The following is a 55620-nucleotide window of genomic DNA, read 5'->3' on the forward strand; positions in this document are numbered from 1 at the left end:
AAGGGGAAGAGAAGCAGAAGAGCCAGTCAGCCAAAGTGAAAAGCAGGGGCCGGAGGAAACGGCTGTCGCCAGGCATCTAAAGCCACTCAGCCTCAAGTGCACACACGTGAGCAGGGTGAGTTTATAATGCTGTAACCAGCGGGGGCCTCTGTAGGTTTGGAGGACGTGTGGTGGGGCAGCAAATGATGGGCCTGCTGGTCAGGGATGTTCCACCGTCAGTACTTATATTTCTACCTCCTAGAGGATTTTTAAGCCTATTTCGCATAATCCCTTTGATCACTTTAAGAGCTAACATACCGTACTAATACGTAATAAAGTAGCAGAGGGGAAATGACTTTCTAAAGAGTTTAGTTATTGTAGTGAGTCATTCACCAGGGAATCTGTGTCTCAGATTTTTCTCTCAAGTGATCAACGGGAACTTGGACACATCACGGGATGTCTCTTGGGCTCCGTTTCATTTTTAAGTGGAAGGTGTTAGGTACAGAAACTCAAACTCTTTTCTGATTTTAGAGTTTTAGGACTCTATTTCAGTCTAGACAAGTGAAAAATATTTGGCTGCTATCAGGCAAAAATATACGTGATTCACCTTTTTAGGAGGACATGTTTGTCTTAAGGATTTTTCTTTTCTGAGAGGTAGAGTATCTGCTAGGATTGTAGGAAAAAAAAGTCCACAAATCCTGATATTCACTGATGTTAGAAACATTCCAGGAATACACAAGTGTGCTGAAAATTGCCACCTATAATGGGATTACAACCTTATTGTTGTATAGAAATTTAAAAGCATATAGAGACAACTGACATAATGGAAAAATACTGAGCTGTCAAAGTTTGTTTGGATCATTAAAAAAGCAGCAACAAACCCTACTCAAACCCTTTAAAGGCACCAGACTAATCCCTGAGAGAAAACAAACATCTATAAATCCTGGCCCTGACCCAATAATACAAAGTAAAGAGCAGGTAGGTGAGGAACAAAACAGATTGGAAGTATTTCCTTTGCTTCCAGAACCTCCCAGCTCCAGGGGAGTCTCCTGCTCACAGCTGTGGAATTTCTCTGCCTTCTCATACATCACCAAAAAAGCCCTGGTTTTCCCCAGTTCTGGAACTCTCCCTACACCTGCTGCCTCGTTCAGTAGGAAAGGTAATTTTTGTCTAAGATGCATCTGGACAAATCCCTTTTATCCCTCTTTCCCAGACCACAAGAAAGATCGTCACAGGAGAGCCAGGGAGTGTTTTCCTTGAAGATCGACAGCTATGCCCCAGACTCTGTATTGTCCCTTACCTTGGGAAAATTAATCATTTATATTTGGAAAGGAGGAGAGGAATAAAAAAGCAGGAGAGGAGGCAGCACAGGATGAATGCAAAGATTCCTTTATGATTCTCCAGTTCTCTTTGCCTTCAAATGACAAGTTTCAAGAGTCATTTACAACCTGAAGTGATGTGGCTTTCTTTTGACAGGGTAACTTAATCCACCAGGCACAAATTGTACGGTACACAGGGTTTATCAGTGCTCTGATACTCGCCTTGGCCTGGTGTCTCTCAGGGAACAGGACGGGTGGGCTCCCAGAGGTTGTGATGCTGTCCACACCCCACCCCGAGTCCCCGCCCCCGTGGTGGGGGAGCCCCCAGGCAGCTGGCTGAGCCGGCCAGAATCACACCTTTGGCATAAAAGGGGCACTGGGATTCAAAGCCAGCTGCTGTGATTCTCCCTCTGATCTCTTCAACCGCTCAAATAATCAGGCCACTTACTCAGTAGCCCAAAGGAGCTAGTTCTAAATAGTAAAGTTTTATTTTTGTTTTTAAATAACTCACCTTCACCACCAAGCCAATAAGACTCTTGCAGAAGGAAGTACCAGGGAAGTGGGGTTCCATAATCCTCTAAAAATAGACAGACAAATAAAGAGGAAAAGCCTAAATAGTCTCCCTCTCCCACCTTATCACAGTTCTATAAGTTCTAGAATTTATCTCTCTGAATCTCAAACTATAACTATAAATATTCACAGTTCATTAGCCATAACACAGCTACCCAAGAAGACTGCTCTTCCAAAATGTCTTCATACCAAAGGTTATGTTTTGGAGTGGAACCAGCAAAACTAAAACTGATGATGTTTTTGACATTTGTTTTTTAAAAAATCATCTCATTAAGTCATACCCTTTTTAAATAGTTACCAGATAATAATAATGATGAGATCACTAACATTTGTTGGATGCTCTCATTGTGCCAGGCATTTCTGTAAGAGCTTTCCATGTATTAAGTAATTTAACCCTCCAAAGAGTCCTATGAAATAGCTATTATTGTGGTACAGATAAGGAAACTGAGGCTCAAGGAGGCCGAATAATCTGCCTGAGGTCACAGCTAATAGAGATGCAAGGATGTGCATGTGAGTGAACTGCTTCTAACACCTCTGTTCTTCATCACCCACTCTTCTGGCTCCATCTGGATTTCAAGAACCAGACTCCACATTTCTAGTCTAGTTGTCCTAGCAAGTTTTGCTCCTTGCAAAATTTTGTGAGAACACTGTCTTTGTTTTTTTGAGAGTCATCACCCGTTTTGTGGACTGCAAGCTCCTCAAGGGCAAGCCTGGGACTGTCTTGTCCACACTCTAATTCCAAGAACCTGGTCTTGCTGAGCCCAACACAGAGTGCTGCTGTGCTTGTAGGACAATTTAAAGCTTTTGGTTAAAACAAATCTCTTGGATTATGCATACATTTCTATTTCAATACAGTTAATTTTTACCCACAATATCTTCTTCCAATGGCCCGGTGAGACAGAAGAAACTGAAGCTGAACAAGGTCAAATGTGTTGCTTACAGTCAAACAGCTAAGTTACAAACTCAAGCCTCCTGACCCTCAGTCTAGCATCCTTTCTCCTATCCCAGGGTTTTTGCCTCCATATTTTTATCAACAAAGGCTGCCCTGAGATGATTTGGGAGCATGAGTTTGTCCACTCCCCAGGGACCAGGACCAGCTTTTCTCTCCCCTGCCTGCCCCTGGCCACAGGATCAAGAGCCACAACTGCACAGTGCAAGATGGCCTTTGGGTGACCTGGAAATTTTGCAAATGGCAGTGGGACCTCTCTAGCTGCCAAGAAATGCTAATTTTAAGGAATATGAGATTTTCTACAAAACTGTGCAAACAGCCAGTTTTGATTTAGGAGATGATTTCCCATGCTTCTGAATAATTAGCTATTTATTCATTGTCCATCAAATGTCAGACACTATTCTGGGCACTGTGACTTTAATAGTGAATAAAATGACCAGGTGCTTGTTTTCATGGAGATCATATTCTCCTGAGGGTAGACATCCATAAACAGAGACAAGGACGTATCATGTCTGGTGGTGAGGAGTGTTTTTAAAAATAAAGTAGGGTAAGGGGGCAGGAGCACTGAAGGAGTGCTATTTATATAGGAATAGATATTTAGATAATTTTAGTCTGGAAAAATCCCTGTGGTAAGGTGGCATTTGAACAGACACCCAAATGAAGCAGGGAAGCAAGCCTGCAGGTGTAGGGCGGGGAGGGGGCAAAGGATGCTCTCCTGGCAGTAGAAAGAGCATGTGCAAAGGCCCTGAGGAGGAAACGCACTCAGTGTGTTGGAGAACAGTTGAGTAATACTCCAATGACTATATATGCAACACTTTGCTTATCCATTCATGTGCTGATGGATATTTGGGGTGCTTCTACCAATTGGCTATGGTGAATAAAGATGTTATGAACACTGGTGTACAAATATCTTTTTGGTTTATATCCAGAAGTGGAATTGCTGGCACTTGTGGTAGTTCTATGTTTACTTTTTGAGGAACTGTCAAACTTTTCCACAGTGGTTACATTTTACATTCCCACCAATAATGTATTAATGTTCCTATTTCTCTGCTTCCTTGCCAGCACACATTATTTTATTTTATTTTATATTTTTTAGTAATAGTCATTCTAAAGGGTGTAAGGTGGTATCTAATTGTGGTTTTGATTTGCACTTCCCTAATGGCTAACGATGTTGAACATATTTCCATGTATCAGTCGGCCATTTGTATATCTTCCTTGGAGAAAGGAATACTCAAGTCCTTTGCCCATTTTTTAATGGGGTGGTTAGCTTTGTTTTGTTTGAGTTGTAGCAGTTCTTTATGTATTCTGGATATTAAACCCTTATCAAATACATGGTTTTCAAGTATTTCCTCCTAATCTGTAGTTTGTCTTTTAACTTTCTTGATAATGTCCTTTGATGCACAAATGTTTTTAATTTTGATTATGTCCACTTTATCTTTTCTTTTGTTGCTTGTGCTTTTAGTGTAAAGTCTAGGAATCTGTAAGATATTTCCCTGTGTTTTCTCCTAAGAATTTTATTGTTTTAGCTCTTAGGTCTTTGATCTGTTTGGAATTTATTTTTGTATACGATATGATGTAGGGCTCTACTGTCATTCTTTTGCATGTGGATATACACTTTTCCAGCACCATTCGTTGAAGTGACTATTCTTTCCCCATTGAGTCAACTTGGTTCTCTTATCAGCAATCATTTGGCTATAGATGTACGGATTTATTCTGCACTCTCAATTCTATTTCATTAGTCTCTATGGCTGTCCTTGTGCCAGTTACACACTGTTTTTATCACTATAGATTTATACTAAGTTTTGAAATCCTTAGTGAGTTAGAGTGAGTCCTCCAACTTTGTTCTTCTTTTTCAAGATTTTTTTTTTTTGGCTATTTATGGTCCTTTGTCCTTCCCTATGAATTTGATGATTAGCTTTTCCATTTCTGCAAAGAAAGTTGTTATCTGCCAGTAGAAGCAGACCTTCCTTCCCTATGTTAGGAGGTTAACTCTGATTTTCTGGATAAACCTGTAATAGAATTCACTTGAGGTAGTTGCCTTGAAAGATGCTGTTAAGCCTCCCCAGGGCCCATTCCCACTCCCACCATCCATCTTTGCTTTCAGAGCTATAATTAGACTTAAGTTCCAGCAGGCTCCAAAAGGTGAAGTATATGACCCATAAGGTGGTATGCTACACTCCAAAAGAGGAGCATGATTTTTCCAATTTATACAAACATATGTGGGGAATATGTGTGGGAATAGATATTAAGGGAGTGGGATAATGGTGGAAGAAATATAAAGTTGGATCAGGCTAAATTTATTGGTATGAGTCAACTAAACTGAGATTTTGAATTCAAAGTTGTAGTCCAAGGGATTAGAAAGGGCTCCAACAGTATGTTTGGTGTGTTGGCTAAAACATGGACCACAAGGTGACCTCAAATAAATGAAGTTGAAATTCCAGAACTGCCTTGGTATAATGTAGATGAAGATTTCCAAAGGTTGAGGATGATTGAGATGTTATAGTAGATTTATCATGTAAGAGATGCACATTCATCCTGGCAGTGTCCAGAAGACACACAGCTTACTGATACTGTGAAAAATAAATTTATGAGTGGAGCCCAACATCCTGTAAGAACTCTGAGGTCTCTCTTCTCTATAGGTCAGCAATTACAGGGGGAACTTTTGCCACAGAATTGGGATTCTTAAATGCAATAGGGACAATTGTATTCTGGGGTAGCAGGGACCAAATGGCAGCACTTAATCATCAAAGATAAGTTGGGCATAGTTACTGTAATGGACAGCAGAGTCAAAGCAGTAATCAGAATGGTCTGACTCACAGAGACTTATGGTTTTAATCGCAGGGTACCCAGAAGCGAAATAGATGGGTAGTCTATGAAATCTTACTGAATCTGTATAAGCAGAAGAGTTATAGGTCAAATAAACAGAAGTCTAATTTGAATTACAAAAATAGAGAGTCATAGCCCCTCAATTCCCAGACTTGAGAGAATTTACAGGCACAGAATCCCTTGAATTAATGGGAGGCAATGTCCCCTTTAGGAAGAACCCTGCTACCTGCCAAACATTGATGTTGTTAATGTTTCTCCCAGTTTTACCAAAAGGGGTCTACAAACTTTTTACCAGTATGACTGCAGGATTACTGGATACTTGCTCTGAACTGATGACAAGTCCAGGAGATCCAAAACATTACTATGGTTCATCAGTCATAGTAGAGGCTTGTGGAGGTCAGGTGATCAATAGAATTTCATCCTAAGTCCATCTCACAGTGGGTCCTTTGGATCACTGAAACAATTCTATGATTATTCCCCCAGTAACAGAATACATAATTTGAATAGGCATACTCAGCAACTGGTAGAATCCCCACATGGGTTCTGTGACCTGTGGAATGAAGTCTATTACGGTAGGAAAGGTCAAGTGAAAGTTACCAGAAATACCTCTACTTAGGAAAATAGTAAATGAAAAGCAATGTTGCATTGCTGGAGCAGTTCAGGAATTAGTGTCATCATCAAGGACTTGAAGGATGCAGGGATGGTGATTCCCACCACATATCTATTCAACTCTCCTTGTTATTCTGTGCAGAAAACAGAGGATCTTGGAAGATGACAGTGAATTATAATAAACTTAACTAGGTAGTGACTCCAATTGCAGCTGCTGTTTCAGATGTCATATGCATTGCTTGAGTGTATCAACACATATCCTGGTACCTGGTATGTAGATATTGATCTGGCAAATGTCTTTTTATTGACACCTGTTAGTAAAGAAAATCAGAAGCAGTTTATTTCCAACAGTATACCATCACTGTCCTACCTCAGTGGGATATATCAACTCTCCGGCACTGTGTCATAATTTAGTCCACAGGGACCTTAATTACCCTCCCCATCCACACATCACATTCCATTGATGACATTAGGCTGATTGGATCTAGTGAGCAAGAAGTAGCAACTACTCTAGACTTATTGGTAAAACATTTGTGTGTCAGGGGCTGGAAAATAAAAATTCAGGGGCCTTCCACCTCAGAGCAATTTCTAGGTGATCAGTGGGGTGGGGCATGTTGAGATGGCCCTTTTAAGGTGAAGGATAAGCTGTTGCATCTGGTCCCTCCTGTAACCAAGAAAGGAGGGACAATGCCTCATCGGCCTCTTTGGATTTTGGAGGCAATATATTCCTCACTTGAGTTTGCTACTCTAGCCCATTTACTGAGTATCCTAAAAAGCGGCCAATTTTGAGTAGGGAACAGAAAAAAAGAAGGCTCTGCAAAAGGTTGAGATGGCCACACAAGATATTCTGCCACTTGGACCATATGATCCAGCAGGTCAAATGGTGCTTGAAATGTCAGTGGCAGATAGAGATGCTATTTGGCAGGCTCCTCTGGCTGAGTCACAGTGCAGACCCTTAGAATTTTGGAGCAAATCTCTGCCATCCTCTCTGGATAAGTACTCTCCTCATGAGAAACAGTTTTTAGCTTGTTTCTAGGTCTTAGTAGAGGCTGACTGATTAACCATGAGCCACCAAGTTGCCATGTAATCTGAGCTGTCTATCACAAACTGTGTTGTCTGAGCCTTCCTGCCATAAAGTTGGCATAGTAGCACTCCATCATCAAATGGAAATAGTGTATATAAGACTGGGCTCAAGCAGAACTTGAAGGCACAGATACAATTCATGAGGAAGTGGCCAAAATGCTCAAGGTTCGCTCTTCCCACATTACCCTCCCTCTCCTAGGCTACACCTGTGACTACTCATGGAGTTCCTTATTGATCTGGTGACTGAGGAAGAGAAAATTCAGGCCTGGTTTACAGATGTTTTTGCACATTATGCAGGCACCATGCAAATGTGGACAGCTGCAGCACTGTCCAGCATGTTTCTGGGACATCCATGAAGGAGAGTGTTGAAGAGAAATCCTCCCAGTGGACAGACCTTTGAGCAGTACACCTGGTTGTTCATTTTGCTTGGAAGGAGAAATGGCCAGAGATGCATTGTATACTGTTCATGGGCTGCTGTCAATGTATGGTCAGGGATTTAGCAGTCACATGATTGGAAACCTGGCATAAAGGAGGCCTGGGGCAGAGGTATGTGGATAGAACTTTCCGAATGGTAAAAAATGTGAATATATTTGTGTTCATTGTGAATGTTCACCAATGGTAGCCTCAACAGAGGAACATTTTAATAAGCAAGTGGAGAGGATGACCTGTTCTGTGGATGCCATTTACAGTTTTCCCCAGCCACTCTTGTCATTGCCCAATGGGTTCATGAACAAAGTGGCCATGGTGGCTGGGGTGGAGTTTCTGCACGGGCTCAGCAACATGGACTTCCACTCAATAAGACCAATCTGGCTATAGTCTCCTGCTGAGTACCCAATCTGCCAGCAGGAGAGACCAACACTGTGTTCACAATATGCCATCATTCCCTGGGGTGATCACCCAACTATCTGGTGTCAGGTTGATTCTATTGGACCACTTCCATCATGGAAGGGGCAGCATTTAGTTCTAACTGGAATAGACACTGTATTAATCAGGGTTCTCTAGGGAAACAGAACCAATAGGAGATATCTGTAAATATTATGAGATTTTAATAAAAATTGTTTCACATGACTGTGGGGATGCACAAGTCCAAATTCCATAGGGCAGGCTGTAAGCTGGGAACTCTGATGAAGATCTCTATGAATTCCTTAAGAGAAACTGTCTGGCTGAAGGAGAGATGGAAATTTTGTCTTCTGACTGCTGAAATCATCACTTCTTTTAAAGCCTTCAACTGATTGAACAAGATTTCTCTCATTGTTGAAGGCAATCCCCTCAGCTGATTAAATGTAATCAGTCATAGATGCAACCAACCTACTGATGATATAAGTCCACAAATATCCTTACAGTATCAATCAGGCCAGTGCTTGCTTGACCAAACAACTGGACACAACCTGACACATGAACTTAGCCATCACAGATACTTACTCTGGATATGAACTATCCTTCCCTGCACACAATACCTCTGTCAAAACTACTTTTTTGTGGACTGACAAAATGCCTTATTCAGTCATGGTATTTTCTACAACATTGTTTCTGGTCAAGGAACTCAGTTTGCAACAAATAAAGTGTGGTAATGGGTCCATAATCATGGAATTCATTTATTTTTTACCTTGTTTCTCATCACCCAGAATCAGCTGGATTGATAGTGTGGTTGGAATGGCCTTTTGAAGACTCAGTTTTGGTGCCAGCTAGTTGGCAATGCTTCACAGGTCTGGGGCAGTGTTTTCTAGGAAGCTGTTTATGCTCCAACTCAGTGTCCACTCTATGGCGCTGTTTCTCCCATAGCTAGGATTCATGGGTCCAGGAATCGAGGGGTGAAAATGAGAGTGACTTCACTTCCTATCACCCCAAGTGATACACTAGCAAGCAACGTTTTTGCTTCCTGTCCCCATGACTTAATGCTTTTATGGTCTAGAGGCCTTATTCTAAAGGGAGGAGTACTTTCACCAGGAGACACAGCAATGGTTCCATTGAACTGGAAATTAAAACTGCCACCTGGCCACTTTGGGCTCCTCAGGCTCTGAATCAATACACAAAGAAGGAAATTTCTGTACTTGCTAGGATGATTGATCCTGATTACATACCACTATGTATGCTATTACATAGTGAAGGTAAGGAAGAGCATCTGGAAAATGAGATATCCCTTACGGCATCTCTTAGTATTACTATGCCATGTGATTAAAGTCAATGGAAGCCCACAACAACTCAATTCAGGCCAGATTACTAATGGCCAAGACTTCTTGTGAATGAAGTTTTGGGTCAACACAACAGGCAAATAAGCATGACCAGTTGAAGTGCTTGTTGAGAGCAAAAGGAATGTGGAATGGTTAGCAGAAGAAGGTAGTTATAAATACTAGTTATGGCCATGTGACCCATTGCAGAAATGATGGCTATAATTGTTTTGGATATTTCTTCCTTATTTTGTTATAAATGTATTTGTGTGCATATATATGTATGTGTGTGTGTATATATATATAAATATATATATGCTTATATATTTGAGTTCTTCCCTATCACTGTATCTAATAACATAAATTGCATTAACTCTACATCATAGTGTTTAAGTTTTAGGATCTCCAGGAGAAGGAGCACATCACCAAGGGTTTGTGTTCTCTTCTAGGGGAAGGGTTAGTGCATTTTCAACTGTATGCAGGATAGTAGTATCATGTTAGGCAGAAGTATGACTTTGGTTTTGTCTTTATTTTAAGATTAAGGAGTTGTGTATGGGTTCCAAGTTGACAAAAGATGTATAGTTATGATTAGTTTTGTGTGTCAAGTTGGCTAGGTTATAGTGTCTAGTTGTTTGACCAAACACTGTCTTAGTTATTGCTGTGGAGGTGTTTTCATAGATGAAATTAATATCTACAAGGGGATTACCCTTGATAATGTGGGTGGCCTCATCCTTTTGCTCAAGCCTTAGTTGCAATTACTGAGGGCTCCAGAGATCAGAATTATTTTTGCCTGAAGGTTTCAACATTTACTCTCACCAGAATTTCCAGCCTGCTGGCTTCCCCTAGGAAATTTGGACTAAAGACTTAAACATCACCTATTGGAATTTCCAGGCTCTGTCCTGCCTTTAGAATATGAACTTGCCAGACCTCACAAATTCACACGCCAATCCCTTATAATAAATATGTTTTAATGTTTGTATACAAACACACACACACACAAACACGCACACATCCCTTTGATTTTGTTTCTCTGGAGAATCCTGACTATTACACATACACATCCATAGAATTGTAAGACCTGGCTCATCTGTGATAGCAGGAATCAGAGAAAAACATCTGAGTATATCTTGAGCATGTTAAATCAGGAAGGGAAGAATTATTATAATACTTTTCTATAATACGTGGTTTCATTTTGGGGCAAAGACCCCTGGAGCTTGTTCTAATATACTTCTTGGAAACTTTCTTTAGTGTGAATGCAGCAATGGCCTACAGTTAATGAGGGACAGATGCCAAAATGGCTTTAGTAACATGTTGAGTTAGGTATCGGAAGACTCATGAAAATGGGACTGCTTTAAGGAAGTTATTATGTGAAATAAAAAAACCTGACACTTGACCTACTTCAGGGGGGACCAGAGGTTAAATAATCCCTTCACTAAGGCAATAGAACTGGTGTGGAGGCACAGGCATCTTTGAAAAGCTCAGTGGTGCTGGTCATTCATAGACCAGGGTTGACAGGAGAATTTGCTTCCTGTCAATAACCTTGATAGGATTCCAAAATGGGGACCCTTAAAACAACAGGGACAAAGTGGAGTTTAGTACTGTAACATGCAATAAAGCTGGATTGGCAAACTAGGTGCCTAGATCTGCAGGAATGTGTGAATCTGGCTAATAAACCATGGCGTTCCTAAGGTCAAAATAGAAAAGTGATTGACTAAGAGTTTCTTGACTCATATAACCAGAAAAAATTGACAGCTGGCTAGTGGAAAGTTGATGTCATTTGCCATAAAGGAAAATATCAAACACTTGCTCAGTTTTAAGCCTTAAGCTGAGAATGACGACTTATTATTACATATGTTTCAAATTGGGGAATGTATTTTAAACACTAAGAGCTCTTTCCTAACAATATGAGTCTGAATCCCCACTAGGAGAACCATGTTTGAAATATACTTTGTTTCTACAGCTTTGTGTACATTTGTGCCTTGATTTTCTGTTTGTCTTGTGTGCTGTGGAAACATAAACACACTGGGAAACATGTCTCAACAATAAAGTTTGTGAAAGCCTTCCAAGATGGAGAGGAGGAAAGAAAGCAAAAGCTGAAAGGAGTGTACTTACTAAGGCTTGCCTATTGAGAATTGTGGGTTTTTCTAACCTCCCTTCACCTCTGCTCTATGAACACATTCTCATACTTGATTCAGCTGATACAGACAGGCCACTCCTAAGTCTTTAAAAATATCATGAGTTGCTTTTCCTTTCAATTTCAGTTTGACTGCACCATTTCACTTGTGGAAATGACTAACCTCAGTTTTTAAAAAATATTTTTATATTTTAGTGTCTATAAAAGAGGGACAGAAAGGAGGCAGGAGGAAAGTGATTAACATGTGAGTGAGAGAGCTTGTTCTTATACCTGTGGTGCTGTGGAACAGGTAAGGTCATTTTCTTTTACATGAAATGTGGTCTTGAACTTGAATAGGGAGAAATGGCAAGTTACGTGAAAGTCTGGTAGCAGGGGTGAGTCATTGCCTAAATTTAGTTCTCGGGAAGCTGAGCTTCTCCGTCTGGACCAGAGGCAACTGTGTGATTACATCCAGGCACACCATATTCCCCAACAGGTGCTGCTCCTTAAACTCCAACTCAGGGAAGCATTAATCAGAGTGGACGAGAGCTTGGCTGTCTCTGTCAGGCACTATAGCAAGCCCTGGGAATACAGGCAATTTTAAACTCTTGTAGGAGTTTACAGGAAATTATAATATGAAGAGTTTATTATTTATCTTTTAATTAGTCATAAATAATAAAGTTTCAGAGTAAGAGATCTGTAAATTTCTATGCCACCAATCTTTAAATTATAGATAATATAGTCAAAACTGTGTGCATGTCTGTGTGTGTGTCTGTCCGTTTCTCACGGGGATATCAGAGCCATTTACAGATCTTGTTAAATATGTAGATTCTTGGGTCTAGGGTCTGGGTTTTAATATTCCCGTCAAATACTCACATGTACATCAAAATTTGAAAACCATTCCTAAACAACAAGGAACACCTGTACTTTGTTAAGCTGAAGTTAGAAGTTCCATGGTTTATTCACAGCTAAAACACCATAGATCTGGTTTATAAAGTGTTTCCAATAACATTCATGCCCTCCTACAGCTTCCTTTAATCTTCATTTTAAAGAGGAGTTTATCCAATACCAGTAGTTACAAGGTAGCTGTCATGGGTACATGTTTTACCTCCATATTCTTTGCTTCCCACAGCCAGAAGAATCAGACAAGATGAGGTTGCTACAGGAGCAGTGGTTGAATGAATGCATTTTTTTCTGATTAAAAATTTATTAATGTATCTTGTTTCTTAATAATTTACAGTTTATAGATTGTGTTGAAATACATAACCCAATGTAACAATTTATTCATTGCAATTATTGTACATAAATCTCCATATAATTTAACTGAAAACCTATTTTGTGCTGCATACCATGCTAAGATACAAATTTATATTATCTCATTTAATTGTCAAAACACCCTCTAGGGTGACTCTATAATTTTACTCTTGAAGGGTAATTTTAATACCCTTATAATTACCCTATGAAACTTAGTTTAGCACAGTGAGGCTCCTTGTTTAAGGCTAGTCAAGCAGTAAATGATGGAACTGTTATTTTTTGAAGGTATTAGATACATCTTGAATACTCAACATGTAAATATAAAAGACAGTATTTGAGAAATATGAACATAATGTTACATTTTTATAGTCTTATTATGAAAAAATAGGTATCACTGAAAATCATTTTATTATAATGGCAATAAAAATTGTACCAGAGACCCATGGCATAACTTTTCCTTTAGTATTTAGTGTTTAAAATTAAACTGTTACTTTGAAAAAAATTACAATGAATATCCCATTTATTTTTCACCTATATATATGGCTTCTGGTGATGTTTTGCTGAATTTACTTTATCTCTCTGATTAAATGTATATGCCTCTCTCTATATATTCTTTTATTCTTTTTTCTTATTTTTATTCCTACTTCTATTCTTACTCTTACTCTCCTATTCCTATTCCTATTCCTACTCCTAGTCCTAGTCCTAGTCCTATTTTTATTCTCTTCCTCTTTGTTGAAGGAAAAAGAGATGAGCCCCACCACATGCAGGGCAGGGGAGCATGGCCAAGCCTGAAGTCCCAGGGTCCCTGCCCTCTCCATCATATGCAGGTGTTGGGGTCACCAGCATATACCCATGACTCACACGGGCACTGGGAGAAACAAAGTTTACCCACATAGAGAAGAGACAAAGCAGCTCAGCTACATTAGTGGGAGTCGGGCTCCCATGGTCAGTGGATCTCGCTCCATAGTCAACCCAAGGAGATGGTATGCGTGTACCCCTCTTGTGACACAAAACAAAGGACACTGCTCCCTTCCCACCGGGAACAGATGTAGCAGTAGGGGTGGTCTAGTTGCCATAAAATGAACATACTTAGCCAAGTAGTCTCCAGGGAGTGTTCGTACACTCGGCAAAAGGGGAAAGAATGTGCTGGCAGGACACTATCTGCTAGATGTGCTTTATGTCAAGATGCCCCAAAAGAGTCAGCCCACCTTCAGTTTCTGTCCTAGGTGCCAGGCTGGCACATCTGGATCTGAGCCCAGGGTTTATTTGTGGGTTCCAGGGAAAGGCAGCAGCCCACACCTACACTGCCCCTTACCACACTCATTCTCTTTCTTGTTCTCCTTCTTTATATCATTCTTGGGAGTAAGTTGCAGAGAACCTGACCCTTCTCAGCAAGTACTTGAGCCTGTGTCTCTGAAGATCCAGGATGCTCTTCTTTCCTCCCTTCTTGAAAAGAAGCTTGCATTCTTTAGATCTATCTCATCCCTACACAGCCAATCCTTCCTCTACTTCTGGCTCCTATTCTTATCACTCTACTAAATCTGTAAATAAAAGAGAAGCTCATCAGGTCACACTAATGTATTAGAGAGCATATTTCACAATATGATAGTCACTAGCAAGCTACTTCAGGTTATTGATCCAAAGTGTTTACAGGGTAACCACTGTATTTGAGGAAGATTACTCTGAGAGGTATGTGGTTGCAGCAGTATGATGCAGTGATATGGATTGTCCAGGTTTTTAATCTTGGCTCTAAGACTCATTCACTTACTATTGGGAAACTCATCTCATTTTCAAAGTGAGTATAATAATCCATAACTTACAGGTTCATGTAATTAGCAATGAGGTCAGGTATGTAAGGCATGTATTACAGGGTTTGGCATAGCGTAGGCCTTCAGTGCATGGTAGGCATTGCATTAATTTTATCCTTATGGGAGTAAGACTTTGGAGAGTAGTAATACTCTATTTCTCATCACTAATGTCATCAGAGATTTGGGGAATAATGGAGGGGGCACTCTGCTGTCTGCTAATGCTAGCTTACATTTTGTGCTCTAGAAAGGAAGTCCCAGTGTCCTAAGATGATGTACACATGCCTTGGATCACCATGAGGATGAGGACTGTATGATCTCATTTCTACTGAGAAGTTCTTCTGGGTTTGTAGGTCACCATGGCATCTGTACCCACCATGATGTCTCCCATTTTTCTGGTGGAAAAAAAAGAACAAGCAGCTGCTGGTGAACCAACAAGCTATACAGATTCTTGACAAGATTTTTCAGCCTGTGGTGGTGGTGGCCACTGTAGGATAGTATCATGCAGAAAATTCCTACTTGATGAGCCATCTGGCAGGAAAGAATAGTGCTGAGTGTTGTCCTGGGGTAGGGCCATTTGCTTGATTCCAGCTTTATCTCAGCTTCTTAATCCTCCTCCAGGGTTACATGAACTGAGAACCCAACTCCTCTAACTAAATAAAACTTCTAATTCTAATTTTCAACATCAAATTGTTATTTTACTGTAATCTCTTCAGATATTATTTGTTTTCCTCCTGTTAATGAAAATTTCTCCTGGTAGTGCTAAGAATCACAACCTTTTCTTACATGTTCAAGGACCGAGCAAATGCAATTGTGCTCCCTCTCTTTTGCAACCTGCTTTGATTTCTCTATGGAATATTCCCATCAACATAAAAACATGCTTGAATATCTCCCATTGTGGCTACAAATGCCCACCCCACCCCACCCCCTCCTTTTTTTTTTTTTTTTTTTTACCATTTTCAAAGCAAAAATATATTGTCTCAATTTCCGTTTTCCACTTCTTCCCTTCCTAAGTCTCTCTTCAGTCCACTCCTTGCTGACTTTGAATTCCACCATTCTTTAAACTGCTCTTGTTAATGGTTACCAAAAGCCTTCATTTTGTCTGGAATGGTAGATGCGTCTTTGTCTCTATCTTGAGCCCTTGCTCAGCATTATTCTCACAGATTATATCCCCCTGCGACTTGAAATAGATGACACAGAAAGTAGGCTGTCCTTGATGAAATGGGAAAAGAACCATCATTTCTCCTGGGACACTTACAATTCTAGAAGTCTGACATTATACTCTGGGCTGCCTGGACTACCTTCTTTCACTGTATGTGCCTTTCTCCCCTTCCCTTGAAGGCTTTCATTTGTGCTCAATGGTAGTTTCAAAGTAAGGGCATTTGGATTAGGTTTAACCACAGCCTGGTTCTTCTGGACACCAAGGGACTGGGAGATGTGGAAAGATAGGGCACAGAGTCATATACAGGTTCTTTTATTTTAGAATTTTTCCTTATCTATTCTTTTAAAAATCTTTTTCAAGAAGAAGTTGTAGGTTTATGGAACAACCATGCATAAAATACAGGACTCCCTTATACCACCCTATTATTAACACCTTGCTTGGATAAAATTGATGAAAGCACATTTTTTATAATTGTACTATTAACTGTTGTCCATGGCTTAACTTAGGGTTCACTGTTTGTGTAGCGCAGTTCCATGGATTAAATATACATATATATTTGTAATATTTATAAATATTCTATTATCATATATAAAATATAACATTTTCCTGTTTAACCACATTCAGATATATGTTTCATTGCTATTAATTATATTCACAACATTGTGCTACCAGCAACACCATCTATTACCAAAACATTTCCATCATTCCAAATAGGAACTTTGTACATTTTAAGTCTTAACTTCTTATTCCCTATTCCCACCCTGTCCACTGGTAACCTATGTTCTATACTCTGATTCTGAGTTGGCTTATTCTAATTATTTCATATCAGTGAGATCATACGATATTTGTCCTTCTGTGTCTGACTTATTTCACTCAACATGATGTCTTCAAGGTTCATCCATGTTGTTACATGTATCAGGACTTCATACCTTTTTAGAGCTGAAGAATATTCCATTGTATATACGTGGCACATTTCGCTTAAGCATCCATTGGTTGATGGACACTTGGGTTGCTTCCATCTTTGGGCAATTGTGAATAATGCTGCTATGAGCATCAGGTGAAAATATCTGTAAGAGTCCCTGCTTTCAATAATTTTGCATATATACTTAGTAGTGGGATTGCAGGTTCTTATGGTAATTCCATAATTAACTTTGTGAGGATTAGCCAAACTGTCTTCCACATCAGCTGCAACATTTTACATTCCCACTAGCAGTGAATGAGTGTTCATATTTTTTCCGCATCCTCTCCAATATCTCATTGAGGTTTTGATTTGCATTTCCCTGATGGCTAATGATGCTGAGCATCTTTTCATGTGCTTTCTGGCCATTTGTACATCTTCTTTGGAGACATGTCTACTCAAGCCTTTGCCCATTTTTTAGTTGGGATGTTTGTCATTTTGTTGCTAAGTTAAAGGATTTCTTTATATATTCTGGATATTGAAACTTCAACAGATAAGTGGTTTCCAAATATTTTCTTCCATTTTGTAGTTTGCCATTTTACTTTCATGATAAATTCCTTTGAGGCTCAAAAGTTTTTGATTTTGATGAGGTCCTATTTATCTGTTTTTTCTTTTGTTGCTTGTGCTTTGGGTGTAAAAATCTAAGAAACTATTGCCTAATGGAAGATCCTGAAGATGCTTCCCTACTTTTTTTTTTTCTAAATTTTTTCCCTTTTATTTTTTTCTAGTTCTGATTCTTATATTTAGGTCCTTGATCCATTTTGAGCTGATTTTTATATAAGTTGTGAGATCAGAGTACTCTTTTTTTTTCTGTTTGCAAATGGTGGTCCAGTTTTCCTAGCCCCATTTGTTGAAGACACTATTCTTTCCCAATTGAATGGCCTTTGCCCCTTGTAAAAATCAGTTTCCATAAATGAGTGGATTTCCAAGCTCTCAATTCTATTCCATTGGTCATATGACTGTCCTTGTGCCAGTACCATGCTGTTTTGATTATTGTGGCTTTGTAATAAGTTTTAGGATCGTGACGTATGAGTCCTCCAACTTCATTCTTCTCTATCAAGAGGGTTTTGGCTATTAAGGGCCCCATACCTTTCCTTAGACATTTGATTACTGACTTCTCCATTTCTGCAAAGAGAGTTGTTGGAATTTTGATTGGGATTGCATTGAATCTATAAATGCTTTGGCTAGGATTGACATCTTAACCATATTTAACCTTCCAATCCATAAACATGGAATGTTCTTCCATTTATTTAGGTCTTAGATTTTTTTAAGAAATGTTTTATAGTTTTCTTCATACAAGTCCTTTACATCTTTGGTTAGATTTTTTCCTAGGTATTCAATTCTTTTAGTTGCTATTGTAAATGGAATTTTTTCTTGATTTCTTCTTCTGATTGTTCATTGCTTGTGTAAAGAAACACTGTAGAGTTTTTTGTTCTTGATGTTGTACCCCACCACTTTTCTGAATTCAGTTATTGGCTGTAGGAACTTTGTTGTGGACTTGTCAGGATTTTCTGTATATAGGATCATGTCATCCACAAATGGGAAATGGAAATCTAGATATCTTTTGCCATTCTAATTTAGATATCTTTTATTTCTTTTTCTTGCCTAATTTCTCTGGCAAGAACTTCCAGTACAGTGAGTGTCCTTGTCTTGTTCCTGATCTCAGAGGGAAAGCTTTCAGTCTTTCACCATTCAGGAGGATGTTAGTTGTGGGTTTTTATACATGCCATTTATCATGTTGAAGACGTTTCCTTGTATTCCTAGTTTTCTAAGGATTTTTATCAAGATCGGGTGCTAGATTTTATCAAATGCTTTTTTTCTGCATCAGTTAAGGTAGTCATGTGGATTTTTTCCCTTCATTCTGTTAATGTGGTATATTACATTAATTAATTTTCATATGTTAAACTACCTTGCATACCAAGGATAGATCCCACTTGATCATGTTATATAATTCTTTTAATATGCCATTGGATTAGGTTTGCTAGTATTGTTGAGGATTCTTGCATCTCAAGTCATAAGAGATTGGTGTGTAATTTTCTTTTCTTGGGGTATGTATCTAGTTTTGGTATGAAGGTGATGTCAGCCTCATAGAATAAATTAGGGAGTGTTCCTCCTTTTTCAATTTTTTAGAAAAGTTTTAGCAGAATTGGAGTTCAGTCTTCTTGGAATTTTTGGTAAAATTCTCCTGTGAAGCCATGTGGTTCTGAGGTTTTCTTTTTGGGAAATTTTTGATTACTGATTGAATCTCTTTATTAGTAATTTGTTGAGGTCTTCTAGTTCTTCTGAGTCAGTGTAGGTAGTTCTACACTTACTAAAATTTTATTTAGTTTCATAACAGAAAACAGCTGCTCATAAACATAGGTGCTTGCAAACATGGACAGATTCTTTGCACAATGGTTTTCATATTTAGGGTAACTATTTCCAAGGTATTTGTAGAATTCTGGTATTCCAACATCATCATATTTAGTTTTCAGGAGAGTATTGCACTGTAATTCAATAACTTCCATTTGTAGCTCTTCATTCACATTAATTAATATTAATTGAAAAAGGTGAACTGAACAATTCTAGTTCATTTTCATAAAGTTTGTAATCAGGGAACCTGCTTTGGAATTCAGTCTTCGGCTCTCTAATTTTTGGAATATAGTTCAGACTATCACTTTCTTTTTCTGAAACTAATATCAGAGTAGGGAAGTGGGCCAGACTGTTCCTTGCCAAATGAGTTTCCTAAAGACACAATTTCACTAGGAATAAGCAAATGGAATCATACATTTGTGTAACTACTTGTGAACGCCCTTGTAGAGAAATATCCAATGCATTCAGATGGGTCGTAATGTCAACCAAAAAAGCTGTCTTTGTTCCAGCCTTTGCTAGTAAGTTGAGGTACAGATTTTCTTTTAGAAGACACAAAAAAGTCAATTTCTTCCAACAGTTCAAAAAACTGCTGTAGCAGAATGCCAAGACTTAGCCACTTACCTTCTGTGTGGTAGGACAGACTTCTATATTGTGCGTCTAATTCATTGAACAAAATACCGAACTTTCTGTGGCTCAAGCCATGGGAATGCATCCAGGTTACGGTGTAAATTACTATGTCCATGACACGATCCGTTCTTAACTTTTTAGTGCGAAGTGTCTCCTGGAGAATGAGGCCATGCACAGACTTAAGTTCTGTGTCTTTACAAAGCCCCGACACCTTTGATTTAAGTTTTGTAACAAGCTGCTTAACACCAGCCATTGCAGAATTACCATCCATGGTAACACTTATTAGTTTTGACCAATCTACATTAAATTTTTTGAGACTTTTCTCGATGCATAAAAATAAATCATTCCCTGATGTTATGCCTGTCATGGGTACCACGTTCGGAAGTTCTTCGGTCATGTCAAAAGTTTCATCAACACCACGAATAAATACAGCTGACTGGGTGGCATCGTTTACATCTGTACTCTCCTGCACTGCAATAGAAAAAGACACAAATGATTTAACTTGGTCTTGCAACTTGTCCTGTAAGTTCTCAGCAGGACAGTCTATATGCTGAGCAACAATATTATCAGTCAGTCTTATATTTGCAAATGCTTGCCTCTGTTCAGGGCACATAATTTCTGCTGCACTCAGTAGACAGTGTTTTATAAACTCACCGTCTGTAAGAAGTTTGGATGCCCGGGCTATTTTTTCACTTAATACATAGCTACATTTCACTGCAGCATTGCTTATTTTACTTGCATTCATAATCAAATCATGTTGAAATTTCAGTCTTTTCTTCAGTTCATTAAGTTTTTTATCTCACGTCTTTTCTGTAAGATGGTTCTTTTTTTTTTTTTTGTATTTTTACTGTGATTGTTCACATACCATACAATTATTCATAGATCCAAAGTGTACAATCAATTGCCTATGGTACCATCATACAGCTATGCATCCATCACCCAATTAATTTTTTTTTCAATTTTTAGAACATTTGCATTACTTCAGAAAAGAAATAAAGACAAAAAAAGGAAACTCAAATCCTCCCATACCCCTAGCCAGCCCCTCTCCATTGTTGACTCATAGTATTGGTATAGTACATTTATTACTGTTGATAAAAGAACGTTAAAATACTACTAACTGTAGGTATAAAGTTTGCAGTAGGTATATTTTTTCCTATATGCCCCTCTATTATTAAATTCTAGTTATAGTGTCATAAATTTGCTCTAGTTCATGAAAGAGATTTCTAATATTTGTACAGTTAACCACAGACATTGTCCCCCACAAGGTTCACTGTTTATACATTCCTATCTTTTAACTTCCAACTTTCTTTCTGGTTTCATACGTGACCCTGAGCTTCCCCTTTCCAACCCATTCACACATCATTCAGTAGTGTTGGTTATTCTCACAACTTGCTACTGTCACCTCTGTTCATTTCCAAACATTTATGTTCAACTTAGTTGAACATTCTGCTCATAATAAGCAACTGCTCCTCATTCTTGACCATCTTTCTATATCCTGGTAACTTATATTTCATGTCTATGAGTTTACATATTATAGTTAATTCATATCAGTGAGACCCTGTGTACTGGTTTGAATGTATTATGTCCCGCAGAAAAAGCCATTATCTTTGATGTAATCTTGTGTGGGCAGATGTATCAGTATTAATTAGATTGTAATTCTTTGAGTGTTTCCAAGGAGATGCACTCCAGCCAACTAAGGGTGATGACTCTGATTGGATAATTTCCATGGAGGTGTTACCCTGCCCATTCAGGGTGGGTCTAAATTAAATCACTGGAGCCATATAAATGAGCTGACGAACAGAAGGAACTCAGTGCAGCTGTGAGTGACATTTTGAAGAGGAGCAGCCAAGAGGGACAATTTGAAGAATGCACAGGAGCTGAGAAGAGGAGCTGCAGGTGAGAGACAGTTTGAAGATGGCGGTTGAAAGTAGACTTTTGCTCCAGAGAAGCTAAGAGAGGAAAAAACACCCCAAGAGCAACTAAGAGTTACATTTTTGAGGAACTGCAGCCTAGAGAGGAACCTCCTGGGAGAAGCCATTTTGAAACCAGAAACCCTGGAACAGATGCCAGCCATGTGCCTTCCCAGCTAACAGAGGTTTTCCGGACATCATGGGCCATCCTCCAGTGAAGGTACCCGATTGTTCATGACTTACCTTGGACACTTTATGGCCTTAAGACTGTAACTGTGTAACCAAATAAACCCCCTTTATAAAAGCCAATCCATTTCTGGTATTTTGCATCCTGGCAGCATTAGCAAACAAGAACACCCTGCAATATTTGTCCTTATGTGTCTGACTTACTTCACTCAATATAGTGCCCTCAAGATTTTTTCATCAACCCATTTTTTTAAGGTGGTTTTGTTTGCACACCATACATTCTGTCCTAAGTAAACAATCGATGGTTCCCTGTGTAGTCACATATTTATGTATTCAGCACCCTCACCACTATCTATATGAGGACATCTCCATTTCTTCCACAAAACAGGAGGAAGAGTTAAGAAGGTAGAGAGACAAAAGAAAAACAAAAAAGAGAAAAAAACACATGACAGCTAGAAAACAGCAAAAGGAACGATAACATTAAACTAAAGTAGAATAGTCAGATCATATTACCAATGCCAAGAGTCCTATTCTCCTCCCTTATGCCCCTTCTTATATGCATTTAGCCTTGGTATATTGCCTTTGTTACATTAAAGGAAGCATAATGCAATGTTTATGTTAATTATAGTCTCTAGTTTACATTGATTGTATCCCCCCCATACCTCCCTATTTTTAACATCTTGCAAGGTTGACATTCATTTATCCTCCCTCATGAAAAAACATATTTGTACATTTTATCACAATTGTTAAACATTCTAGGTTTCACTGAGTTATACAGTCTCAGTCTTTATCTTTCCTCTTTCCTTCTGGTGTCCCACAAGCTCCTAACCTTCCTCTTTCAACCATACTCACAGTCATCTTTGTTCAGTGTATTTACATTGTTGTGCTACCATCACCCAAAATTGTGTTCCAAACCTCTCACTCCTGTCTTTTCCTATCTCTCTGTAGTGCTCCTTTCAGTATTTCATGCAGTGCAGGTATCTTGTTCACAAACTCTGTCATTGTCTGTTTGTCAGAGAATATTTTGAACTTTCCCTCATATTTGAAGGACAGTTTTGCTGGATATAGGATCCTTAGTTGGCAGTTTTTCTCTTTCAGTATCTTAAATATATCACACCACTTCCTCCTTGCTCCATGGTTTCTGCTGAGAAATCCACACATAGTCTTATCAAGCCTCCTTTGTATGTGATGGATTGCTTTTCTCTTGCTGCTTTCAGGATTCTCTTTGTCTTTGATGTTTGATAATCTGATTATTAAGTGTCTTGGTATACCTATTCAGATCTGTTCTGTTTGGGGTAGGCTGTGCTTCTCGGATCTGTAATTTTATGTCTTTCATAAGAGATGGGAAATTTTCATTGATTATTTCCTCTATTATTGCTTCTGCCCCTTTTCCCTTCTCTTCTCCTTCTGGGACACCCATGACATGGACATTCCTGCATTTCATGTGGTCATTCAATTCCCTTAGACATTGCTCATATTTTTCCATTCTTTTCTCTGTCTGTTCTTTTGTGTGTAGGATTTCAGGTTTCTTGTTCTCCAGTTCCTGAGTGTTTTCTTCTGCCTCTTGAGATCTGCTCTTGTATGTTTCCATTGTGTCTTTCATCTCTTGTGTTGTGCCTTTCATTTCCATAGATTCTGCCAGTTGTTTTTTTGAACTTTTGATTTCTACCTTATATATGCCCAGTGTTTTCTTTATAGCCTTCATCTTTTGTGCTGTATCTTCCCTAAACTTTTTAAATTGATTTAGTGTTAGTTGTTTCAATTCCTGGGACATAACTTCATTTTTCTTAGTGTAGGTTGTAGTTTTCTGTTGTCTAGGCATCTGGTTTCCTTGGTTACCCCAATCAGGTTTTCCTAGACCAGAACAGGCTCAGGACCCCGAAGGAAGAAATATTCGGTATCCAGTTTCCCTGAGGGTTGATGTGCCCTGTACAGCCTCAAGCTGCTGTGCTTTTCTGCCAAGCAGGTGGTGCCTGTCAGCCTGTAGCTCCTGACTGGCATAAGGAGGTGTGGCCTGTGGCTGTTTCCCCCAGGCTCTGGGGTCTGGTTCTGAATGTAAGGCAGGTAGTAGAGCTGGGCCCCTCCTCTTTTCTCTTGGGAAGCTATGCCCCCTAGAGAAAGGTCATTTGCATATAAATAGATTCTTTGTTTCTCTGACTCTGCTATCTCCACCCTTGTCTGGGTCAGTGTGCTGCTAGCTGAAAATGGCTGAGGCTTTCTCCACTGAGCCGCTCAGGTTGAGAGAGAGAAAAAGGGACTGAAAGCTCCCTTTCAGGGTCAGTCCATGACCCCCAGTTTCATGCATCAGTCAGAGAGAGCACCCAGTCCTCTGGGCTCCCCCTCCCTCTTGGGGGACTAACTAACTTCCACTCCTCTCTGTGCCATGGTTCTTACTATCTACCCATGGATTTTTAAAAGAAAACATTGTTGGCAGAGGGGGCAAGTGGCAGCTTAAAGAGGAGTGGAATTTAGTTAGTCCCCTGGAATAACTAATGTACAACAAGAAATAACTAGTAAATAATTTGGAATTACTGCTGAGGGACAACTGTGACTGTCCACACATTGTACACCTACCGGATTGGGAGGAATGCCTGAGATTGCAGCATAAAATCTGTAAGTAAAAACTGTGGAACTGTGCTGGGAGCCCCCTTCCCTCCATGGCAGGCTTAGTTGCAAAACCTCACTGTGGTAGAGAGCAGCACTCTCCCAGCAAGCGAATATAGCTCAACCGAGCTTCAACTGGGGTTTTAATAAACAAATGTAGACTGCTAAATACAAGCTACAAACACCCAACAAGAAGAAAGAGGCTTTTAGTGATGACTGACCTTAAAGAACAAGAAGACTCATTTGTCCCAGGAGGGGGAGCCCAGAAGACCAGATGTGTTAACTCTGGCCAATGAGTGAAACTGGGGGGCCATACACTCACTCCAAAAGGGGGCTTTCTGTCCCTTTTTTTCTCTCTCAATCTGAGGGTATCAGAGGAGACAGCCACAGCCATTTTCAGTTCACAATGCTCTGACGCAGACAGGGGTGGACATAACAGTCAGAGAGATTATTCAAATGCAGATGATAAATCCCTAGGGGATGAATCTTCCCTAAGAGTAAGGAGATGGAGCCCAGCTTCCCCTTCAGAACCAGACCCCAGAGCCTGGGGGAAAACAGCCAAAACAGAAACTGAAGGGGCCACATCTCTTTACACTAGTCAGGCGTGACAGGCTGACAGGTGCCACATGCTGGGCAGGTTGGGAAAAGCACAGGGACTGGGACCTCACAGAAAAGTCTGTCATTCTTCTAAGATACACCCTGAATATAACCCCATTCTGGGACCTGAACCTATTCTGGCCTGGGAAAGTCTGACTGGTGTAACCAAGGAAACCAGATGCCTAGACAACAGAAAACTATAATCTATACTAGGAAAAACAAAGAGATGGCCCAGTCAAAGGAACAAACTTACACCTCAATCAAGATATAGTTGAGATAATTATTTCACTTTAATGAAACAATCTATTAAAGATTTTCGAAGAAATATGTTAAACCAAATCAATGAATTCAGGGAAGATTTAACAATAGAGATGAAGGTTATAAAGAATACACTGGGCAAACATAAGATAGAAATTGAAAGTTTGAAAAAACAACTGGTAGAATCCATGGAAATGAAAGGCACAACACAAGAGATGAAAAACAAAATGGAGACATACAACAGCAGATCCCAAGAGGCAGAAGAAAACACTCAGGAACTGGAGAACAAGAGACCTGAAATCCTATACAGAAAAGAACAGACAGGGAAAAGATTGGAAAATAGGAGCAACATCTCAGGGAATTGAAGGATAACATGAAATGCAGGAATGTCCATGTCATGGGTGTCCCAGAAGGAGAAGAGAAGGGAAAAGGGGCAGAAGCAATAATAGAGGAAATAATCAATGAAAATTTCCCATCTCTTATGAAAGACATAAAATTACAGATCCAAGAAGCACAGCCTACCCCAAACAGAACAGATCTGAATAGGTATACCAAGACACTTAATAATCAGATTATCAAACATCAAAGACAAAGAGAATCCTGAAAGCAGCAAGAGAAAAGCAATCCATCACATACAAAGGAGGCTTGATAAGACTATGTGTGGATTTCTCAGCAGAAACCATGGAGCAAGGAGGAAGTGGTGTGATATATTTAAGATACTGAAAGAGAAAAACTGCCAACTAAGGATCCTATATCCAGCAAAACTGTCCTTCAAATATGAGGGAAAGTTCAAAATATTCTCTGACAAACAGACAATGACAGAGTTTGTGAACAAGATACCTGCACTGCATGAAATACTGAAAGGAGCACTACAGAGAGATAGGAAAAGACAGGAGTGAGAGGTTTGGAACACAATTTTGGGTGATGGTAGCACAACAATGTAAATACACTGAACAAAGATGACTGTGAGTATGGTTGAAAGAGGAAGGTTAGGAGCTTGTGGGACACCAGAAAGAAAGAGGAAAGATAAAGACTGAGACTGTATAACTCAATGAAACCTAGCGTGTTCAACAATTGTGATAAAATGTACAAATATGTTTTTACATGAGGGAGAAGAAATGAATAACAATCTTGCAAGGTGTTAAAAATGTGGTGGTATTGGGGAAAAATACAATCAATGCAACCTAGACTTTAGTTAACATGAACATTGCATTATGCTTCCTTTAATGTAACAAAGGCAATATACCAAAGCTAAGTGCCTGTAAGAGGGGGACATAAGGGAGGGGTATGGGACTCTTGGCATTGGTGATGTTGTCTGACTGTTTATTTCTACTTTAAGTTAATTCTATCTTTCCTTTTGGTATTTTTTTTTGCTGCCATGTTTTTTTTTTTTCTTTTTCTTTTTCTCTTGTGTCTCTACTTTTTTTTTTTTTAACTCTTTCTCCTTCTTTGTGCAATAAATGGAGATGTCCTTATATAGATAGTGGGGATGGTGGTGAATACATAAATACATGACTATACAGGGAACCACCAATTGTCTACTTAAGACAGAAAGTATGGTGGGTGAACAAAACCATCTTTACCAAAAAAAAAGGGATTGATGAAGAAATCTTGAAGGGCACCACATTGAGTGAAATAAGTCAGACACATAAGGACAAATATTGCATGGTCTTACTGATATGAACTAATTATGATATGTAAACTCTTAGACATGAAATATAAGTTACCAGGATATAGAATGAGGTTAAAGAATGGGGAGCGGTTGTTTATTATGAGCAGAATGTTCAACTAGGTTGAACTTAAGTGTTTGGAAATGGACAGAGGTGATGATAGCACATTATTGTGAGAGTAACTAACAGTGCTGAAAGGTGTGTGAATGCGGCAGAAAGGGGAAGCTAGAGTTATGCAAGTCACCAGAAGGAAAGTTGGAGGTTGAAAGATGTGAATGCATGAAACAGTGAATCTTGTGGTGGACAATGTCCGTTATTAACTGTACAAGTATTAGAAATCTCTTTCATGAACTCGAACAAATTATAACTAGAAGTTAATAATAGAGGGTTATATAGGGAAAATATACTTATTGCAAACTATGTGCTACTGTTAATAGTATTTTTATGTTCTTTCATCAATCGTGACAAATGTACTATACCAATACTGAGTCAACAACGGAGGGGGATTGTTAGGGGTATGGCAGGATTTGAGTTTCCTTTTTTTATTTTTATTTCTTTTCTGGAGCAATGAAAATGTTCTAAAAATTGAAAAAAAACATAATTGTGGTGATGGATGCACAGCTATATGATGATACCACAGGCAACTGATTATGCACTTTGGATCTTTGGATAATTGTATGGCATGTGAACCATCTCAATAAAATTAAGTTAAAAAAGAGAACATTGTTTAATTTCCATATATTTGTCAAGTTTCCATTTATCCCTCTCTTACTGATTTCTAGCTTAATTCCATTGTGGTTGGAGAAGGTACGTTCTATGTTTTCAATATTTTTGAGTATATTGATACTTGTTTTATGACCTATAATATGTTTATCCTGGCAAATGTTCCATTTGCACTCAAGAAGAATGCGTATTCTATTTTTGGGGGGTGAAGTGTTCTAGATATGTCTGTTAGGTCTAGTTGGTTTAGAGTATTGTTCAAGTCTTGAGTTTCCTTACTGATCTTCTGTGTGTATGTTCTATTCATTATTGAAAGTGGTGTATTAAAGTCTCCTACTATTAATTTATAATCTTCAATTTCTTCATTCAAATCTGTCAGTATTTGTTTCGTATATTTTGGGGCTCTGCTGTTGGGTACATATATGTTTATAATTGTTACATCTTCTTGTTGAATTGGCCCCTTTATCATTATATAATGGTTGTCTTTGTTCCTCATAACTGCTTTTGATGAAAAGTCTATTTTATCTGATGTTAGCGTAGCTACTGCAGCTCTTTTGGTTACTACTTGCATGGTATACGGTTTCCCATCCTTTCCCTTTCAACCTGTCCCTTTGAGTTAAATGTGAGTCTCTTGTAGACAGCATATAGTTGAGTCATGCTTATTTATCCATTTTGCCTATCTACGCCTTTTGATGGGAGAGTTTAATTCATTTATATTTATAGTCACTAATGATAATGCAGAACTTTCCTCTGTCATTTCATTATTTAGTCTTTGTAAATCTTATACCTTTTTTGTTCCTCAGTACTTCCATTATTGTGTACTTCCAAATTTATTTGATTTTTTGAGATGAACCATATTGCATGATTTCTCATTTCTATCTTGATGTACTTTTCATCTATTTTCCTTGTGGTTACTGTTCTGGTTTGCTAGAGCAAATGGATTGGCTTTTATAAAGGAGATTTGTTAGGTTACAAATTTACATTTCTAAGTCCATAAACGTTTCTATACTAAGGCATCAACAAGGGAATATCTTCCCTGAAGAATGGATAACGGTGTCTGGAACATCTCTGTCGGCTGGGAAGGCACATGGCTGGAGTCTGCTGGTCCTTTGCTCCTGGGTTGTGTTTCAAAATGGCTTTCTCCAAAATGTCTCTGGGCTTCTGTCTTAGCTGCTCTTTCTTAACTCCTGTGTGTACTTGCTTCTTTCTCCCAGGGCATTTCTCTCTAAGCATCTGGGGGTCCTCTCGTAACTTCTCCAAGGCAAACTTTGGGTTTTCTCTCTTAGCTTAGCATCTCCAAACATCCTTCTGTCTGCATGTCCAAGCATCTCTGTGTTGACTCTCTGTGTTGGCTCTTGAGCTCTCTTAAATACTCTGGTGAACTAATCAAGACCCACACTGAATTGGCAGGGTCCACACCTCCATGGAAATAATTTAATCAAAGGTCTTACCCACAGTTAAGTGAGTCACATCTCCACGGAAACACTCAATCAAAAGGTTCCACCCAGTAAGATTGAATTAAAAGATCATTGTCTCTTCTGGGGTCCATAACAGTTTCAAACTGGGACAGTTACCATGGAGTTAAAATTTAACATACTAAATATATAACAAGCATATTTGGTTTTATACCAACTTGACTTCAATAGCATACACATACACTATTCCTTTACTCCTCTATATCTGGTCTTCTTCGTTGGAGTTTCTAGGATTTTTATCTTCTTCTTTTGGATGGGCCACCATTTATTTTTCTTTGTTTGTCTTGTACCTTTTTGTTGCACACTGTTATTTTTTAATAATTTAAAATGATAATTCTGGGATTTATTCCCTGAGATGTCTGTTTCTTGATTTTGCAACCAGCTGGTGATAATACAGGGATTTGCCCAAGGCAAATGCAAAATGCAAGGTCCTCCCTGTCGTTTTGGGGCCTGTGTCTTGTCCTGGGATTGTGCTTGTTAGATGTATCAGAGCTCCCCTGTTTATAGGGGTTTGAATGCCCCCTCTATTTCTCAGGAGAGGGAACTTCTTCCTTTCCTGGGTGTTTGAAGCCTTTGCTCCAGGCCATCCATGTCAATAGTTTCTTACACTGCTTTTGGTATTTCAAACTGCTTTCACAGGGTTGGGGTGTGGGAGAAAGGCATACAAGAGAGGAGTTTCCCACAACAGGGCTAGGGACCTTGAAGGGGGCACAGATCAGCTCCACAGTACCCTGGGGATGCAATCAGGAAGGGGGCCAGGAGATTTTTCTATAGTTACCAAAGCTGAGTGTTTTTAGCTTGCTAGCAAGTACAGCCTTTGAACTGTCCCCTGAAGCCCCGTGGAAGCATAGCAACTGTATCTTCTTTGTCCAGAGACAAATGGTTACCTTCAGACCTGGGATACCAGCAATTCAAAGTCACTAACCAAAAGGCATGATCAGCTGTGCACACCCCTGATCTCGGGGAAGAGGATTTTTATGTCCCTTTTTGTCACCAGCAAGCTAGCCGAGGGCTGGATCCCCTGGCAGCCTGCTACCACTGGGTGCCACTAACTGCCATGCAGAGAGAAGTTACTTGTCTTTACTGTAATTTATCATCCTCTTCCTCTTGCTCTTCCCTGGATGAGGTTCAGTGTTCTAGTGCACTCTGACATTTTAAAATAGTTGTTTCAGACAGTTCCTGCCTATTTAACAGTTTTTTTTTTTTTGGTGGAAGGACTGAATCTTGGAGCTTCCTACTCCATCATCTTCCCACAATCCTCTCCCAGAAGTACTTTATTGACACTCTGCTCCATGCAGAAATGGATTTTCCTTGTTTTTGGTAGATTGTCACAAGGTTCATTTGCAATGACACACCACATGATTGAATTAAAGGTGATTTACAGGCACAGGAGCTGTAAAGATAAAAGATTCTTGGAAATAAAAGTCCTCAGTCCTCTTGTTTGAAGGCTCTCCCTGCAATGGTCACTCTTTTTCCACTTCTGTGAGAAAGAATCCCAAAATTCAAAATTCCAACATGCTTAGAGAGTTTATCAGGCATTTCTTTCCAAAATAGAAAGTGCTTTGTCTTTGACTGACCAACAAGTCACAAAATCTCTTAGTCCATATGGGAGAAGTGCCAGACGCCCAGCTGAGTAGTAATTTCAAGATGAAATCATAAATGTTCTGTTCTTTTATCTTCACCCTTGTGAAGACTAAGACCCCGAGAGAGGGAATCATTGGTGCGAGAGACTGTGAGTTGCCTTTGCTCCAAAGTGTGCCTCTGCTTCTGTGTGTGGTGAAGCTTTGATTATACTTTGTATTTGTCAGTAACTTTATTTGCATTTTTATGTGACTGTAAAAAAGCAGATGTTCCTGCCACAAATAGAATTTCCTTACATGATGGATCACTGAGGCCTAATAAATCTGGATATCCTAACCCACTAATTGTAGAAAGACAAAATAGAGTTCTAGAGAGAATATCTGTGTTGTGATGAGAAATCATACAGGGTAATTGTTTCTCAGAGAAGGTATAAAAGATATTTTGTGAATTTACACAGGTCAGAAAATATATAGTAGGCCATGAATCCCTGCAAGCCCCTGGAGAGTTTGAGAAACAGAATTTCATACAGCGGTATGTACAGGGCAGGCTTTGTGGCATGAGCCCTGAGTGGTGCAGTGCCCTGAGCTCAGAAGGGGCCTGTACTTGGTTTAGTGCCCTGTATCGCTGTCGTGAAGTTCTTGTTGTTTTTTTAAACAAGGGACACTGCGTTTTCATTTTGCCCTAGGCCACAGAAATTATATAGCTGGTTTTATTTATGTATTTTCCTTTGAATGTCCAGCCTACTTCTTCTTAGTTTATTTGGTGGGAAAGTTTTTTTTTTTTTTTTTCAGGATGATCCTGAGCATATTGGCCATGATCAGTAATTTGGAGTGAATACAAAAAACAGTAATATTATTAAAAGAAGATGTATTCACAAAAGGAGAAAATGAAAGTTCATTTTTTATTTATAAATAGGCTGTTCAATTTGTTTTTTTTTTTTAGTGATTTTCAGAAGGCTGATCCTTAAAGCCGGGAAAACAATGAGTGAGCACTTGTTATTCATTCCTCAATTTCCTGCCTCATTCAGAGCTGGGGACTCTGGTGGAGATCTGTGTGGATGCCATCAGCAGTGGAGCGGTGCCTTGTTTGGAGAACGCAGTGACACGGCTGGCCCAGCATGAGAACTCAGCGGCCATGTAGAACGCAGCTGACCACTACAAGGAGTAGATGACCCAGTGAGTGAAGTTTCCCACAGACATGCTCCAGGACCTGCGGGATGTCCATGTGGGCTGGGAGAGGGAAATGGCTGCTATCTTTATGGAGCACTCCTTCAAGGATGACAGTCAGGAGTTCTAGAAACAGCTTACAGTGCTGTCTGAACATTTTCCTTCCTGATTTATGCCCTTCTGGAATGATGCCCTGAGTTCACATATTTGACCCCATGGCTATTCTCTTTTCTCATTCTAGAAGGAGCCTGGATTCTTTGGTCTGATAAGGCTCTACAGTGCTGTAGTTTGCCCTTTATCTAAAAGGCAGACACTTTATAATTTTTCCATTGCTTCATAAGAAATTTTTTAAAATAGCAGCTTAAAACAACACACATTTATAATCTCTCTCTTCTATAGTTTCTAAGTCTGGCACAGAGTAGCTGGGTTCTCTGCTCAGGATATCAGAAACCTGAAAATAAGGTGATAGCTAGGCTGAGTTCTCATCTGGAGGCTTTGAGAAGCCTCTAAGCTCATACAGGTTGTTTGCTGAGTCCAGTTCCTTGCAATTGTAAGAGTGATGTCCCCACTTTTTTATTGTCTAGTGTCCAGGGACAGTGAGTTTAGGTTCTTTCAGCTATTGGATGCCACTTTTGGGTCTATTCCATGTCCCCCCTTCCAACTTCAATCCAGCAAGCCTGAATGGAATCTTTCTCTTGATTCTAATCTCTCTGACTTGCCTTTCTGCCACCAGCTGGAGAAAACCTTTCTTTTAAAAGGACTTACTATGATTAGGTTATGCCCACCTGGTTAATTTCTACTTTTTAAAGTCAATTGGTATCATACAACATAATCAAATCATGGAACAAAAAATCCACCAAATTTCCAGGCCCAGAGACAAGGCACTTATGTACACCAGAGGAGAGAAATCTTAGAGGATGTCTGAATTCTGCTTACCACAGGTATCTCCACTGAGAGCCCATCTTTGGTCTGTCTTGAAAGAGTTTACAAGTGAAAAACATCTCAGTTAATTTTGAGGAAGTGTAAGTAAACCCACTGGATTTCAATCTTCAAATACAAGGAAAATTTTTCATTTCTTTATCTTTACACACTTAATCCACATTAAACGAATTCAAGAAAAGTCTCAAACTGTTCGACTACACATATGTCATTCCTGGGGAATTGATTTTCTATGCATATGTTTTCATCATAGCAACCCAAATTATCAGAGGAACTCTGCTTTCAGCCACAATTCAAGTTTCTATTGCTCATTGTTGACTGTTGGATCACTGTTCATTATACCAGAGCTGAAGGAACCATGGAGTCATGTCATCCAATCCCTTCATTTTGCAGATGATGATACAGAGCACCAAAAGGAATTAAGGGACTTCTCACAAGTCACACAGAGATTGGTGAGAACTGGGAGTAAAACAGGTCTCATGACTTTTGGCCCATTCAATGTCCCACTCCACTACTTTTTCCAAGAGGATCACATTTGGACCATCCTTTCTAACAGCTTCTTTGTATTGTATTTCTGTACATTTTTCCTGGCAGATCACCACAGAGAAAAAGGAGGATTTCTTGATGCAGAATGAAGAGGCATCTATCAACTTTTGCCAGACTGAGCTAGAGCAGGTTTCAGAGCCCCTGAAGAAAAGTATTTCAAGAGGAGCTTTCTCTGCTGCTAGGGCGCACAAACTCTATCCACAACAGAATCGAAGCTTGGTTAGAACTATATGCTATCACCCAGGAAAGGAGTTAAGGTGAGGAATAAAGGCAGAGGGCAGAAGGGCAGCAGAGTAGAGATGGAGGGTCTTTGCTATGCCTGAAAATCTAAGACCATAGCACCAGTGGCAAAGAGAAAGCAAACCATGGTGATATCTCAACATATTTAGCTTTTATATCCACAAATACTTAGAAACTCTTGAAGACGCAAGAAATATTTCTTCTAAAAGAAAGGGTTGAGACTCATAAATCCCGGTGAACAAAAAACCATTTCTTTCATATCAAAACACATGATAGCTACTGTTCTAAGTATAGGAAATATGGATTAAAGACATAAATTTATTTGAAGAATGCTTATTATCTTTCCTAGAATATAGTCAAATTTATAATCAGTTGGATATGGTGTGATAATAGTTATACTAGCATACACAGATGATAATGATAATATGAACAATAATGAAATGATGATGAACACATATGGAGCACTCACTATACCAGGCAGGGTCTTAGGTGTTTTTTTGTCGGATTATCAATTTAATCCTCAGATTAATATTGTGATTTAAATTCTGCTGTTACCCACTTTATACAGTTGAGAAATATCATGTGCAGAAAAGTTAATAACTTCTCCAAATCACCCAGCCAGCAAATGGTAAAGCTGGTAGGTCAGCTCAGAGTACTTGCCATTCATTCCAAACTGGAAATGCACCCTAGGAAAATGTCATGGAAGAGGAGATAGGAGGTGCAAGTTTAAATATCAATAGATGTTATTCTAGTTGAGAATGTGTAGAATAGCATGAGGCAGAAGAAAAGAAAAAGCACATATATGAACACAACAGAGGGCATGTGTTTGTAGAAGTCCATATAAATCTGGTAGGCTGTAACCTGGGGTGAGTGGTAGATGGCAACACTGGAGAGGAGGCTGGAGAGCCAGGAACGAGGCTGCAATGGTGGGTTTCATGTACCACAAATGAAACTGGACCTTATGCTGTGGCCACAGAAGGAGAAGAACCACTGGGGATCTTTGGCATGATACAAATATTACAGGTCAGATTTGGGGTTTTATGGAACAATAATTTCTCCGGGACAGGACTAGATTTTGCTGCTTGAGGTGCCTTTGCTCCTTCTTGGTTCCTCAGGTTAATGAGCTTCTCTAGAGTGTCCTGCAATTGCAGATGGTGTTAGAGGAATCTATCCTGCAGGCAGACAAAGCCCTCACCATTAGAAGGCCATAGCAGGTAGAGGGGCAGAGATCAGCTCAGAGTGGGACAGGGAGTTTCCTGTCGTGCTCTATGACAGATCTAATAGAAAGACTTACTCAAATGAGATTTCTCTCCTTCTTCTGAGTACACACTCAGATAAATCTGAAAATAATAAGAAGGTTGTGGTTATACTTCCCAGCAGGTATGCAGGTTCTTTCCCATCACGTTCTGAAACCTGTTCTTAATGGTGTGGACACATGATTTCAGAGTTTGAACAATCAAACTTTTCAGTTTCTTTGAACTTAGGACAGCAAAATGCAGGCATGATTTTAATTTTCTTCCCTCTTTAAAATCTTTGTGGAACAGCAGAGTGTGCCAAGAAGGAGGCAGCTGAGAATGAAAAGAGGCTGCTAAAACAGAAAAAGAAGGAACACAGCAAAAGATGGAGGTTAAGAGAGACTCTTCAAGGAAAAGATAGACCAACTGAAAGAGAAGATGGAGAGGGAAAGAGACAACAATGTGAGAGAGCTGGAAAGGAGGCTGAAGCAAAAGATGCTGAAGCATAAGATGACAAGCATAAGTGTGCTTGGAACCTGGGCAGTGCCTGAAAGACTTTGTCTTGGTATGTCTGGAAGGGATGGACCAAAAGATTAAGCAAAGTCATCATTTCAGATGTAAACACAACTGAAATTTGATTCACTAAATGCCTCAAATTCACCTGGATCCTGCTGAGGCCCTTAAGTTCACAAGACTGCAGTACCTTCTGTAGTGTTAGGCCTCAGAGAGGAAAAATAACATTCCCCAGACTGTTGTGCTGACATTTTTTCATTTTATTATTATTTTTATATTTGAGAAGTTGTGGGTTTATAGAACAATCATGCAGAAAATACAGTATTTCCATATACCACCCCACCACCAACACTTGCATTGGTGTGGAAAATTTGCTACAATTGATGACAGCACTTTTTTTTTGCAATTCAACTATTTTTTTACACAGTAGTTACATCTGTTACAATTGATGAAAGGTTATTAAAGTACTACTATTAACTATTGTCCATAGTTTACATAGGGGTATTTTAACCCCATATTCCCAACCTATTATTTTTTTTCATGATTGTCTTTATTTTATTACTCATCTACCCATACACTAATAAAGGAAGCATCAGTCCCAAGGTTTTTACAATCACATGGTCACAAGATAAAAGCTATACAGTTATACAATCATTATCCAAGATCAAGGCTACTGGATTACAGTTCAACATTTTCAGGTATTTCCTCTGGCTACTCTAATACACTAGAAATTAAATAGAAATATCTATATAATGAGTCAGTGGTCACAATCAGTTGTTAAATCCTAACTTCTCTGTGACAACTCCTCCCTCTCATTTGATCATTCTCTCAGTCTTCAGGGTTATCTGGGCCATGACCATTCTAACTTCTTCATGCTGAAAAGGGGTGTTGACATTATGGGGTTGTTTCAGTTTGCTACAGCTGCTGCAATGCAATAAACCAAAAATGGATTGGCTTTCAAAATGGGAGTTTATTAGCTCACCAAGGTAGAGTTTGAAGGCCATGAAAATGTCCCAGTTAAGGGATCAATAGCACAATATCTTCTCTAAAGAAAGGCCAATGGCATCCGGGGTTCCTCTGTCACATGGAAAGGCACATGGTGATGTCTGCTTGTCCTTCTTCTCCTGGATTCTGGTTTCAAAATGACTTTCTCCAAAATGTCTCTCCAAAATGTCTCTCTTAGCTTCTCTGAGTTTCATCTGCCTTTTATCCTCTCATAAAGGATTCCAGCAAGGGGCTTAAGACCCACTTTGAATGGACTGGGTCATGTGTCCATGGAAACAATCTAATCAAAAGGTCCCACCCACAATAGGTCTGCCCCCTACAACAATGGATTAAAAGCACATAGTCTTTTCTGGGGTATATAACAGCTCCAAACCAGCACAGTGTAGAGGAATGAAACCGGTTGACATTCTTGGAGAGACAGGTATCTCTGGGTTCCAGGGCTTATCTGGCATAAGAACAGTCTGGAGGCTTTAAGTTTCTGAAAAAAATAAACTTGATAAGTAAAACTTTTATGAACTCTTAGATAGAGCCTAGGGTATTCTTTAGAGTTTTCAAGTATACTGTTGGTTGGGGCTTGGCATACTGTGGCAAATTGTAATATCTGGCTGAAACTTGAATAAGAGTGACCCTCAGAATGACCTCTCAACTCTATCTGAAATCTCTTAGCCACTGAAACTTTCTTTTGTTTCATTTCTTTTCCCACTTTCAGTCAAGAGGGCGTTGTCAATCCCATGATGCCAGGGCCAGGCTCATCCCTGGGAGTCATGACCCACATTGCCAGGGAGACTTACACCCCTGGGAGTCATGTCCCATGTAGGGGGAGGGTAGTGAGTTAATTTGCAGAGTTGGCTTAGAGAGAGAGGGCCACATCTCAACAACAAAAGTGGTTCTCTTGGGGTGACTTGGGCATAATTATAAGTAGGCTTCTCTTCACCACTACAGAAATAAGTCTCATAAGGGCTATACTCATGACTGTGAGCTTGGCTTATTAAATTTGGAGTCCCTAATGCTTGAGGGAAAATCAGGAGTTCTCCAGGTGGGGAAATTTAATAGTTCCATATTTTTTCTGAAGTTCCTCAAGGGACTTTGCAAATACTTTTATATTTTCTGCCCTAAAGATTGTGGAATGTATCAGGGTATTACATTAACCTGTATAGAATAACAAGATCTCATTCCCTATTCTAGTTTCCATGTAAGTAGGTTATTTAAATAAACTGATCAGACAGGTTAAATTAGATATTGTGCTACACAGAATTTAAATTTTGAACAAAGTAAACATCTCTTCCTTTGGTCTCACTCAGATGTTGAAGTTTTAACATACAGGACAGTATCATAGACCATACAATATTTGCTTCTCTGTTTCTGGCTTATTTTGCTCATCATAATGTCCTCAAAGTTCATTCACCTAGTTGCATGCCTCACAACTTCATTAATTTCTATAGCCGCACAATGTTCCATTGTATGTATACACCACAGTTCACCCTTCGGCTCTTCAGTCGATGTACCCTTTGGCCACCTCCATCCATTGGCGATCGTGAATAATGCTGCCATAAACACCCATGTGAAAATGTCTGTTTGTGTCCCTTGTTGTGCTGATATTTGTGGTGATTGTAGAATGGTCTCATTGTGCCGCTATTTCTATAGTTCTTAGGATTCTTGGTACAACCATCCAAGAGACCTGAAATAGATCCAACAAGGCTTGAAAGTATCTGATTGGCCTTAAATGTAACACAGGCTGCTGAAAGCTCTAAAACTTGCTGCCTTTTTTTCGAGATCTGCCTGAATCACCCTATAAAGCACAGAGGAACAACTAGTTTCCTACACAGGGTCAGGATTCCCATTATGTATTAGATGTGTATAGACATCCTACCTCAAGTGGATCTGAGAAATAATTAGAATCAAATCCACAGTCTTCCCCAAAGGGCGTAATCTGAGGTGGAACAAATTATGGGGATAGTTCTCAGGCCTGGCCTAACCCCAGTCCTTCCCAACCTTTAGTGGGGCTGTTACAGAGGGAAACTTCAGAAGGTTCAAACCATGGATACTTTCAGTATCTAGGTCCAAACATAAGGAAACATTGAACAACCTAATCAAAGAACATTCTAAGGTATTAGAGAAATAGACATATGTACTTAGTTGCCAAAGTTGTTAAATACAAAACTCTGACCCTTGATAATAGGAGAGTTTCAATAGTGTACACTTTCCCTTTTACAGCTCCAAGGAGAATTGCTTAAGGTAGGGTTTAAGAAGCAATATGAGAAATTAAAGAAATAAATTGACTAAAAGAAGAGATTGAACCAACAGAAACAAATAAATGTTATTGATTTCAAAGAACACTGATGCCCCTAACAATGTGTTAACTATTGCACTACCTGTTGTTGGTAAGATAATCATTGTAGGGATGAAAATTTTCAGCTCATTATTGAAATGGATTAGAATTCCTGGTAAGGATATTATAAAATGAAGCTTCCTTTGTTTTAGTAACATAATGCTGTGACTCAGTTTTGAAGTGTAAATGCCATGCAACTTTCATTCAACAAAAGGTTAAAAATAACATCATTATCAAAGAACAAAGAATATGAGGACTTGTCATACAAAAATGGGCATTTAATTTTGATTGAAATAATTTAAATTAATGGGAAATAAGAAGTTCAAAAATATAACAGAAAAAGACCACATTTACAATAGCACCAAATACTAATAAAATACTTGATAAATGTTCAAGAAGTTTGTAATATTAATATGAAAAAATCTTTAAAAATTACCGAGGGACAGAAAACTTATAAAAATGGGTAGAAATTGTATTAGGGTTTTCCAAAGAAAAAGATCTGACAATATTATATCCTGTTACCATGCAGAATTTCAATTAATACAATTTGTATATTTTATATATAAAGAGATTTCTTAAAATTAAAACAAAAAGAGTCTGCTTACTAGAACCTGGAACTGGGAAGCCCAAGACATGCACGTTCCTGCTTTCATTATGACCTTTTAGTTAGACCTTAAAATTCTAGTCCCTAATCTCTTTTCAGATGTAAAGTCACCTAGGATGTCAGCTTGAATGGCCTCTAAAATTCCAGCCCCAAATTTATAATGTTGCTGAATTAGAAGGAAAATTTTTCTTCAGAGTCAACTCTAGTTTTTTTGTTTTTTTTTTTTTGAATTCCTTTCCTACTGCCTAGTGCTTAGAACTCTGCTGAGGCTAAAATGAATGACTTGCATTTGATAAGCTGCATGTACCATCGCTTGAGTGTGGACCTTGGAGCACAGTATACAGACTTCTTAAACCAGCCCTGAGTCCTCACCCTATACCCTTTATTTACTAACCTCTGTTCCTCATTAAGATCACCCGTTTCCTGCCTTCCTGAGGTGGACGTGGTGTCCATCTTATGTGCTATCATTGTACCACGTTGTCATTCCTATCATAGCACATTTTACATAATTGCAAAACTGAAATTGCCTATTTACTTCTGTCTCTGCTGCCTCTTGATCTTAGGCACCTGGTCTTCTTCATTGTGTCATTTGCACCTAGCCTAGTGCTCGTCACCTCAGCACCAGGTGTCCATGAGCTGCCAGCCAGCAGGGCCCCTATTTACCTGGTGCTCACTATAGTAGCTGATCTCGGGGGGTCTAAAATGAAGAATACAGTTTTAGGAGCTAGTGCAGAAGGGACTCCCTTCTGATTCTGCTGCCCTGTTCACCTGTGCTCTGTGTTCCTGAAGCTTCTCACTGTAACAATCGCCCTGGAATGAACTCAGTGTTTTTGGTTCACAGGGAACTTGTAAAGTTTAAAATAGTAAAGAAAGTGCCAGAAAGGTGCGAACATTTCATTTCCTCTGTAGTTCTTCTAGCAGTCAGGGTTCTCCTGCTGAAGTAAAATCATGCTTTTTATATGAGGGCCAATTTCTCATGGAAAACGATACCTGCAGGCTGACAGAGCAGTAGAATCTCTATGTTCCACACAGAGCCAACAGACAGCGGCATTTTGATCAATCTTTCTTCCTCCAAAGTGTTAAGGGCCCAGCTCTGCTTTCTTGAGGATTGTGAAGTATTACTTAGCTGCCTTCCAGTTTCCCCAACCGGAGCAATCTGAGTGAGAATTCCTACAGCTGAGCCAGCCCCCAAAGGCCCATTGAGATCACCATAGAAATGTTCTTAATACTGCACACCTGTATGGTCTCATAAAAAGTGGATAATGGAGCAGGAATATGCTCTGCTTCCCCATTGAAATCTCCCCAACACTTGTGACCAGCAGCCACAACACAATGAGCTCCTGAAGATACTTTTGTCAATTAATATGCTAAGGATTAGGAAACATCCTAGTTGTAATTAAATGACAGTCTGTGATGATGGACAGCACTGATTCTGTGAAGTCCTAATTGTTTTAGAAAGCCTGTTTTTTCAGTTCATGTTGATCTTCTCCTCTTCCCTCACTCCAGAATCTTTCCCCAAGTTCCCCATGTAAAAGCAAAAAATAACCTCCCATCCTGTCAGCAAGCAAGAACTACTATTAATTTTGTAGTATATATTCTTCTAGGGTTTTATCTAGTGTTATTTGATGTACAATTTTTTTTCACAAATAGAATCATACTATAATAACATGTATTAAATAACTACTAACCAACATTTCCAAATTAATATACAGAAAATAACGAGTTTATTTGGAAAGGGACTGCCAGTGTGGCAAGAAATTCAGTTCCATTGTGTAAAAAGTTAACAAAATATTCAATTGTTCCTGGAACTATTTTTTTTCCTGATATAAACAATAGACTTCATTGGTCTGAAGAAAAAGCAACTGTTTCTTAGCATTAGTTACATATCAGGGTAGCCCTGCCCTATTTTCATTTTCAATCTGACTTATATTAACAGGAATAAAGACCGAAGTCTTGTCCAGAAATTGACACCAGAATATATACATTCATGAATAAAGGTGGAGCTAAATTTTAGCCCTTATCATTTATAAAATATTATCAAGCAGTTGAAAATGTTAGGGAGGTATGAGGAGAGACAGGCAGAATCAGTGGGTCTTTGCCCAGTTTTTCTCAGATTGGAGAATACAGCCCTAGACTCTATTGACACACTGACTGGTCATTTCAGGATATGAATCTATATTCCTGACAGCTTGGGAAAGAATCTACATTAGGTTTTATATTGTCCAGATGTTCCAAAAAGGAGACCAAATTCTATTTGCTGACTGTGACACAGAAGGGACAAACAGCTAAGAGAATGGTTCTTTTCCTTTCCTTTGTTTTGGAGGAAAAGTGTTTATTTTTAAAGGCCTCAAGTGATGTGGCCTTTTTATTAGTATAACCTAGACTTCTGCCAGAGATTTCTTTAACTTTTCAATTAAAACATAACATAGGACCCAAAAGTGCTCTGCTTAAAGTGCACATTCAGTGAAATATCGTAAAAAGAAAACATCTTGGCAATTAGTATCAGTTCCAAAGAAGAGCACCTCAAGTTACATGAGGGAAATGATCTAACAACTAGAATCTAGGACATCCCAGGTTCTTGAAGCCTTTAGAGAGCACTCAGAGGGGTACGATCAGGGAATTCAGAGCCTTGTGCTCTCCTGGTGTAAGCCTTTTTCTTAGGCCTAGCTATCTTTATTAATGCCTTCTTTTATCAACATGATCACTGGGTTTGAAGGCCTTGGAGCTACAATAATGGCAAGTAGGAGAAGCGTACATTAATAGCTTTTGATGGCAGAATTGGGTTGACCTGATGTCAAAAGTCACAAATTTGAAAATTCCTTAACCTAAAATGAGCTATCCTTGAAATGTTTTGGAGACATGTAAGGGGCAGTTTTAGCAGTAGGGATTAGCAATAATTGACTTACATAGACACCATCACAGACCAGATATCGCAGGCAAAGGAGCTGACCAATCTAACAAATGCTTGATTTAATTTCATAGATTGGATCTTGGAACAGAAGGGAAGGTACTCTTTCCAAGTAGCCTCCTTCGCAAGGCTTGAATCTGTTCCTGAGGAATGGCCAAGAGTCCAGGGCTGTACCTGCAGCTATGCCTGTGGTTGCCGTCAGAGATGTAGCATCACATGAAAATACTCTGAGAGGAGTGGTTGAGAAGAAAAGGCCGAGTCGACTGAACTGCGCTGACAGATGCAGTACAGAGGGAACGTCAGCGATAGCATAAGAGACCATTTTGTCTTTTTTAAATTCACAGATATACCATGCTAGTATGTAGGATTCAGTTCTTACAGGAAACTTCTTTCTTTCTCCAAATATCCTTCCTACATATGTTAAAACATCCTAAATTCTCGTTGCCACCCCTGGCCCCCAGGACCCAGGTACACCAACAGGTGAACTGAAGGTTGACTTTTTCTCTGGTCACTCAGCCCCCACTCAGATTGCAAACAAGGTGACATATTTATTACTGTCCATTTATTCTAAGGCAATGCTAAGCAACACTCTCGTGCTCCCACACTACTTCCAGCCCATTGCCTAAAGTGGGGTTCCTTTGAACAGTCATTCAACAGTCCTGGACCCTGAGTTTGACAAGTTCTCATGTACAAGGCGCCACACATAAGGGTCTGCAAACGAATCTAGAGCTGGGCTCTGTGGGTTCACCTGAGCCCCTGCTTCACAGACGGGAGGTAAACTGACCACTCCCATGTCGTTGTGCTGTACAATACCTAACGACAATCCTGGGGCAGGCTAATGGTGAGACACAGTAGGGAGACTCCTACCTTGTTTGAGACACTAAATGAAATATTAAACAGCAACCAAGCATAATTTCTGGGTAAAGAATGTCCCTTAACATAAATTTTCAGTGTTATATTATCTCTCCTATTTTGTGAGAATAAACAAAATTATCTGTTTCTTATGAGAATTTTTGTAATTTAATATTTTTATTAGAGCAGCTTAATTTTATGGAAAAATCATTCAGAAACTTAGAGATACCATATACCCCCTCTTACACACACAGTTTCCGATATTATTAATATTTTACATTGATGTGATACCTTTGTTACAATAGATGAAACAATATTATTATAAATATGTTATTAACTTGAGCCCACTGTTTACATTAGGGTTCACTCTGTGTGTTGTACAGTTCTATGGTTTTGTGTGTATGTGTGTGTGGTAACTCATATACAACCTAAAATTTCCCTTTTTTTAAATCCCCTTTCAAATATACAATTCAGTGGTATTAATTATATTCACAAAGTCATGCCTCTATCACCATCACCCATTGTAAAACTTGACAAAGAATTTTTAATTAATATCCACTTAATATCCATGGATTGCTCAGGCTCATAGTGTGGATTTACCTGCAGATATTGATAATAGAGGGAGGGAGTTAGAATAGCTAGATTTAGAGCAGGCACATGAGAGAGAGTGAGAGAGAGGATTGGAGCCCGATGCCTGAGTCCAAATACTGGATCCATTCTTTGCTAGTCTTATGTCTACTAGCACAATCTTTAAACTTTCTGTGCCTTAGTTTCTCAGTTTCCTATTTGGAATGATAGAAATGTTTTGGTAATGGATGTTGCTGGTGGTAGCACAAAATTGTGAACATAATTAAAGCACTGAAATATATGGTTAAAAGGGGAAATGTTAGGTTGTATATATGGCAATAGAATAAATTTTTTTAAAATATGTGAAACCGTACTACACAGTGAACTCTAAGTTAAACCACGGACTATAGTGAATAGTACAATTATTAAAATGTGCTTTCATCAGTTGTAACAAATATAACACACCAATGCAAGGTGTTAATAATAGGGTGGTATATGGGAATCGTGTATCTTATGCATGATTGTTCTGTAAACCCACAACTTCTATAATTTAAAAAAATTTAAAAACTCACATTTCTATGTCCATATTTCTTACTTTTTGACAACACCTACAATTGCTATTCAAGCTGAAATCCTAGTTGTCATTCTTAGATGCCTCTTTCTCATTTTAATCTTGTGAATAATTTGATGCTGTTTTTCTCACTTTGAACTATCCCCCACCATGTTTCCTTCCCTTGATCCTGCTTAACATTCTCTGCCTCTTTCAGAAAACTTTTCTTGACTTGTTCTTCCTTCAATCTTTATTAGACTACCCTTCTTATTATTTCCACACCATCCTGTGCAAATATTTATCACGGCACTTTTTCTACTTATGTGGCAATCAATACTATATTGTCCTTTGTCAAAAATATCATGTTACTGAGATATTCATGGTTATTGTGGCAAAGACTGCTAACCATCTTCCAACCACCATCCTTTCCTTCTCCCATTGTAATGACATACCCAATATTTACCTGGGCAGGGGGCAACCCGTTAGAGAGACTAAATCCCCAGCCTTTTATGCAGCTAGCCTGACCATGAAATCTAATGATAGCAAGTGCAATGTGAGTAAAAGTGACTCATCCAGGGGGTGTCCTTCAAGGGAGGGGCTCTAGCTTCTTCCCTTCTTTTCTCTTCTGCTGGCTGGTACGTACATGTGAGGGCGAGCCATCTTGAACCATAGGCTGGCATGTTAAAGGATGGCTGAGCAAGAAATACAAGGAACCCATGGCCAGATAACTTTGTGAAGCACAACCATGGTCTCTTATCCTTGGATTATAAGAGGAATGGAAACAAACTTTAATCTCTTTAAGCAACAGTTTTCTGTGGGCTTTTCTATTACTCACAGATGAACCAAATCCTAGCAAAATCTATGGCACATTAGGAACTTATTCCTTTTCTATCCCAAGCATTGAGCATGACTTCAGGATCATCAAATATATGATGAATATAAAATAAATGTAAAATAAATAGGACTGGATGTCATGGACTACTGCGCCTTTTGCAAACTATAAAGTGAGCTAATGTCCTTTATCAGACACACAACATGTAAATAGATGGGTTGATCTGGAAACATCTCAGTTCACAAGATGGTACTGCAGAAATGATAGCCTCCATTCAGATCACTTTATATTTTAAAGACTTTGCTTGTGATAGTCAATAGAGAACCCTTGAAGTTTCTCTATCAAGAAATTTATCAGATATTAAAAATATTTGTTTGGAGGAAATTGTTTTGATTTTGACAGGTAAGTTTTTGCAGTAAGTGGGGTAGTGAGACAGATTGCTGTGCAAATCATACTTCTGCCGCTGACTGACTATGAAACCTCTAACAAATCATTTGGCCTATCTATACTTCCTTTACTTCATCTATTAAGACAGGGTAAAATTCTCTAACTTTTAGGGTTCATGTAAGGGATCAATAAGATAATGAACATAAGATATCTGTGCCAGGCCTTGACATGCAGAGGAATTCATTAACTAGAATATTATTTTAGAGAAATGAATCAGTGGTAAACAATAGCATCCTATGTGCCATCATCAATAACACCACATGTTGTGGGCACACTGGAGTGAGAGCTCTACAGTCTTTCAATGCTTTTCACTTAGAAATGTACAAAAAGTAGAAGTTGATACATACATGTGTGTAGTGATTTGAATGTTGGTCCCTAAACTGATGATATCCATGTTCTAATCCCCAGGACCTATGAATGTGGCCTTAGTTAGAAAAGACATCCTTGCAGATGTAATCTAGTTAAGGATCTTCAGATGAGATCATCTTGGGTTATCTGGGTGGGCCCTATATCCAATGACAAGTGTCCTTTGAGAGAAAGGCAGAAGGAGATCTGACGAAACAGAAGAGAAGACTCACACCACAGAGAAGGCCATGTGAAGACGGAGGTAGAGATTAGAGTTATGCAGCCTCAAGCCAAGAAACGCATAGATTCACCAGAAGGGGAAGTGACGAGCAGAATCCTCTCCTAGAGACTGCAGAGAGAGTGTGGCCCTGTTGACACTTAATTTCAGATTTCTGTCCTCCAGAGCTGTGTGAGACAGGAAATTTCTGTTGCTTCAAGACCCCATGTTTGGTAATTTCTCCTTGGGAAACGAATACAATGTTGTCCTGAGGCAAGGGCCATTTGATTGTTCCTGGGTATATCTCAGCTTTTTAATACTCCTCTGTTCCAGTTTGCTAGTGCCACTGTTATACAAAATACCAGAAATTGATTGGCTTTTATAAAGGGGATTTATTAGGTTACAGAATTACAGTTTGAAGGCCATAAAAGTGTCCATACTAAGCATCAACAAGAGGATACCTCCACTGAAGAACGGCCGATGGCATCAGGAACACCTCTGTCAACTGGGAAGGCACATGGCTGGTGCCTGCTTGTCCCAAGTTGTGTTTCAGCTCCTCTCTCTCAGCTCCTGTTCATCCTTGCTTCTTTCTCCCAGGATGTTTCTCCTTCAGTGTCTGGGGTCCTCTGTTAGCTACTCTGGGACAAACTCTGGGCTTCAACTCCGAGCTTAGCATCTCCAAATGTCCTTATGTCCACATCTCCAAGCATCTCTAAGCATCAGAGTCTGTGTTGACTCTTGAGCTCTCTTAAATACTCCAGTGAACTAATCAAGACCCAGTCTGAATGGGTGGGGTCCACACCTCCATGGAAATAATTCAATCAGAAGTTCCACCCTAATCAACAGACTGGTAAGTCTGCCCCCACAAGATTGCATTAAAGAATATGGCTTTTCAGGGGACAAAATGAACCCAAACTGGCACATCCTCCACAATCTTATAAAGGGAGAACCCAACTTTTCTCACTAAACAGCCTTCTAATTCTAATTCTTATCACCAAAGTAACTATTTTACTATAATCTTTTCCCATATTCTTTGTTTTTCTCCTGTTAGGCAAAATTTTCCTACTAGTGCTCAGTATCCTGCTCTCCCTTTCCTCCTCAAGCATTGATCTCATGCAATTGTGCACCCTCTTACTTGCAATATATTTTGCTTTCTCTATAGAATGTTATCATCAACATAAATACATGATTATCTACCATCTTAAAAATCCTTTCTAGACTCCACCTTCCATTGTGGCTACCACCCACTTATCATTATTATTATTATTATTATTATTATTATTATTATTATTATTGTTAACCTTTTCAAAAGCAAACATATATTTTCTCAATGTCCTTTCTCCACTTATTACATCCCCATGTCTCCAATCCACTCTTCTCTGGTTTTGAACCACACCATTCTTTTTAACTATTCTTGTTATACTTACCCATGAACTCCATTTTGTCCAGTTTAGTGGATGCCTCTTTGTCTCCATCTGAAGCCCTTGATCAGCCTGATTCTCTCAGTTATTGTCCCCATGCTCTTTGAAATAGGTGAAACACAAAGTAGGACTTCCTGATGAAATACAGAAAGCACTATCTTGTATCCCAGGGCACTTATAATCCTACAAGTCTGATTTTGTAGCCCCTGGGCTGCCTGGACTATTTGCTGTCACTGTATACTTCTTTCTCTGCTCCCCTTGCAGGCTTCCTTCTGGACTCCACAGTGCAGTCTGAAACCAGGGCATCACGATGTGGTGTGTACCCCACCCCTCCAAGTCAAACCACTTTTGGACACTGGGGGCCTAAGGGATATGGAAAAGATGAGACAGAGTGTCAGAGACAGGTCTTTTTACTCAGGATTTTCTCCATATCTCTTCTTGATCCTTTGTAACTGATGTGATCTATCCCTGAAATCTAGGAATCCAACTATAACAAATGAGACAAATAATTAGTCTCTTTGAGCTTCACTTCTAGGAATTATCAGATATTGAGGTATAGTAGGTAAAATCTTTTACTTCTTAGTGCTAGAGTGAATGATTTGATTCAATTAATAAATTCTTACTGATCAGTTGAGTTCTAGGTCTCTGGACTTAGTACTGAAGATATTAGTGAACAAAGTTAAGGCCCTGAATTCAAAGAGCATCAGCACAGTTGAGAGACCACATATATGCAGTCACATTTCATACAACGTGATCAGGAAAGAAGCAGGTTGGGAGGAGGGAGGAGTTGCACTACAATGCAATCCCCAGCACTGTCCATTCCATGGGTTGCTCAGTGGCAGGAATGGCCCTTTTCATTTCTCCTGATTTGGGACAAGTGTTCTGGGCCTTTTTTTCCCTGGGGCTGATCAATCACTGGAAGCTGCCCTGAAGCATTTCTCACTAAGGGAGCTGACAACTCAGGGTTGTCTTGCTTCCGTACCCTCAACAGCTGGGGAAATGAGTCCCTTTGTCCTGAAGGGGGTTGCAGGTAGCATATCACAGCTTCTACCACAAATAGTCTTAGGGTGCCTTGGTAAGAAAGAGGAGAGGCATCAGGACATCCCAGGGGATAGGGAAAGGCTTCTAGTCAACCTTCAGTGTTAACAAGTGAAGAGGGTTGCTGCTAAGGGAGTTGGTTTTACATTTCCTGTGGTGAAGCTCATTGGCTACACATGGAGCCTCAGGAAGGCTCTGCTACACTTCTGACTGCTCTTGTTCTATATACTTGACGTATAGCAAACATTTTGAGATGGAATTTTGTATTTTAGCTTTCTACAAATGGGTCAAAGTGAATGATTTTTCTTTCTCTCTCTCTCTCTCCCTCTTTTTTTTTTTGCCTTACATTGAGCACTATTTGGAAATAGTATTTAAATTTCTATAGTTCTCCATTTCTTCCCAAAGAGAAATTAGAAATTCTGTCTACTTTTAAAACTATATATCAAATAAAGTGATCATATTGTTGTTTAAATAGTTTATTGTTTGTCACACACCCACATCTTCTTATCCTAATTGGTGTTTTATAAAAATTAGGGTTTGGGGTAATAAAATAATGAAAAGGCTAATTTTTTCCCATACTCTCTTTAGAGTCTTCTAGGTATATTTCCCAGTGTTTGCATTTGTTCAAGGGATCAGTGGCAATTTTTTTTCAGTGCCATTTTTACACTATGTTTATAGTAGAAATAGTTTCTGGATTTTGCCATAGTTCAAACACTGCAATAGTTTATACAAGCAAATCAGCTTGACCTTTGAGGCCCTTCATCAGCCTGCCCCAGAACTCACTATCCAGCCTTGTCTTCTGTACTTGGTTCCTGCACCAAACCAAAGACCCTTGTGCTTGTTGCAAAGGGCCCCAGAATTCTAACATCTCTGATTTTGCTCTCATGGGTCTTTCTATTTGCAGGATCCTTCATTTCTTCAAATCCACATTCTAACAGTTCTTTAACACACAGCTCAAGGCTTCCAGGAAGACTTTGTATCATGTAGTCTTTCACCAACTTTCATAGCTTCTGTTCTTTTTTGCTAGACTTACCATTTTAAATTTAATATGATAGCTGGAGAATCACTATTTATATCCATTACTCGGATGAAAACTTTTTACAGATATTGTCATTTTTGTTGAATTGATTTTTATGCATGTTTGTCACTGTTTTGAAATAGTCATCTTGAGAGTAAAAAATGTCGTTATTATTTATGGTTCCTTAAAACTAAGAACAGTGGGAAATATTCATGCTGCCTATAAGTATTTGCTGAGTTTTTTGGGGTACATTTGAATCCCTGGTTGTGCCTCACATGGTTTATTTTGTATAATCCATGATTAATAAATGTGTGCTAAAGGAATATAGGTTAATGATCACTGAGCACCTCATAACATAGTGGTACTGTACTAGTTTATCTTTATATATTATCTTATTTACCCCATTGATAAAAAGGGAAATCATGTATTAGAATCCTTTTATACCTGAGATAAATTAGAACAGAAGTGATGTCATTGTAATTGCCAAAGCTGAAACTTACACTTATATCTGTCTTTAAAGCCTGTTTCTATGCACAATGAGTACATTAGCTGAAATAATAACTGAAATACTGATAGGAAAAAATGTCTAAATCTGTATTTAAATTCCCTTGCTCTAATAGGCTCTCTAGGAGGACCCTAAGAATGACTCCCTGGCCGTGCTTCTGAGCATAATCCTTGTCGGCAAAGGCATGAGAGCCATCAACCACCAGGCCCTGGAGAGGCTGCAGGATCCTTCCTGGAAACACACAACCATGTTTGATTGAGTTTATAAGAATGACAATTTCCCATTACTCATGCACATGCTGCAGTCCACTGGTACAGGTGTATCTGTCCTAAGCAGTTAAGAACATCCCAGATTACTTTTACTTTTGATTTTAGTAACTTCTTCAGGTACTTGGAGTGGTTGATTATAATATCCAGCTTTAGTCATGTTTCAAGAAATGCTTTCTGCTTATGTTGACTTTGTCGAGCAGAGCCTCAACACCACTTTCGAATTGTATACCTCTGGATTTAACATGTAAGAGTTAAATAATTAAAAATAAATCTTTCATTTCCTTTAAGTCATAATTTTCTCACAGGTAAGTAATAGCAAACCTAATTCTAGATGACCTAACATTAGCCATTATAGTTTCTAAGGAAATCTGAAGGCACAGACAACATTTTTATATTTGTATTCTCAGATTTGAGCATTGTGTCAGGCCATAATAGGTGTTCATCAAATAACTGATGAGCAACAGAACAAAGATAATAAGTAGGACTAGCTGTCAAGATAGTAACCTTTATCTTCTACTATTTTCACCCCATCCTGTCTCTCCTCCCTTTCTTTCTGATGAAAGGGAAAATTATCCCAGCTCCAATAACTCCACTTCTCCTCTGATCCCATCTACTCCCAGTTTCTCAGTAGTTCGCCTTCTGCAATTATTCTCTTTATTTTTCCTGTATGGTAATTTCACCCTTCTGCCTCCTGTTACATCATTTTCATCAACATGTATTTGAAGTAAATTTCTCCTAGACAACATATATTTGGGTCATATTTTTAAGCTACTCAGCCCATCAATTGTTTTTATTTTTTTAATGGCAGGTCCTATATCCTGAAACTTACATATATTTTGATACTCTTCTAATCTCAGCTGAGTTCAAATATTAACGTAACACTCACAGGCTAAGAGAATTCAATATTGTTCCAAGGCACTTACTGGATCTCCATGTCTAGATGAAACAAGAACAATTAGGATGGACAATTAGACAGTATATAATATAAAAAGTAACTTTTTGCTTACAATTTACAAAATGTATTATTATTACAATATTTGATCTCTGATAACCTGTAATGCTGGCTGCATGAATCTAATTTTAAAATTCAGAAACTATTTTCTAAAACTTCAAGGCAAATAATTTACAAACAAGGTACACAAAGATTTAGACCATGCAGTGATTTCTTACATCTTCTGTTAATGATGTCTTATGACTGCAACTTTATCAAATTATATACCTACTTTGCCCTGTACATATACAAAGTAATGCATAGATGATAAAACATTAGCAAAAGAGTAGTTCTTAAACTCAATTTATCATAAAAGTATTACTATATTAACATGTCTACAAGCAGTGTGTAACAGGGTTAAGAGACATTAAGGCAATAATACTTGAAGTTACAAAATAAACCATATGTTATACTTTTTCCCAAGTGTAGTATAAGGCAGGTGGATGGTCCCAGCAAAAAATATTAACATAACAATGTACACTGCTGTTAGTCTCACATTTTTAAGATGGAATACTTTAAATCTGGCTCTCAGTGGCCCTTGAATTTTTCCAGTATAATTTAAAGTGTCTTTTAGCTCCCTGCATCATGTCCATTCTGAAGGTGGATCTCTTGGTCCTTTGGGTTTTCCACAGCAATTACCAAACCCAATGTCTGTGGTTTCTGTTGGACCTTCTGATATTTGATCTTTCTTGTCACTGAAAGTAGGTGGACATTCTATACAAGTCTCTGTATGAACACCTTCTTCTGCTGGATGATCACATCTTCCATTTCTAAAGGTTATCAGGCCTTCAGATTTTTTTGGTTCATATTGTTGCTGACTTTGAAGTTCACTCCATTCAGATCTGACAGTTGTATTATGTTCACTTGCTAATACAAAAGATTCAGGAGTTCTTTCAGGTAGGGGAGGAGGTGAAGCTTCATCAACATCTTTTCCAGCTCTTTTCAGCATCTTTTATCATTCCTGCTCTATCCTGTCTAGCAATGGACACTGGCAATACTTCCTCAGTAGAAATGCTTTCAGTACTAGTGGCAGCAGAGACTGGCACTTGCGGTTGAAATATTAGTTTTGTTCTGGATCACAGCACCATCATAGGTCCTTTCATCTGAGTCTGAGTCATCAGAGTGAAGGGGATTAGTAAAACTGAGTGGTGCTCTGAGTAAAGGTGAATTGTTATGATGATTCACAAGACCATGGGTTTCAATTTGTGATGTAGGACTTGATGTTAAACCTACAGTTTTAACAGATTCACAGTGGATATCTGAAGATTTGCCTTAGATGAATCAGGCATAGGTAGGGCATTTTCAGGTCCATATAACGACATTACATGTCCTTCCTTTCTCATCAAGAGGCAAGTGGTCTGCTCTTGGAGGTGTGTCTGAATGCTTCTGTTTTTCTTCTGCTGGAATAATTGGAGTTTTATGTGACAGTGTTGCACTGCAATCCACACAGGAATTCTGAGAAATATCTTCCACTTTTAAATCCCCTGAATTCAACACTTGTGGCTTAGAGATTTTATCAATTACACAAGGTGAAGCAGATTTAATTTTAATTGCATGCCCCCTATTCAAGAGTGTGTTCCCATCAAAACTTTTTGGTCCCTCTTGGAGAGGAACCTTCTTAATCTCAAAACTTAAATTTCGCTCCAACTGTTACTCTATCTGTTCAATAGTGGATTAATTTTTCCCTGGAAATTCTGTTGATTTATTATAGTTTCTATTGAGGTCTGCTGAAGGTTGTTCCAATGAAACCAGGTGCAACACTGGCTTTGGATGGTGTCTGTCATTGTTTGTCACACAGTAGTGACTGCTGGAAATGCTGAAGGGGGAGAAGGTGTCAAGATGGGTGGCACTGGGTGAGGTTCCAGAGGCTGCAGTATTTCTTCCTTAGCATCCTCTTCTACAAGACAACTGTGGGTCCTTGGTGGCTTTGGAGGAGGAGAATCTTGTTTTTCAGAATCTATGGAACTGACCATATTTTCAGTGTTAATTTCATTCACTCCATCAACAATTTTCTGGGCTCCAGGAATTTCATATAGCTGGGCTGTAGCTCTGTGAACAAGCTCATATTGTTCCTTTGTTTGTACTCCAGAAGGACTTTGTGTTCTTGTTTCTTGTATTAAATTAGACACATTAAATTCTTCTGGTATTTTCTGCAATGAATACAAGTAGGTACATCTCCATGTTCTTGGTACTTCCTCATTAAGCTGATCATGTTCAGAATTGAGTCAAATGATGAAGGAACATCATGGTCTGGCCAGTTCACATAGTGAAACTGATATAGCCTGCAAGACTCATTTTGAAATTCAAGTAAGAATGTCCTAATGAAGTAGTCTGTTCTTGCTTGTTCAGCTTCACAAGAGATCTTAAATGGTGCAAATATTACAGGTTTTTCTCCATACAAAGTCCAGTAGCATTCACATTTTTTCCTTCCCATCTCACATTCTCGACAGACCATTACAATGATTACAACATTATGCTCCCATATCATCCTCCAAAAATCTATTACTGTATTTGCTAAAGATCTTTGGGTTGCCACATAAGCTTTTGGTCCATAGACACCCTTAATAAAATTGGCACTGATAAAGTCTGAATCTTCAGAAGGAGTCTTTAAAGTCAATTTAACTAGGCTGTGATCAAAGGGCAATATGTCCTTGTATGTGTTCTTTTTAACATTTTCTTCTTTTTCTCCAGTAGTTGTAGGAAAATTCTTTTCTGTTCTATATTTGGTAGACAATCTTCTTAATCACTCACTTATCTCCGGATCCAAGCCCGAGAACAATAGGTGGTCACTCGCAGCGGTGCCGGGTTAAGGCTTGGCCCAGCCGCCACTGCCTTCGCGCCCCGGGAGCCCGCGGAACGAGCAGCGAACGCGGAAAAAGCAGAAAGGCCCATCTATTTCTTTTAGTTGGTATATGTAGAAATTTTATATAATTCTTGTTCTGTTAGGGCTTTAACTTGCCATTTAATTTGTTTTCTGTGTTTTGTTTGCCTGTTTTCAATTTCCCACTGTCTTGTGGATTACTTGAATGTTTTTGAAAATTCCATTTTTATTTATCTATAGTGTTTTTTACTGTATTCCTTTGAATAGATTTTTAATATTGTACATCTATATATGTACATCTATAGATAATTTATCACAGTCTACTGGTGCCTTGTTGCCAGGTCAAGCGAAGTGTAGAATCTCTGCATCCCTTTATGTCTCTTAATCTTCATTATTTAGAGTGTTAAAATTTTTTTCAACCATCAACTTTTGATATAGCCAAGCTTAATATCTGGAATTTAAACAAATCTGTCTCTGATATTTTTTCATACACTTTTAGCATTACAAGAAAATATTCAGCTCTAAATATTGTATCATTCTATTTTACAATATGAGCTCATGGCAACCCACCTAGAGATTGTATTTTTCTCACTGCTTTTGCAGCTAGGTGCAGTCATGTAATTAAGATTGCATAGGGAGTCTGGGCAGAAATATATGCCTCTTGTGGATCTGGGCCAGAAATCTTAGAGCCTCTTCTGCCCCAGTTCCTTATTTCCCTTTCTACTATCCGGATCACAGATGTGGGAGCAGTCAAGGTTTGACCTTGCAGATGAGTACAATGCCTTAGAAGGTACAGAACAACAGACAGAGGTAACCTGAATCCCTACATCACTCTGTGGGACAATGTTTTCATATAGGCCTAGAGGGCTTATATGAAAGCCTCGAGGGCTAACATGGCCTCTCGGCTGTAGCGACAAACAGCTTTCTATATAGGCTCTATCTCCAGTGTCCCCACTTTATTCTCTCTTCCTCCTGCCATCCAAGCAATGGAACTCAAACACAGCTCAGAGCATGCCTAATACCCTCCAAGATTCTACCCACCTGTGGAATAAAGTCTTTGACCCAGATTCCAACTAACCTTTCAACCTCATCCCCAATCCACTGATTATAGTGGACCCTGGCTGATTCCTGCTGTTTATTCCACACTATTATAAATGTGCTCATTCCCTTCTTTTTCTTTTAAATACATTACTCCAAACTCTCTTTACTGAAATTTGAGTTACCATTTGTGATCCAGCAGAAACTGTGCTTCGCTTATAAACCATCAGCTTTCCAAATATAATAAATTGGTGCTTTTGTAGAAAGCAAAGCAATTTTTTCAAAATTATTTTAACACTCATCCCTTCTTGCTTTATTTTATATTTGTGTCCTTCAAGATACAGATTCACCAAGAGTGAGAATTTTGCTTTTTCATCTTTAAATAACCAATAGCAATGATTCCCCATTCTGGATTATATGTACCAGTAAAATGTGTCCCCTGGTGTTTC

At 38.9% G+C, this 55620-nt stretch overlaps 1 long non-coding RNA gene and 1 pseudogene across 2 annotated transcripts; one reads left to right on the forward strand and one right to left on the reverse strand.

Moving 5' to 3' along the window:
* Window positions 1-11788: 11788 nt before the first annotated feature.
* LOC119518660 lies at window positions 11789-50462 on the forward strand. 2 transcript variants are annotated; one of them, XR_005213812.1, is made up of 3 exons: window positions 11789-11926; window positions 31803-31950; window positions 50168-50462. It is a non-coding gene; the product is annotated as an uncharacterized LOC119518660 (long non-coding RNA). The 2 variants fall into 2 exon arrangements; XR_005213811.1 differs by lacking the exons at window positions 11789-11926; window positions 50168-50462 and adding exons at window positions 32883-33332; window positions 33475-33677 and having other exon boundaries at window positions 31726-31950.
* Window positions 50463-51628: 1166 nt separating this feature from the next.
* On the reverse strand, window positions 51629-53815 carry LOC119518668 (annotated as a pseudogene).
* Window positions 53816-55620: the final 1805 nt, after the last annotated feature.

Source organism: Choloepus didactylus, chromosome 2, assembly GCF_015220235.1.
Source record: "Choloepus didactylus isolate mChoDid1 chromosome 2, mChoDid1.pri, whole genome shotgun sequence".
NCBI lineage: Eukaryota > Metazoa > Chordata > Mammalia > Pilosa > Megalonychidae > Choloepus > Choloepus didactylus.